Raw genomic sequence first — 71,317 nt, 5'->3', positions numbered from 1 at the left:
GTAGTATTCCAGGAGAGAGATGGTCCTGACCTGAAATAAGCATGGAGGCAGTATAGCCTAGAGACTGGGAACAAAAGGCTGATTCCAGACTGCTTGGGCTTGAATTTCTGCTCTTACTCTCACCATCTGTGTGCCAACTGGAAACATTACTTAACCTCTTTTTGTCATGGCCATTTCATCTGTAAATGGCTATGAGCAGAATATCACCTACCTAATAGGGTTGTTGTGATAATTAAGTGATTTAGGACATGAGAGGTGCTTAGAACAATGCTTGGTACATAGTAAGGCCTCTATAAATATTAGCTACTATTTTAGGAGGCATAAACAGCATTGGGTGGGGGGAAATGGGAAGAGTGATGAATAACTGAAGATGGTAATACAGTGGACACCAAATTGATGCTGAATATCTTGAGAGGCCTTGTGAGTCATCAGTCATCATACTTTTGACCATCTCTATGCCCTGAAGTCACAGGGTATAGAACATTATGATGACTGTACTAATTCTATGACAGATACTGGATGTTGCCTTTCTAGTCGTGAATTCCAATCTGGAATGAGATGGTCACATCCTTAGCCTCTCTGTATAGTTCTTTAATGAGTACGTTGGTAACCATGCTACTTATCTTTAGTGCCTAGATTTCTTTTGTAATTAATAAGGTGACTGTACACATTTCAGCAGATATAAAATGCCTCCTGTCCTCTTTGCTCTACTTAACTCTATTGCATTTTCAGTCACTGCTAAGTCTGCTTGTCTGAATGATGTTACAGAAAACAAGAGGAGTCAAAGGAAAAACTTATTACCTCTCGGGGTCTGTTTGTGTGAAAACTCAAAGATAAATATGACTCTGGGTGAGGTGGGGAAAGGCCCTAGCACACTGCCTCCTTCTCTGAATTATTTTAAGGATCCACTGAGGGAAAGTGTGCTTTGAGGAAAAGTCCAGCACTGCACACATCAGTATTTAGTCTACTGGCTTTCTTTCTATTTGTTCTTTAAAATATTCCATGTGAAAACACTGGAGAAAAAATTCTAGATGGCTGCTTTCTGAATAAACAGCTTTCACCAAGTTAATATTTCTCTTAGTTTTGTCTACTTATCTTATCTTTGAATCTACTGACTATTGAGTAATTGTTGAAACCTTGGCATTTTATTCACTTCAATTTTGAGAACACTGGTAAGACAATAGCTGAACCTTTGGGAAAAGGACAAATATTTTTAAAAAGGAAAAATATTTAACTTAGGTGTTCATCTCCCTTCTCTGTGAATTGTCTCACTATGCATTTTTTTCCCATTATGGCCCTAAATGAAGTTTTTGTGACATCGTCTTTTCAGGAAACTCTTTGGGTTTAACTGGAGGCTTTAATTTGGTTTCAGTTCACCTTAGTTTGGGTCCTAACCTAGACCAATGTGGACCCTCTTAGATAAATAGTCAGTAATCTACAAATGATAACCAGAATTCCATAATTCTGCCCTTTCCCTATGCTGGCCCATATTCCAGATGATCATGCCTTCCTGCTTTCTACCACAGGAAAAAGAGTCCTTTTGATACTATTCATATTCTTTTCATTTTTTATAAACAAGGAATATGACTTTACATATTTCTGTTTTTTTTAATCTGGATTTTTCTCATTCAGATATCAGGTAATACCTTAATATGTTATAATACATTTGAAATGAAAAGTTACTGATATTTTGTGAAATTCTAAACCATGCTTTTTGAAAGCATTTGTTGAGATAGAATTGGCACACAATAAACCACACGTATTTCAAGTGTACAATTTAAAAGCTACTTTTGAGTAATAAACCCAATTCATTTTCTTCAGCAACTCTTATTTAGGTACCAGTGTATCTTTCTTCTTGTCTTCAAAGCTAAGCTTCTTAAGGGCATTGTCTTAATTTGGTTTGTTTAATTACTCACCTTCCAGTAAAGTCCGTTCTTAATCTCTCTCAGCCAGGCTTCTGTTCTCATTACTTAGCTGAAATTGCTGTGGCAAGGCTCACCTGCCAAATCCTGTGGACATGTTTCTGGTCTTCCCTTACTTGGATTCTTTGTGACACTGGCCGCCATTGACCATTCTCTCTCATCTTGAAAATTTCAACTTTCTTGGCCTCCTCAGTGACACACTCACCTGGTCCTCCTCCGACCACTGACAAGCTTCCTTCCTGCCTGCATCTTCTATCTGACCCTTCTTCACTCATCTGCCCTTCTTCGCTCATCTCCTCAAGCTTTCTTCCTACTTTCCCCAAGTGAGCGCATTTTCTTAACTTGTTACTCATAGTGAGCACATGTTGATGAGTTACAAATGAATGATTTTAGCTTAGACCTCTTTGCCGACATTCAGAAGTATGTACAGGAACTGCTTACTGGACACTTCTACCCGCATATCCTATAGACGTAAAATTCAGTATCTTAAAAACTCACTTTGTTATCATCCCCCACCCCACCCCCGCAAAACCTTCTCTTCATTCTCTATTTCCTGGCTTAAGACACATGCCTTCCCTGTGGGAAGCTTACAGTGTTGTCTGGGGAAACAAAATACCAATGCATAAAATAACCACAAACAAGCTTGTGTTGTTTAGGTCTGTTTGGTGTCATGAAGCAGCCAAGGGTTCAATGGTGCTACATAAATGTCCAAGAACAGAACTTTAGAGAATAAAGTCCTGTGATGGAGCAGAGCTGACAGGTGCAGAGTGTTCAGAAAGGCAAGAACATCAAAGTTAGAAAGGAGTTGTCAAAAAAACCTTCACAGAGCCGATGCCACTTCATTTCTTCATCTACTCAACTGCTGTTTGTTGGGGCTTTCCACATGCCAGGAACTCTAGGTTCTGGAGAACCATCAGTGGATGAAAGGCATGGCTCTTGCTCCCACGAGCTTATATTCTACCAGGAAGAATCGGACAGAGAATATGGAAAACATTCATAGAAATATACATTTAGATAGAGATAAATACTATGGAGAAAAGAATAGAATGTAATGAACTAAAAAGTGATAAGAGGCTGGGAAGACTCTTGTAGACATCATGGTGAGGGAAAACTCTCAGAAAAGTGACATTTGAGCTGTTTGTTGAAGAAATAAATGAATCTTCCTCTCTTCTGCAGCTCTGGAGAGAAAAGGTTTAACAACCAGATTAAACCATTCAAAGGATTCCACAGAACAGGTGGTGCACTGAGTTTATTAGAACCTCCACAAGGCATAAGAAACAAATCTTTCTGTTTCACTTTCTTTCTTCAACATTTGCAATAAGACGCAGACTCAAAGAACTTTTCTTTCTGACCCAAATACTGTGGGTATGCCTACAACACAGAGAAAATAAAAAATACTCTGAGTGAAGAGACCCTTCTCTGTAGTTTCTAAAGTCAAAAATCCTTATCAATGAAAAATAATTGATGGTATCCTCAAATCCTATGGCTTTTTCAACATATGAGGGAAAAATATAACAGAATTGTCTTGTGGGTGGCATCCTGAAAGTTTATTCAGGGAACTGAATTCAGCATGTTGGGAATGCAACTATAACTAAGACAAATTTCATAAAGGTCTTATCTTCTAGTTGGAGGAAATAGATAATAAATTAGTAAACAGGAAAATAAAAAAGGTTTATGAGAGTGATAATTACTATTTATAAAATAAAGGGGGCAGGGTAAGGGGATAGAAAATAGAGAAGGAAGAGCAAATTTAGAAAAAGAATCACCTCCTAGGAAGTGATTTTTTAATTTTTATTTTTTGAGATGGAGTCTTGCTCTGTCACCCAGGCTGGAGTGCAGTGGTGCGATCTTGGTTCACTGCAACCTCTGCTTCCTGGGTTCAAGAGATTCTTGTGCCTCAGCCTCTTGAGTAGTTGGGATTACAGGCATGTGTCACCATGCCTGGCTAATTTTTGTATTTTAAGTAAAGACGGGGTTTCACCATGTTGGCCAGTCTGGTCTCAAACCCCTGACCTCAGGTGATCCACTCACTTTGGCCCCCCAAAGTGCTGGGATTACAGGCATGAGCCACTGCGCCAGGTCCAGGAGGTGATATTTGAGTGGAGACCTGAGAGGTGAGGAGATGCCAGTCCCATGAGGGAGAAGCCTCGGGGAGAGTGCCCCTGCAGTGGCCGCAGCACGTGGGAGAACACTGAGTTGAAAATGAGCCTGGTGGGAAGGCCAGTGTGGCTGGGGTGGGGTACAGTGTGAAGGAGGTGAGTGATGAGGCCACCTGAGAAGACAGGGCCTTGTACATGGCAGGAAGGAGTTGGAAGTTGTTCTAAGTGCAGAGGGAAACCAGTGAGAGGTTTGGAGCAGGAGACTGATGTGGTATAATGAAATTAACCTTTCAGCAGGATCACTGACCCTGATGCAGAAAATGGAAGCAAGGGTATATTTGGATCCTGGAATGGTTCTCGACACAGAAGGCATTAGAGAAATATTTCATGAAAGAATTCATCAACCAATAATCCATTAAAAACTAAGACAGTTCTGACCTTTAAAAAGGTTGTTTTCTTATTCCCCAAGATCAATGTTATCTGGCATTTTCAATGGATCCAGCTTGTTGTTCACAAGATATAGGAACAAATGTTTCTTCACTTTGAAGAAGCAGGGAGTCAGTCGGCCGGGAGTGTGGTTTATTCAGCAGAGGCATAATTTCTCACTTCTATACTTTGCTATTTACAGCACACCATTTTTATAAACACAGCATTTAGGCCAGAAAAGGAAGTCCATTTGGCCTATACAGCTCTTATATCAAGAGAAAAATTTCTCCCAAATTTTCTCATCATTCTGAATGAACTAAGGTCCTCAAAAAGTGCACACTCAGTTCTCTTGTTGGAGACAAGATTTATAAACAGTTTATGCACCACACATTTAGTTTTGCCACAGTGGCAGCAGCAGGATAAATAAAACTAGGCCTTTTTGTTCAGTGATTTAAAATGTAAGAAAATGAATGTGCACTTGCATTGTTATAGGGGAGGAAGGAGAACGTCATTCCTGAAGAGTGCTGAGCAAAGTTTCATTTCCTAAGCTCAAATCCCTTTGCTCCTCTTTTGGAAAGCCCATAACTCCCCTTGGGAGATATAATTTTTCTTGTGGAGTAAGGAAAAAGAACTAAGACTTACTCTCATTAGAGAAGCTGGAAGTCTTGGTTCCTGGTTTTCATTATTTTGGGTTTCTGTTTGAAGATGTGTAATCTTGGAAAACATTTAATGGTGACCTTGGGACTTTCTGCTTGAAGTTTTCAAATGATCCAGATGACCATGTGAGACAGAAATCCTCTCTTTAAGGAGCATTTTAGGAAGACAATAGGACTTAATGTCAGAGCCTGGGAGTTGAGTCTTGTCACCATTATACTTATTGTGTGGGTTTTAGCAAGTCACAGAAGTCATCCTACAGGACGGTGAAGAGCCGATGAATCTGGTGTTTGGTGATTGCCAGGCACTTTGACAATAGTGATTATTGATCATTGTTCTGATTATCATCGTTTTTACTCTCCTGGTAGATTTATTCTTTGGGGGAACTTGTTTTCCCCAACAGACTTACTTATTTGAGGTTTTTGTACCATTCTTATTTTGGAGGAGAATGTTCTAGTTACTGAATTCAATATAACAAACATTTAAATTTTAAAATAAAGAAGATTACGTATTAGAAGGGGTTAACAAGATAGGTTGGTATTAACTTAATCTCACATAAATTGAGGAAAGAAGCAGGAAGAAAGTGCATGCCATGAGTTAACAAAGACTATGTAGCATGAATTCTGTCAGGGAGAACCATGGAAAAGACTCCGTGGGGAAGTGGTGGCAGAGAAAAGAGCTCTGTTACCTGCACAGGGGTGAGACAGGCTGGAAAGGCCCTGGCCAGGAAGTAGACCGACCTCCTGTGAAGGGGCAGGCACAGGACACGTAGGGGTCAGGCAGGAAGTCCAGACCAGCACGTACAATATGCCTCTGGTAAGTGTGGCAGTGGCCAGCATGGGATTTTCCAGCATAGCTGTCAGCATCAGAGACCGAGAGCAGAAGGAAGGGCAAGTTTCCACAAGCCCAGTGACAGGAGCACGGGAGTGAGTGATAATAACAGCTTCTGGCAGCCAGGCAGTAGCTAATCAGGACCAGAAAATCTGGCATGAGTAGCAGGGTCTCAGAAAGCTCCCCCACCACTATCTTCTACCCCTACACACACACACACACACACACACACACACACACACACACACGTCTCCACTCTCTCTTCTGTTATAACTATTTATTGAGCAAAGGCTCTAAAATCAGAATGCCTGTTTGAGTTCTGGTTCCACCATGGAATGGCTGTGTGTCCTTGGAAGAGTTCCTCAAACCCTCTGTAGCATGGGTCTGCTGACTATGTAGGGCTCTCCAGCATCGCCGTGTTGTGAACGGGAGGGGTAATCATGTGTAGGAGTTGTGTGCCAGAGTCTGGCCCATAATACATGCTCAACAAATAGGTTGAACAGGAATGAAACTAAGAGATCAGTCTTAGAGCCAAATCTGGGCTCACACATGAGAATCAAGATGGCTCTCACAACAGAGATGTAACGTGGAGCAATGGCAAGCCTTGGCTAGTCGTGGATCTCAGAGGGTGGAGTTGGTTACCTTGACATCTCTTTTGTCTGAATTGGGGTTCATTCTATAGATTGGCATAGGGTTGGGCTTCAGATGAGGGTCAAGGAGAGGGATGCAGCATCTAGAGGCCTGGCAGGTACACAGTCCCATAGCGGGTAGGAGTGCAACAGAACAGCATTCTGGGGTGGTGGCAGGGGCTGCAACAGGGTAAAAAACACATAGGCAGGCTGGAAAGTCAGATGATAAAGGCTGAGGAGTGAGTGGGTCACTAGAAGGTAAAAACAGCCATCCAATCATCTCCAAGAAGTCCTGAGGTCAAATTCCAGAGAGTTGGAGGTTGGCCAAAAAGATAAGCAGGATTGAGTGAGGACTCTTGGGAAGCAGGCAGACTTGAGTAGGCTGTTGGTTTAGAAATAGATGGTGGTAGTGAGGGAGAAATTAAATAAACAAGCATGATTTGTGGTACAAGTTACAGAAGAGAAAGGAAGACAGGGATCAAGTGCTGGTGTGGAGTTATTTATGGAATGAAGGAATAATGATTCTTTGATCACATTAGTAGTTAATGTTTGAGTATAGATAGGTGGAGGAAGGTTGCAGGAGGGAGGAAGTGTTCCTCTCCCAAAAAGGGAGGGTGAAGATCTAGAGAAATAAAGAGGTAGAAAAGGGAGAAATGAGGAAGGCTTTCTCTGATGGCCTCATTCTCAGTGAAGAATGACACAAAGTCATTCTGGAGGGGGCAGGGGAGGTGCAAGGTGGAGGCCTGAGGAAAAGGTGTCAGATAGTGACTGTGGGGAATTTTTGAGGGAGCTAACTGGAGATGAATCATTCCATGGTCATGATTTCTGCATATCTGGAATGCACCTACTCCAGGCTCAGGCTCAAATGGAAACTGAAAATTGCCCCAACTAATGGCCTGACATAGCAAAACCAAGCTCATCCTCCCCCACTCCAGCTCAGACAAATCACATGCATTGCTTGTCCCCATTTCCTGCCATAAGCTGTCCCCTTAACACTATTCTGTTGGTCTCACTCCCACTTCACCCTAGACAGGGCTCTCAGAGATTGCCCAGGCAACCTGGAGTCCTGTGATCTTTTCTTAGTCACTTTTCTGGCCATCTTTGGGGAATAAACAACAACACTTCTTTTTGAAATGTTCTTCTTCCTTACCCTCTCTCCCTACATTTTGTGTGACAGATTCCTTCTCATTTTGCAGGTCTCATTTTAAAACTCACCAACCCGGGCTTTCATGAGACCCTGACAGAAGGTTCATTCCTGTCCTATGTTCTCACAGCATTCACTCCATCTACCCCTCTGATATGTACACAGGAAGAAAGGGGCAATTGCTTTGCTCATTTTCTGGGTCCCAACTGTCAAGTAAGCTCCCTGAAGCCAAAATCTGCCCCAGAGGGTAGCACACAGTAGGTGCTCCATATATATTCGTAGAATGAATGAATGGGCAAATAAATGAATTAATTACCATTCATTACCCTTGTTCTTTTCCATATCTCTTACTGCTGTGTATCCTTCACTGGTGTCTCTTCTTCCTCCTATGGTGAAATGTGCTACCTCAGCCTTTTCCACACAGGAGTTAAGGCCTCCATAGTAGACCTGGCTTCCCAGACCTAGAAGACTGGGACCGTCTTCTCTCCATCTGAAAAAGGCAACCGAACACAGCTTCACATTAAACATCCAAGTACAACCTTCATGCTGGTCAGTTCTATTTCTTCATGGGCTCTCTTTTCTTTGGGCCCCTTTGGTGTCCTTGGTTGTCCTATGTAATCATGCCATCCAATTTAATTCTTCCTTTTTCTGGCTGACCCATTTTAAGAACCTTCCTTCACTGATGTATGCATTATCTTTTCATGAATGGTTATTCTGACGGACGAAAAAAAATTCTTATAATTTCAAATTAGTTCCTGGAATAAACTCTCCAGTTTCCTGACAAATACAAATATGGGGCATAATAATGTCTAGAAAAAGGACCTTATCCAGAGGCCAGCTCTGAAAATTGCAATCATGAAACCCAAGGCAGGAAACAATCTTAGTTGTATTTGTCAAAGTGATGAGCACTAGGTATCAGTGAAGTGGGTGGGTCATATCCCAGAGAATGGTCACTGCTCATGAGTCAGGTGGTTGCTTTCTGGAACTCTTTCCCCCAGCCTCTCAGTAAGTGGATAAAAAAGCTTCCTAGAGAAACATCTGCTTAATAGTGTGAACTGTGGAGCCAACTGCATGGATTCAAATCCCAACATCACCCCTTACTAGTGGAGTGAGTGGAGTGACCTCAGTTAAGGCATTTGATCTCTCTGTAGCTTAGTTTTCTTGTCTGTGAACTGGTGGTAATAATCATACTTAAGTAATAGGGTGGTTGTGGATCTTAATGATTTAGGATATAAAGCATGTAGACATGTCCCTGGCAGATTGTAAGTGCTACCATAATTGATCTATTAGTTATGGAGGCAGAGTCCAGTCATAAAGCAGAGTACTGGCAAAAGTGAAATTGGGTACAAAGGCTCTGAGCTCCAGATAGTGTTGCACATGGGGCAGGAGACTGGGGCTCTGTGAAGAAGAGTGTCTGAAATTGACACACCCAGAGCTAATTGTCTGGAGTACAGGGTCAAGGCCCTGAACATATGTATATTCTTAGAGCTAAGGTTCCCACTAATCTTTGCATGCATTCCCTGTGTATATTGATGAATTGATGAGTTTCCACTTAGTTTCTTCTTCTTTTCTTTTCTTTTCTTTTTTTTTTTTTTTGAGAGAGAGTCTTGCTCTTTTACCCAGGCTGGCCTGCAGTGGCACAGTCTTGGCTTTCTGAAACCTCTGCCTCCCGGGTTCAAGCGATTCTCCTGTCTCAGCCTCCTGAGTAGCTGGAATTGCAGGTGCCCACCACCACACCCGGCCAATTTTTTTTTTTTTTTTTTTTTTAAGTAGAGACAGGGTTTCAGCATGTTGGTCAGGCTGTTTTCAAACTCCTGACCTCAAGTGATACGCCTGCCTCAGCCTCTCAAAGTGTTAGGATTACAGGCATGAGCCACCGCGCCCAGCCTCCACCTGGTTTCTGATGTGAATTCTTTTTCATTCTCCCTCAGGGTTGGAGCCCTTCTTGGAGTTCTCATCCCATTGGCTGTCTACATCTTTTCTATCAAGACCATACACATAAGGATAACACATGAGCCTCCTAAGGGCTTTGACAGGGTAAAGAAGGAACTTGAGTTGGGACTGAAGTCTGAACAATTATAAGGAGAAGTTAAACATTTTTTTTTTTTTGCCATTTAAAATTTTCTCATGTCCTTTTGATTGCACATCTTTGTGTAACTAGGAAATCAGAAATTAGGGTTATTCTGGAACTCAGCCCACACCTACCTTTCTAGAATTTTTTTCCCATGACCATTCTACCAGTACCTTAAATGTGTCTAAAACCAGTCTATTTGCCATCCCCCAAGCATACTTAAGAAAACTGTGGGCCGGGCGCGGTGGCTCATGCGGGCGGATCATGAGGTCAGGAGATCGAGACCATCATGGCTAACACGGTGAAACCCCGTCTCTACTAAAAATACAAAAAATTAGCCATGCCTGGTGGCAGGCGCCTGTAGTCCCAGCTACTTGGGAGGCTGAGGCAGGAGAATGGCGTGAACCTGGGAGGCGGAGCTTGCAGTGAGCCGAGATCGCGCCACTGCACTCCAGCCTGGGCAACAGAGCGAGACTCCGTCTCAAAAAAAAAAAGAAAAAAGAAAACCGTGGAATGATGATTCTCTCCTGAACTTTTGGCCATTCCTCTTCCTCTGCTCTCACATATCTCACAGTGAGACCTTAACTATCTCTGAAGCTTTCTTGTAATATGTTAGAGGGCCTCCACGAACATGCCATTTTTTTGTTGTTGTTTAGACCAGTGATTCTCAAATGTGCACACAAATCACCTACGGAATCATGGTCGAATGCACATTACGATTCTGGGGATCCTGTATAGGGCCCGACAATCTAATTTTGTATCACTCCCAGCTGGTGTTGATTCTGTGGGTCCTTGTGCCAATTCCAAGACTTTCCTAAATTGATCCTATATCACAGTTATCCCTATGCCATTTCTCCAATTATGTCTTGAGCTAGTTGATGGTGGCATTAGTACATATATACATGTTTATATCCTCCCAAATGCCTGGCACATCTTCTCCCATATTGCTGGTGCTCAATAAATATTTGAGGAATTTGCAATAAATGCTTAAACGTTCTGTTTCGTATCAGAGTGGGCTTATAGACAGAACTTGTCTTCTCCCTTACCTCTCACCTCAACCCTGGACCCCATCTGTCACTAGAAGGATTCTCCTTCAGATTAAAATGTTAATGATTTGAAGTGTTACCCGTATCAATAATATTTGCATAGAAAAAAAGATCACCTGCACATATGATACACCATAGTCTTTGCAATGCTTCTCTTGTTCCCCTAGGTAATTAATTTCATAGCATCTTGCTGAGAGGCATAGCTCTCCTGGGTATATCTGAGCCAAGGGAGATGTGCTCCTGCCACAGAGTGCTATTTAGAAGTCTCATAGACTAAAAATTCTTTACTATCTGGATATCAGAATTATATAGAGATTTATAATTCTTTAGCTGCCTTGGCTTCTGAGTAACCCCTCACCCCATCTGGTAACCTGGAGGTGGTATTACTTTGCAGTACAGGCTTCACAATTTCCTGCTAGTCCTGGAACTTCAGTAGGCATGCTGATTTTAATCATCTCCATGTTGCACATAGCATCACATGATGTGTTCAGTCTTGGGAAAGGAAAAAAAAAATCCTTCCTAATCCTTCTTGGTGGAATTGCCATCTCTGTCCTCCCCGTGCTTCTCATGAAGCTTGTGCTGTGTTCTGCTGCAGTTGCTGCTTTTGAGACCTTGTAGTCATTGCACAACCAGCTCTCTATCCATGGCTTTATGTCAGTTAATTCTGAAATTGCTGGGAAGAGAGGGATGAATCAATTCACTTTCCACAGAAGGTCACCGATTTTAATTTTCTTTATTATCTGAACTATGGCTTGCTGGAGAGATCTTTCTGGCACACCAGGGACCTCTTTCATCCAATTATCTTTCTGACCACTCAGCTCTCCAGCCTGTACTCCTCTCTGTGGCACATGGCTCTGTTATAGTCTAAACATACAAAGGAACTGGACTCTCATGATGGGATTCTGGGACCTTTAACACTTAAGCAGTAAAGACATATTTGAACAGAGGAGTCTTCCCAGGCTCTTCAGCTTACTCCATGTGGCCAATTGTTCCCTACACCTATGCCTAAGTTGCACCCTGACCAGATGAGGCCATCTGATTGAATGAATCATAACTTTGGGAGCTACTTTGTCGAGTAGCCTCACGGAAACATTTCCAAATGTAGTTTTTTCTCAGGTTACTTAGAGGCTCTCGCCTGGAGCCACAGACTTTTAGAGCTACATGTGATACAGCATGTAGGGCAATTTGCAAATAGACTATTACAGAGTGAGACAGAGAGGCCTTTGGTGCACTCTTCTTTAGAGATCACTTGCCCATCATCTCAATCCTCCTGTGTCAACCTTAGTTTTTATTCTGGCTACTTTAGTAATTATTTGCCCTCACACAAAACACATGCATTTTTGTGTTTGTGGATGAGTGGATCAATATTACACTTCATTCTACTTTGTGGGGTAGCATTAGGCTGTCACTCAGAGTCATTTACAATGACCTATCTTTAAAAAGGACATGTTCAGGTTATGGGCAAAGGCTCATCTGAAACCCTAGAAATTGTAGATGGAGACTATTTCACAGGATGTTTGAGAGAGGACACCCTGGGTTAATTATTAGAAGTCTGGGGCAATAGCTATCATGTAGAGTGTTTCAGAAATTAACTTAATGTGAGAATAGAGGTCACCTGATTGCTGAAGTGTAAGGACAGGTGGCATATGGGCCCAAATTTGGCTTCAATTTCCCTTCAAAGTTAATGAGTGTTGCAGGTGCTTATCTAATCATGGCATTTGGACCAGTATGTTTTGCACATTCAGGGCTTTGTAATGAGATGCAATGTTTATTTTCTATACTCTTCCCCACAGACTGCAAAAATACCCTTTGCTCAACCCTGTCTAATCATTGCAAGTGTCAACAGTCAAAGCTAATGACAGAAGGTAGGTTTATGGGGCAGTAACCCTGCCTACTTGGCATAAAAGATCCATTCCCAGAAAAAAGGTTTAAGCAATCACGTGAACTTCAGTCTAACTAAAGGAGCTTCCGTGGGTTGGTGATTTTAAAATAATGATTTTTTGATCAGGTTTTGTAGTTAATGTTTGAGTGTAGATAGGTGGAGGAAGGTTGCAGTTGATGGCTATTTAATTAAGTGTATAGAACATGAGTCTTAGCCTTATCTCTTTCAAGATTAAGCATAAACCTCCTGTGTGTTTCTCTCTCCACCGAAACACTCAGTGGTCAGGTTAAATTAAGTTTTCTTTATTAAACATTTACCAAATATCTGCTAAGTTCCAGGTGTTGCGTTACACCTTTGAGAGTCAAAGATAAAGAAGTATGAAATGGACCTTAACACTTCTCTATTGGATTCTGAATTCCTGCATCATAGTTGGCCTTGAGCATGATTCACATACCTGGCTACTCAATGCAGGCTGTTGCAGAGTTGTCTGCATAAGAATTATCTTGAGAACTCGTTAAATATACAGGTTTGGGGGCCACAATCCCAGATATTCTGGTGTAATATACCTGGAAAGAAATACAGGCATCGATATGTTTTTTTTAAAAAGGTTCAGTGGTATTTTTTAAAAATGTATTTATTTGTATCTTTATTTCATCTCCCTGGTCAGCTTGAACTATCCAAGGTCATAAGAGTTGTACTTAAATACCCTTCTAATATTATAGTTTTGTTCAATTTCCTTATTTTTTAAATAGCTTTTGCTTCACATATTTTTTAATATTTTTTATTTTTTTGCAATTTTCAAGTGTACAATATACTATTATTAAATATAGTTACCATGACATAAAATAGATATCTTGAACTTACTCTTTCTGTCTAGATAAAAATTTGTATCTTTTGACCAACATTTCCTCAACCCCATCCCCACTTTCCCGAGCCTTTGGTAATCAACATTTTACTCTCTACTTCTATGAGCTCAACTTTTTTAGATTCCACATATAAGTGAGAACATACGGTATTTGTCTTTTTGTGCCTAGCTTATTTCACTTAACGTAATGTCCTTCAGGCTCATCCATGTTGTTGTAAGTGACAGGATTTTCTTATTTTTAAAGGCTGAATAGTATTCCATTGTGCATTTTGATCACATTTCTTTATCCATTCATCTGCTGATGGACACTTAGGTTGATTCCATATCTTGGTATTACGTGTAAGCTTTTGTTAAATTAACCCTGAATGCAAGGTAGAATTCTTTGGATGGTTTTTTTTTTTCCTGAGACAGAGTCTCACTTTATCACCTAGGCTGGAGTGCAGTGGTGTGATCTTGGCTCACTGCAACCTCTGTCTCCCAGGTTCAAGCAATTCTCCTGCCTCAGTCTCCTGAGTAGCTGGGACTGCAGGCATGTGCCACCACTGCTGGCTAATTTTTTTTTTTTTTTTTTTTTTTTGAGGCATAGTCCCACTCTGTTGCCCAGGCTGGAGTACAGATCTCAGCTCATTGCAACATCTGCCTCCCGGGTTCAAGTGATTCTCCTGCCTCAGCCTCCTGAGTAGCTGGGTCTACAGGCATCTGCCACCATGCCTGGCTAATTGTTTTTGTATTTTTGATAGAGATGGGGTTTCACCATGTTGACCAGGCTGGTCTTGAACTCCTGGCCTCAAGTGATCCACCCACCTTGGCCTCCTAAAGTGCTGGGATTACAGGTGTGAGCCATCATGCCCAGCCTCTGGACAGCATTTAAAAACAGCTGATACCAGGTCTCCACTCCACAGCAATTAAATCAGAAACTGTAGACACTGGGTCTTGGGCATTGACATTAAAAAAAAAAATTCTCCAAAGCATGATGATTGGGTTTTCATGCTAATGTGTGAAATGTGCCTCCCTCAAACCTTGTTACGACAAATAAAATTCTCCCCAGGTGATTCTAATATGAGTCGAGTTGCGACCCCTTGGAGCAGCTGTTTGCTGTTGATGACATAAAGCAAGGAGAGCTGCTGTCTTCTGGGACCCAGCATGTGCTTTTTGACCATTTCTTCCGTTTGTGTGATTATTTCAAATTTTCGAAGTGCTGTTATGTGTCTACATAACACCTTGCAAGCCCCTGGAAGAGACCTTAGAGACTGGCTACACCAGGAGTCAGGAACCCTGGAAAGGGCTAGATAGTAAATATTTTAGGCTTTGTGGACCATATGTCATAACTACTCAGCGGCTGTAGAGTAAGAGCAGCCATAGACAATATGTAAATGAATGGGCGTGGTGTGTTCCAGCAATCTTATTTACAAAACCGGTTGTGAGCTGGATTTTTACCCCTAGCTGTTGTTACTTGCTAACCCATGGTCTACACCAACACTCTGATCTCATCCATGAGGAAACTGCCGTCCACTGGGCGATGTGATTTGACTCAGATCTCAAGGGTAGGAAAGGGCAAACTGGGCTTGAAGTTCAGGTATTTCGACTTAAAACACATAAAAAAAAAACCTCTCCTAAATCTACAATTGGTGAATAGTGTTCTTAAAAATTAAACCATTAAAAGGAGGGTCTTCTCATCTCTACCTTTTGTGTTTCCCTGGCTTTATGGTGCTATGATATGCTGTGTACGTTTCCACTCTCTCCAGATTGTAAGCTCTTCCATAGTAGAGCCTGGGCTTTCTTCAGTGCCACATTCCCACCAGTCTGGGGCAAAGCAGTGCCTGTACCTGTTAGCGTGCTGAATATACTGCAGCCTGAGCATGTGGAGCTCAGTTTCATGTGTTTATTTCAAGACAACAGGGCTGACTGGGCTTCCGGTCATTTCCGGTGATTTCTGGAAGTATCTTTTGATAATATCTAGCCCACTTGCTTGTGTTCTTTATAACTTCAAATAATGTTTATATAATGACAGAAAAAGTTTGGAGATTGTGGCAGTGGGATAAAGCACAGATTAGATGTCTAATTACTTTTAAAAAGTTGACTTTCAAGTTTGGCCAAAAAAAAAAAAAAACACTGTAAGAAATCGAGTTTGAACAGGATTCTTTGCAATATTATTTTCTTTTCGATTTTCTTCTGTGCAGGCTTGCAGTAAAGTATATATGCAATATGTTACTCTTGTCTGTCACATTCAGAAACCTGCCCCCCAACCCCCTCTTCTGTGCAGTCTCTCCAGTTTGACCTTGAGAAGTACTGTTTACAATTCAGTGAACCTGGGTCTCTCCCTTCTTGCTTCAAGCTCAGCAAATGGACAAGAAAAACCTGCAGAACTCGTTCAGCAATTTCAGACTATAAACAAGTAATCCAGAGGGAATAAGGGAATGACTGCAATTAAAGTCTTCTCTCCCAAGGTTGTCAACACTCTAGGTTGAGCAGTGGCCTGAGAAAGTTGCTCATTTCTCAGACAGGCTTGCTTAATGCAAGGTGCAATGGGCTATTATCTAATGTACCTTGCTTTATCAGAACACACATTTCTCTCTGTGTCTCTGTCTCTCTCTCTCTCACACACACACACACACACACACACACACACACACATATCTTCCATATTCACATATAAACACACACAGTTGCTATTGTCTCAGTCTGGATATAGTGGAAGGTGGAATATTATGATCTTACAAGGGAAAAAAAGCTTTTAAAGGGCAATTCAGGGCTGGGCGCAGTGGCTAATGCCTGTAATCCCAGCACTTTGGGAGGCTGAGGCCGGAGGATCACAAGGTCAGGAGATGGAGACCATCCTGGCTAACACCGTGAAACCCTGTCTCTACTAAAAATACAAAAATTAGCCGGGCATGTTGGCGGAATTAGCCGGGCATGGTGGCGGGCGCCTGTAGTCCCAGCTACCGGGGAGGCTGAGGCAGGAGAATGGTGTGAACCTGGGAGGCGGAGCTTGCAGTGAGCTGAGATTGCGCCACTGCACTCCAGCCTGGGAAACAGAGCGAGACTCCGTCTCAAAATAAATGAATAAATAGCAATTCAGGCCGAGCGCGGTGGCTCATGCCTGTAATCCCAGCACTTTGGGAGGCTGAGGTGGGCAGATCACAAGGTCAGGAGATCAAGACCATCCTGGCTAACATGGTGAAACCCCATCTCTACTAAAAATACAAAAAATTAGCCGGGTGTGGTGGCAGTTGCCTGTAGTCCCAGTTACTTGGGAGACTAAGTCTCAGGAGAATCACTTGAACCCGGAGGCAGAGGTTGCAGTGAGCACACTAGCCTGGGTGACAGAGTGAGACTCCATCTTAAAAAAAAAAAAAAAAAAAGGCAAGGCAATTCAATCTGGGGCAGAGTGGCTCAAATGCTTGGGAATTAAACAGAAAGGACAATTTAGTCAACAAATACAGGGTGGCTGTAATGTCATATGATATAATTTTCATATAGCACAGAGCTACATGATTTCATTTATAAATTTTGTACTATGATTCTTTCAGAGATACAAAAGAAATAGACAACATGGTTTCTGACTTCTAGTATCTGGCAATTATTTGAGGAGAAAGCACACTGAATATGTATGTTATTGAAGGAATGGATAATGTACATATTTAAGGAAATGATGAAGACCCCAGATGGATGGAACAGATAACACCTTTTAAACTGATTCAGAGTACAGAACTTTCAGGGTAGAAGGCAATGGCGAGGAGAAGATAGTATTCGACTTAGGTCTTGAGGGATGGATTTGGATGGCAGAATGAAAGGTGAAGACCATGCCAAGTTCAAGCCTGAACAGCAGAAGTGGGGATGAAGTGTACCATCTGGCTGGGGTAGTGCCTTTTCCTGGGGGGTGGTGGTGCCTTCATTGCAGAGTAAGGTGGAAGTGCTTGTGAGAAACTGAATAATGGCACGGTCAATTTTGTGGGCTTGGGTTCAAGACCTAGCTCTGCCACATTCTATCAGTAACTTGGGAAAATTAGCTTAATTTCCCTGAAACTCTTGTTCCTCTTCTGTAAAATGGGGTAATAAAATTGTCCACCTCATAGGTTATTTTGAAGATTAAACAGGATAATACATGTTAATGTGCAATGCTTGGCACATAGTAAGCATCCAACAGGTAAGAACTATTAAATTATGGCAAATCCTGAATGTCAAAAGAAATTATAAATTTCCCGATGTACTAGCATTCATCTTTTCTAAGTATTTGCATGTCACATAAAAATTTCTTCTCAGCCTATCACTTTTTTTTCTCTCCTGTCCCTGGTCCAAGCAATGTTGTCCACATCCTGAAGAACTGCTCCATGAGCCCACAGTAGGACACTCTGAGGCCTGGCTCACCAGACTACATATCATGAGTGAGCACTTGGAAGTTCTAATCTGAGTGATACGGATGACATGTTCTCTGTGCCTTTGAATATCTAGTTTCTCATCTATAACACGATCTTTGAAGCTATACAAGGAGAGAATCAATATCACCTGATCACCATCTTTCGCCCTTTGAAAGGCATAAAATTCTAAGTAAGAATACTACACATCATGCTGTGTATTTTACTGCATGCATGCTAAGCCTTTACCAAACATTTTTAAAGGAAAAGAAGAATAAATTAGGATAGGAGCATTCAAAGGAACCCATAAGATGTCCCCTTAAAGAAAGGATTTATGGATAAGGAAACAAAAGCCCAGGTGGCCGATGTGATATACTTGTGGTCACACAGAGGAGGAAGTCTCCTGAAGCAAACTCAAGGGCGCTTTGTACATCATACTAATCCTACTTGTTGATTTATAAAAGTATTAGCTTCTTTATTTTCTCCTTAATTAGGACAGAGAGTAATTATCATTATTGGGTCCAGAAAGAATTATGCCAATGTTCCAAGATTGTGCATGGAACATTTGTTATGCAAACTGCTGCCCTTCACACATAGAGAGTCCCCATAGGCTATGTCCTCCTCCCTGGGGCTGCCAATGTGTCTAAATTGCTGGGAGCATCTCCCCCAGGCTTATGAACATGAGCTGCTCCTTTGATGGGATTTTGATGGCCATGAAATATCATTTAGGAGAGGGGTTAATGCCTTTTTTGTTGTTGATCTTTCACCTTCAGGGAGCATGAGCCTCTGAGAGATCTGCTTTCACGCCATATTCACAGAAAGGTTTTGCTCAGCCTGAGCCAGGCGGTTGCTGACTGCCAGGGCCAGCGTGTGCCGACTGCTGCTGTGTTTCCCAGCGCTGCCAGCAGGATCTTATTCTTTGTATCTGCACCTCCCAAACAATTCTTCCGGGGCAGCTTTGTCTGTGCCCCTCTGCTGGGCTGAAGGGCTGGTGCTTAGGGATGCATGCATCCCGCCCTTTGCCCTCATGTCTGAGCTGTTCGAATCTGATTTCCAGGGCAATTGCAGTTTGGCGGCTCCCCGGGGCATCCTCTTGAGTGGCTGCTCTGCTGTTACTGTTTGGGAGGCCTCGGAAACTCCCTTGGGTAGTTTGTCAGATGGTCTGATGAGAATAGCAGGAGCCTGTTTTCCATAGTCAGATTGTCATTTTCATCATCATTTTTGTTGTTGAGTTTCCCTTTTTAAAAAATAAAATCATAAAACAGACATACTCTTTTCTAAACAAGTGTAGACTTTTACCATGAGGGTTGGAAGGGGCCTCACTGAGTAAATACCTCTTCTCTCACCCTCGTGTGATGGCTTCTTTGTTTTGAACTTGGGTGTGCCCAAGTGGTTTTACAACCTCCCTTGGGTATCAACAGTCCTTATCCTCTCACCATCTGATCTCTCTTCCTGCTTCTGGTCCTCAGAGGGTGGTCAGACAGTGCTCCCAAGAATGGGTTGAGGTTCTGAAGGTATGTGGGCACCTAAAGATCCTAAGCTGTCAAAATGACTGCTGTCCAGGAGAAACTGACCAGACCTAAGGTTCAATCTGGGGAAACTTGACGCAATAACAATTAGCAAGTACTAGGCATTTTGCTGTGTATCAGGCCTGGAGATCAGCAGTTTACGTGAGTGATTTTCACACATTCCAAGAAATAGTTTCTTCCATTATTTCCACTTTACAGGTGAGAATATTGAGGCTCTGAAAGGCTAAATGACTTGGCTGAAGCCACATACTTAGTGGCAGAGTCAGAATTCAGTCTCTAAGGCTTTTGAATTCCAGAACTCATACTTTTAGCCATGATGGTATACAGATTTAGTTCTGGGGTCTGGAGACCATTGACAGTCTTGGAAATAAACTGTGTCTCAATATAAATAAAGGACAGATATGGTTGTGTTCAGTTCTTGGACACATTCCTTCGAACTCCAAAGGACAAGAGGTTAACCTCATGACTTTGATAGAAAACAGAAGACAGGTTGTGAGGTTTCTTGGGTAATTCTGGGTATTTGGACACCTGTTCAGTTATTCTTGGATTCTGTGATGGGGGGTGGGGGGAATATGGGGAGGCTGAGGTCATTATTGCAAAAACCATTTCCTGAGCGCTTGACTTCAGGAAATGCTGTAGCATTAAAAATACCCATTGTGTGGGAGTGATAGAAGCATGACTCACGTTTAGCAATTGTGTCCATAGGTCACAAAGGATTTGGGGAACACAGGAGATATTCACACAAGACTGTGTCTGTGGGTGGTTCATTAAGAAATTTTTAGTAGGTTGAGAAGCATGGTCGCATTTCAAAAGGAGTGACATTTAAGATTCTCCATGGAAGCTATGAGACTTGGCTCATCATTCATACATTGATTAACAAATGTCAATTGTCCGCCTACTAAGTGCAGGTCCTTGTACTGGGTGCTTTGGGATTTTGCAAGAGGAATAAAGCGTGGCTCTTGCCCTTTAGTGCAGTGTTTATGAAGTGGTGACAATGAAATAGGCTGCTTTTAAAATTTCCCCTTTTTTCCCCCTTGACACTTTGACAAAAGGAAGACTATCCCTTAAAGAAAGACATTTTGTTTTATTTTCCAGGACAAATACTATCAAAAAATCAGGTTTGTTAACTCTCAGGCCTTGTGCCTAGGAAAATATGATTATCAGGATAAAAGATTCAGGGGCATGTCCTGGCTTAGGTACCTTTTGTTCACTGTAGGGTAGAGTACAGTGAACAGTGAATACAGGGTAGAGGGAATAGGAATTTTTTTTTGTTTGTTTTGAGATGGAGTCTTGCTCTGTCGCCCAGGATGGAGTGCAGTGGTATGATCTCGGCTCACTGCAACCTCTCTCTCTCAGGTTCAGGCAATTCTCCGCCTCAGCCTCCTGAGTAGCTGGGATTACAGGCACCCACCACGACACCTGGCTAATTTTTGTACTTTTAGTAGAGATGGGGTTTCACCATCTTGGCCAGGCTGGTCTTGAACTCCTGATCTCGTGATCCACCCACCTCGGTCTCCCAAAGTGCTGAGATCACAGGTGTGAGCCACTGTGCCTGGTCAGGAATTGTTAATTAAATACTCATGGTCTTTTAAACTGGGCCAGAGGATTCTTTTTTTTGGCTTTGTTTAATATTTTGTATAAAATTGATGCATAGTAAACATGACACTAAAATACATGTACATTATGAAGTCTGATAATATAATGATCACCTGTGAAACCACCACCCAACCTAAGTACCATAATAGTTTCAATGACTTGCATTTCTTTTCATATTCTTCCTCTGTCCTTCCACCCCATCTCTGGCCTCCCCTCCTTAAAGATAGCCACTACCTTAGAATTTGCACTTACTGGATAGAGTTTAGACATTTCTTTTTTTTTTTTTTTTTTTTGAGACAGAGTCTCACTGTGTCACCCAGGCTAGAGTGCAATGGTGTGATCTCGGCTCACTGCAACCTCCGCCTCCCAGGTTCAAGCGATTCTCCTGCCTCAGCCTCCTGAGCAGCTGGGATTACAGGCGCCCACCAGTATGCCTGGCTATTTTTTTTTTCTTTTTTTTTTTTTTTGGTATTTTTAGTAGAGACAGGATTTCACTGTGTTGGCCAGGCTGGCTAGACATGTACGGATTTCAGATCCGTACATGATGCTGTGCATGAAGGGAAGCTGGTATATTCACAGAGAGGTAGCTTAGTTTTCAGGGTTTATTTTGTTGTGGCTAATAGACCTAGACATCTGTGGCTGTGTTTGTTTCCATACATGGGCATGGCCTACGCATAAATGGAATTCCTCCTGAAGAGGCTGCAGAGCACAGGGTTATGTGTGTGGGCCTGAAGTCAGGTAGATCTGGCTTTAAATCTCAACTCTTTTACTAGATAAAAGTAAAATGTATTGTATCTGCCTTGAGTGCCAGGCCCTTTGCAAATGATATCTCAGTTATTCCTATGACATTGTGAGATGTATTCATATCATCATCTTCCTGGTGAAGGAACTGGGATTCAGGGAGGTTGTGGAATTTGTTCTGTATTTCTAGCTTGTAAGAGACACCATCAGCATTAAGCAACCTTCAAGTCTTATTCAAAAGCCTCCTTTTCTTCTTCCTGTTAGAAAGTTTCCCTTTCAAATCAGTAAGAAAACCAAGGCAACCATTCTCATATGGGTTTCATCAATGCATATACATATGACCACAACTTTGGAAGTTGTGGTCAATGCAAGAAAATATTAAAAAAACTCAGAAGAGTTAATACTGGAAAACAAAATTGAAATATCATTTTTAGATGTTATGATTGTATACTTTTAAAAACTATAAGAAATAATCTAAAAAATAAAATAACTATAGGCATCAATAAAATGGACAGATGAATGCCATATATATAAATATATACCAGGAGTCCTTTTATTTTTACCAGAATAATATAATATTATCTAAATTATTTAACAATAAGAATTCTTATGAAACAGTTGCATGTCTTATCTAATAGAAACAAAAGTATAAAACTTTACTGAATAATATTAGAGAAGATGAATGGAAAGGTGTACTATTATCCTTGAAAATAATGATCAATCAGAAAGCCTTCTATCTCATTCAACAAATTTATAGGTTGACTATAGTCCACCTCAAAAATCTCCATAGGATATTTGAACTTAACATAATTGTAATTTTTATTTGCAAAAATAGATGTCATTTATTTAGCACTTACCACCCCCATGCTCACCTAAGAGCATTAACTTGTATTTTGCAAAGAGAACAGTAAATGGAGGTATATCTTCCCCCAATAAGCATACAGTTAAATGGAACAGCACAGTTCAGAAGTAAACATATTGTATATAAGAATATAACAGATAACAAGAGGCATCTTTGAAAAACAATAAAATAAAGAATTATTTAAAACAGATTGTTTAGTATTCTTATCTAGATCTCTCTTTGAAAAAATCAATTTAATACAGCAATTTAATACCCTATGATTAAAATAAATTTTATATGGCTAAAGTATTAGATAATAGAAAATATTGCAGAAAATGTAAGTTATTGATTGTCAGATCTTTGGAGAAAACACTGTCTTTTTTTAAAAAAAATTGTACTTTGAAGTGCCAGAAGAAATCACAAAGAAAAAGACTGACAAATGTGGCTACATAAAGGATTGCAAACATATGAGCAACAACAAGAAGAACAAAATAACTTAGGTCAGCAGATGGGAAAGAATCACAACAAACATGACAAACAGAGGCTATCATCTATGGTGAAAACTCCCACTGGAGAGCTGAAAGTAGTGGGCCAGTTCTTCCCAAAGTGCAGGCTGTCGGAAGGACAGAGGAAGACTAGCTTCTAGGAGGGAGCAGGGCTGGCGTCTTGGGGACCTGCTTGGGCACAGGGAAAGGCGGGGCTGACTTCACTCCCACCTAGGTCCAGTGGGTCTCTGGGGACTGGAGAATCACATTGATCCTAGGTTATGGCAGGATGTGGTTACCCAGGACTTCTGTCTCTCTCTAGGAGGGTGCTCTACTCCAGGAGGTAGAAAGGAAGGAAACACTGAGGGAGGAAACAGCCCTGGATATAAAAAGAATTGGAAGAGTTGTCCTAGAAAATCAACCTTAGTGGCAAGGAGGGAAACTGCTTCTGCAGGTAATGGAAAGATGGAGACAGTGTCTCCCAAAGAGCCACTGGAAAAGAGAAGGTCTCCTCATAGGGAAAACAGGATCCCATGGCAGGTGGATTTTTCTTGGCTGTGAGTACATTTTGTATGGTGCTTACAGAACATAGTGCTTAGGACCATCATCCTAGGACTCAGGAAGCCACATGGGAACTTGAGGGAAATATGCAGAGGAGTGTCTGATCATAGTAGATAGTAGATACTCAATAAATATTTTTTAAATGCAAAAGATAAAACCTAGCTGTCCAATCTGTGACAAAATTTTGATAACTTTAGCTTTGCTGATGGCATGCTAAATTGCTTCAATGCTTTCGAAAAATAACATGACTATGTCTAGTGTATCACTATACACAGGCAAATGTTCAAATCTTTTGAGCTTGTCAGTGTATGCTCTTGGGAATTTAAGAAAATAATTGAGATAATTGAGCATCAAAACAAAGCCATACATATGAAGTTCTGTAATAGTAGATGCTATGGCCTGAATGTTTAGGCCCTGCCCTCTGAAATTCATCTGTTGAGATCCTAACCCCCAAGGTGATAGTATTAGGAGGTGAGGTCTTTGGGAGGTGATTAGGTGATGAGGGAGGAATCCTCATGAATGGGATTAGTGTTCTCAGAAGAGAGGTCTCAGAGGGTTCCTTGCCTCTTCCACCATGTGAGGACACAGAGAGAAGACAGCTGTCTATGAACCAAGAAGGGTGCCCTCACCAGACACTGAATCTGCCAGTACCTTGATGTTGGCTGTCCCAGTCTCCAGAACTATGAGAGATAAATTTCTGTTGTTTATAAACCGCTCAGTGTACGGTATTCTGTTATAGCAGTCCAAATTAACTCAAACAGTTAAAAAAAAAACAGATAAGAGGTTAATAAATATCTATACATATATCAATAAAATAGTATTTATTCATTAAAAATGACAGATAAGACCATAGAAATGGAGAGAAATGTGTAGTTTTAATGTCAAGTGAATAAAGCAGAATGTAGAGGGGCTTCCCTCTGCCTCCAACAAGCTTTGCTGAGGCCCATTCCCCCGCTGAATGCCCCTGAAATCCCACCACGCTGGCACCCTCTTTAGTGCCACACTTTACACAGGTCCCCGAATTGCTTTCTTGCCTCCTCAGCATCTCAGAGATGTTTCTGTGTGGAGTCTATCAATTCAATTAATACAACTGTACCTGGTCCTAGAACTCAGACATAGGGATTGGGTGGGAAAACATTAAATAGTAAGGATGTTTACCTTTTGTCTTTATGCTGTGCTTAAAATCATGCCATCCCTTTCAATATTGTTTGACCAAAAACATATGTCCAACTCTAACTAGTTTAAGATGAGATTTTCTTAGGAGACTCCTTAGTCTTCCCTCATTCAAATCAACCCCCAGTGGGCCTGAACCCTTAGCCTCTACACGTGTCCAGACATGTCTGAATACTATGGTGGCAAATCTACTCAGGCGCAAATTGAGACTTCTGACATGAAAGCAATTCTTTCGTTAAGTAGTGAGATGTGATATGTGCTTTCATTTTAACAATGTTTCTATATATTATACTTATATAGAAAAATGAGAATGGATCATCGCCAATATCTTCTGCTTTCTTGACAGTTTGTGAATTATCATTTCATGCTTTAGTCTTGTATTTTTTAGTTCAATTTTTAAAAGTTATTAATGTGACGCATGCTTTGAATCCAACCTAAAATTTATAGAGAAAAAGTTGACAATCTTCTCTTATCCCATCCAACCTATTTTTACTCCTTTCAAAAACAAATTTCCTGAAAGAAGATGGCAATATACAGTCCCATCAGCCATGGTATGACCTATGGTCCTATGTCTATTTTTCTTCATGCTCATACAAAGAAACATAAATGCATGCTCCATATATGTGTGTTGATGAAATCACCCAACTTACATACATTTGAAACTTGTTTTCTTTCACTAATATTTCATCTGGATGTCTCTCCAGGTCAACTAATATAGAGCCTACCAATTATATTTATAGTAGCATAATGAAACTGCCTTTGCAAAAACTGTAACTGAGAAAATTATGATGGTAAAAGAAATTTGACTTAACCGTCCCCATCTTGCTTCTAACCTCCAAGTTGTCCTTGTTCATTCTTGGGCATAGGCTGAACTAACTTTGGGAGGTACTTAGTTTATAGTTCAACTTTGAGACAAAGATAATAACAACTCTTTGCCAAAACAAACCTCCTTCCTCCCTGGGGACTAGACTGCCTTTGCAGGACTAATGAATTAGCCACAAGATGAGAAATTATGGTTTAGGAGTTATGCAGCTGGAGGCTGCAAGATTCTAAACTCCTCCAAATGGCTCCTTGGGATAACATCACTATTGTAAAACTGAAAATCTGTGCTTGAGATATTTCGCAGACCCTGCACTTGATGGATCAGCTGGCACCGCCCAGATCGCTACGAGTGGCTCCCACCCAGCAACTGACTCAGTGCAAGAGGACAGCTTTGACTCCCTATGATTTCATCTCCGACCCAACTAATCAGTATTCCCACCCCCGGCACCCCACTAGCCAAACTATCCTTAAAAACTCTGATCCCCGAATTTTCAGGGAGACTGATTTGAGTAACAATAAAACTCTGGTCTCCTGTACAGTGGCTCTGCATTGATTAAATGCTTTCTCTATTGCAATTTTTCTGTCTTGATAAATTGGCTCTGTCTAGGCAGTGCGCAAGGTGAACCCGTTGGGTGGTCGTAATAATATTCTGTTGTATAAATGTCTCGTAGCTAATTCAATTATTTCCCATTTTTGGACAATCAGCCTATTTTTGTGATTTCTTTAAGAATGCTACAATAAAGATTCTTATATTTATATGCATTTATAAGTGTATACATACACACTTATACTTACACCTACACACATAAATGTTAGTGCTTTTGTTTCTCTCAAATATGATATTGGCCATGTCTCCTCATATGTGTTTTACCCTTTAGTATATGTTGCTATTGATTTCCCAAAAGAGAATAGCAATTTCCAATACCTCACTTTCTCACTGAAATTGAACATATCCTTTAATTTTTGCCAATTTGATAGGCAAAAAATGGAATCTCATCAATATATTTTAATTGGCATTTCTGTAGCTACTTGTTAGGTTGTGTATATTTTCATATATTTATTATCCTTTGAATTTCCCTTTGTGATAACATTGTTTATATATTTGCCCATTTTCCACTGGGATGTTAGCACTTTGCTTATTGATTTGTGGGAGCTCTTTATCATATGCGCTGCAGCCTGTGTTTTACCTTTTAACTTTGTTTAATGGTATCATTTATTTGCTTTGAAAATTTTTTCAAAATGCACATAGTTAAATATAACTCTTTTTATGTATGATTTCTGGGCATCGTGCTTTACTTTTAGGAAGACCTTTCTTCTCTAGATTATATAAATTATTTTATACATTTTCTATTTTTTTGTCTTATTGTTTAAGTCTTTAAACTGTGGAATAATAATATAATACATGTAATATAATATGTTATATACATTTTATATGTGATATAAGGTCATATTGCAGGTTTGTTCTTCCAGATGAGCATTTAGAGCAATCCATTTCCTAAAGATTCAGCTTTTCTTGGTGGTACATGGTTGTCGTACCAGTTACTTGGGAAGCTGAGGTAGGAGGATCGCTTGAGTCTGGGAGGTCAAGGCTGCAGTAAGCTATGATTGTGCCACTGCACTCCAGCCCGGGCAACAGAGTGAGATTCTGTCTCAAAAAAAAAAAAAACAAGAAAAAAAAAAAAAGATCCAACTTTCCCAAATCCTTAACTTTCCTGCTACATTGACTGCCCATCACACTCACCTGGCAAAAACCAATGTCTTGATCAATCTTTTAATCTCCTGCATATCTGTTCCTGGGCTACTGAAAACTGCTGGGGGGAAAAATGGCGTTAAGAGCATTTTTATCACTGACCATTCATGATCTCCAACTTCAACTGTGTTGTCTATGTCTCCTGAAAAGAATTATCTGGGTTCCAATCAGGGCCACTTAAAAACTTTCACTGTCATAGGGCCTTTGCCTTTCTACTTTCTTCTCACTCTCCAGATTGTTCCCTATTTCACAGAAACAATAAAGGCAAACAGAGGGAAATTCTTTGAAAGTCCTGAGTCCCTCCCAACATTATAAAGCTATCCCTAAGGAAAACCTGTTCAGGAGATTCTCTGCACCCCATTCTCTCCTGTTTCCCTAGAGACTTTGCTCCATCTGTTAGCCACTTTCAAATATAGGTTCTTTGTTGGATCTTCTTGTCATCATTTAAGCACGTTCTTTGTTGGATCTTCTTGTCATCATTTAAGCACGTTCTAGCCTCTTTCATCTTAAAAAACAAAAACAAAAAAAACCCAAATCCTCCATTAATCATACATTCTCTTCTAGTTACTATCTCTCTCTCTCCTTCTTTATTTTTCCAGCTAAGTTGCTGACTTCACTTTGCACTACCTGCTCACTCATAACCCTTTGCGGTCTGTTTTTTTCCCCAAGATTAAATGATTGTTATAAAAGTGCATCACACTGTATGGAAATCAACATTTTCTGCCATAATTTTGCGTATCTAGGACTATAGAAATATCACTGTCTCTGCCCCACATCTTCAAATCACACGAATAAGTCTTCCTTAAGAGGAACTTCTGGAAAAACAAGCTATTTCCTGGGCTTATATTTCCCTGCTTTTGTAGCATGCATCAACAATCTATCCATGCAGTATACATTGGGGAGTAAAGAGGGCATCCACCAGCAAAACCACAGTTGTTGACAGCCATAAGATTAGAGACAAGCACAAAGGGACAGGTCAACATGCCAGCAAAAATCTTGTGACAGCTTGAGAATAACTCTATTTCATTCATGGTAGAAACCCTGCTGTCCAGTGCATAGGTATTGATGAGGTAGGCCAGTGAGCTACACAGCCGCAAAGAAATGATGTCACCTAGGAGGTGAGGAACCAGTCCTGGGAAAAACCCTAGGATGCCCTCTTTCTGATAGATGGTCATGAAGTCACAAAGTCCACAGTACTTAGGTCCTCTGCCAATGAATTGTACCACAGGTCTCAGAGTGATCACATGGAAGGGATATGTGATGAGGATAGCAGCAGAATGAGCCATCATCTCTCAAGCTGTCTCCTTGATAACTCAGTCAAAGGAAGATGAGACTTCCTTATGCACATTTCCAGGTCCTCATCACACTCCTGGGAATGCTGTAAAACTTTTCCATGGGCCACAGTTTGAAGGCCTCCCGAACACAGTCTTGGAGTTAAGCCTGTGAAAAACCCATACCTCTCATTGATACTGGCAATGTGTTGAGTGTAACAAAAGAGACCAGGAAGTTGAAATACTTGCCATCCAAAAATATTGCATCCTATTTTTGGAGGAAGAGGCTTATATCCCGCATGAGCAGCTGGGACAGGATGGTGAGACCAGAACCAAGGAGGACTTGACTTGTGTCTGCCATGATGGCACCTGCTGCAGTCTGGCTTTATTTTTAATCTTTCTACTGAAATTACTCTGGCTGGTGGTTCTCAACTTGGGGTGATTTGCATCCTAAGGGACATTTGGCAATGTCTGGAGACAATTTAGGTTGGCACAAATGGGAGATGGACAGGGGAAATGGGGTTGGTCCTGTCATCTAATGTGTAGAGGCTAAGGATTTTGCTAATCATTCCATCATACACAGGACAGCCCCCCATCATAAAGTTATTCAGCCTTATGTGTCAATGGTGCCAAGGTTGAGAAACTTGCTCTAGACAAAAAGTCCCCATTGAGTTCCTTGTGGCTAAAGTCAAATGACTGTTCCAGCTCTTATCTTCTTGACCTCTGTGAAGTGTGGGGCACCACTGTGACTCTGCCTTCTTAAAACCATATCTTCCTCTGGCTTCTCTATCACTGATTTTTTTCTGTGTGCCCTCTTACTTCTCTGACTGCTCCTGTTCATCATCTCATTTGTCTAAATTTTGAATATAACTGTTTTTTAGAGATCCAGCCTCAATTTTCTTCTTACCTTCCACACTGTTCTTAGATGATTTTGTTTACACCTATGACATTAACTTGTGAATATACACTGATGTCTTCCAGGTCCATATCAAAACTCACACAGTCTCCTGCCTATTGAACATCTCACATATGCCAAACTGAACTCCTGAGTGGACTGCCCTTCCTCCCTAAACTATGTGTTTCTATTTCCCTAGCCAGGGATGGCATGACCACCAACCCAGCAGCCCACATCCAGAAACCTGGTGGGGACTCTTCAGTCCTCCTTTTCATTTAATCAGATGTTCAACAAATCTTCATCTCCTATTATTTCTCTCTTGTTTATTTCTCTTAAATCTATCTGCTTATCTCAGTTCTCAATCCAACCACCTGTATTACTACAGCAGCCTCTCAATTACTTTTCTTAACAAATCTTTTTCCCGTTGAATCTATCTTATGAGTTGTATTTATAATGATCTTTCCAAAATGCAAATCAAGTTAGATCTATATCTAAAATCCTTCAATCCTTTTCCTTGTCTAAGAAAAGGCTAAATTTCTAGATGTGGCCTAAAAAGCCATTCATGATGACAACCTCTGGAGAGTTAGTCCACATCTTATTTATCTCGCTATAGTACAGTGCTCAGTACATATTAGTGGGATACATAAATAAATGAAAGAACAAATTTCTGGAGAAAAAGCTATCACATGTATTTCCTTAGTGTCAAAAGCTAAAATTAATTTTATGTGTCTCTTTTATAATTATGTGAGTACTTTTCTATTGAATCATAAATAAGAAACTAATGTTATACTGGATATCATGAGAAGTAGGCTCAAAATTGAGAAATGAAAATAAAATATATTTTAAACAAATGCTTACAAGTGAAATTATTATGCCAGTTTTACATCTTGAAGGTTGTGATGCATGTTTCCAAATTGTTTTAAAAGATATAGTTCGTGTTTAAAACACCAACCATTGCAGGTTAAAATCTTTAAAGGTGAAGTATCATGTCTGCAACTAACTTTCAGGTGGTACGGCAAAAATGTTATATATATTACACATATAAACACACATATTTGTATATACATAAACCCACAGATACATACACACATGCACACATGCAGTAAGAGAGAGAAAGAGAAAGAAAAGAGACAGAGAGAAAGAGAAAGCAAATATGACAAATATTTACAGTATAGACATATTAGGATTTGTCAGAGAAATAGAACCAATAGAATACGTATATATATGTGTGTGTGTGGGTGTGTGTATAATACATACACACACATATATATGTATATATATACACACACATATATATGCGTGTGTGTATTTATATTTGTTTATATTTATATTTATATACATTTATGTTTATTATGAGGAATTGGCTCATGCAATTATGGGGAATAAGAGGTCTCATAATCTGCCATCTACAACCTGGAGACCCAGGGAAGCCCATGGTGTAATTCCAATCCAAGCCTGAAGGCTTGAGAACCAGAAGAGCTGATGGTGTCAATATAAGCCCAAGGGCAGAAGATCAGTGTGCAAATCAAGCAGGCAGGTAGGAAGCAAAAAGAATGAAATCCTCCTTCACTCTTTGTTCTATTCAGTAGAAAGGCAAAGGTCCTCAACTGATTGGATGAGGCCCACCACCACTAGGACGGGGGCAAGTCTTCTTTACTGAGGTCACTGACTCAAATATCAATCTCATCTGGAAGCCTGCTCGTGGACAAACTCAGAAATAATGTTTAATCTGGGCTCCACTTGGCCCAGGGAAGTTAACACAGAATAGGTGAGGGATATGTGGGTGTTCATTTTACTATATTTTTAGATTTTCTACTGGTTTAAAAATTATCAGAAGAAAATCTTAGTAAAAAGAACACCAACAGTGGTGTTTGAAGTTGTACAATTTTAAACAATCTCAACAACACTAACATTGTAATAATTTTGAAAAAACTTTTGCTGATTTAATAGAAAAAGTTACACATAATTTTTTGATTTCTTATGAAATTGAATCTTTTCACATTTGTTGGGGATTTTCTTTCTGTTTTTGTGAAGTCTTTGCCTATGTTTCGCCTGGAGGGTTTATTTCTTAAGAGCCACATGTATATAAACTATATTTATACTTCGATTGATCAACAGGTAACGCTGAAGCATATATCTTTATGTAAGAATTTCAAATATGATAAAGAAAGTACACAAACCAGTGGAAAAGGGGTGAACTGGAAAATCTGGCAAATTCTCTTTCACACACAAATACGTGAGATTTTTTTTTACCATATTGCACACGAAGATAAATACCAAAGTTAATGCTATGTGATTAAAATGTTGATTGCAAATTAGTGTGAAATCCTGAAAAAGTTAAAACAAATTAGATAATTATTCATTGATCTTGGGCTTGAAACCAGGACTTTGTGAAAAAAACAATGGAAGAAAAAGCAAAGAAAAAATTGGCAATATATTTGATTGCATACAAACTTAAAAAAAATACATAACCATCAAAGAGTTAAAATCCTTATTATAAAGGGAACTCTTAAAATCAATACAAATAATAATGTCACAATAGAGAAATATTAAAATAAAAACCTCAAACCACAAGGAAGAGAATTCAGTAATAAAAGAAGAAATCTAAATGTCTTAAAAGCATATGAGCAGACACCTTTAAAAAGAGAATATAGGGTATTAGTTCAGCTGGCTTATGGCAGTTTGTGTGAGTGAGATTCAATCTTAGCTGTTGACAGTCCAGAAAACTGGCAATAATGCCTTTGGAAATGTTAACATAATACAGATCAGTATCCCTCATCCAAAATGCTTGGGACCAGAAGTGTTTCAGACACTGGATATTTTTTCAGGTTTTGGGAATATTTGCATATGCATAATGAGATATCTTGGGCATGGGATCCAAGTCTGAACATGAAATTTATTACACACCTTATACACATAACCTGAAGGTAATTTCATACAATATTTTTTGATACTATTATGCACAAAACAAAGTTTTGACATGAGGTTAGATGTGGAATTTTCTACTTGTGGCATCATGTTGACCCTCAAACAGCTTCAGATTTTGGAGCATTTCAGATTTCGAATTTTCAGATTAGGGATGCTCAACCTGAACTCAGCTTTCTGTTAGAAAGCGCAGCCAGCAAAGAGCTGCAGATCATCCAGGCATACTTGGTACTGGTCAGGCCCTTAGTAGAGTAATGTGATCAATATGGGAATCCACCCTTTAAAATGCACATGCAGAAATTAAAGTGGGTTTCCTAGGGAGCACTACAAAAATAATTATGAAGAAAATCAAACCAGTGGGGGAAAATTAAGGAGATTATATTTATTTAGTCTAGAGAGGAAAAAGCTAAATCATGAATAAATAAATAGTTACCTTTAAGTATATATGTATGTGAAAAAAGATTATCCTAAGGAAAGCTAAATTATTCTATCTCTATGATAGACAATAAACTAAGAGGGATATGGTTAAATTGCACTAAGAGACTCTAATTAACTTTAGGTCTTGCAAAACTCCAGGGAAGACTAACAAAGAAACAAAGGAATCCCTGTCTTTGTATATCTTTCTGAGCAATTTAGACAACTGCCTATCTTGTGGCTTCATTATAGAATAGCAGGTGGCTGGGCCCTTGATTACAATTATAGGTTTACAGAATCTTAGAGCTGAAAAATAGCCTCAGTAGATTAAAGTTTCTCTTTTATATGTTTGTAGATTTCCATTGCCACCCACTCACCAATAGCATATACAAAGGAAAGTATAAGATGTGAAGCTTTGCAGGTTAGAGTTCTATCATAGTTAAGTGACTGGAGCTTTTAAAAGTGTCTGCTCAAATAATGCGAACAGATCTTGGTTGTATGGCATGAAAAAACAAACTAGGGCAGTAAACTAGGGCAGAACAGTGTAGTATTGTTGTTCTTCAGTTGCTTTTTTCAGGTTACAGATGAAAACTAGTCTTTTATCCCAAGAAAAATGTGTATGAGTACGTGCAACCATTCACGATACCCAGATGCCCAAATTTAGTGATCAAGGTGGAGTCAGTGTGGTAGAGTTCTTAAGAGCTCTGCAGTTGGATTTCTTATATTTATATCTACACTGAAATCCTCCCTTTTCTACTTACTAGCCTGTGGTCTTAAGAATGTTAGTTAAATTCTCCAAGTCTGTTTACTCATTTCTAAAATGGGGATAGCTTATCTTATGCATGAGATTTTTCTTGGTGAAAATCAAGTGACAAGATAAAAATTTAAAGAAATTAAGAAGTAAATGACCTGACATAGCAGAGGCTACACAAAAGTGTTTTTCCAATTGCAAGTTGTGATCCAGTGCAGGAGTTTGGTAGTAAAAATTGATCCAATAGGTCATAATTGATGTTAAAAACTGAAATAGAATAGAAAATATTCATTGCACTTAGTAATCATAAATATTGCTTGGGATAATGTTTTCTGTATGATATGTTTGTTTGTATGAGAGAGTTGTGTAACACTTGTGTACTTGGAAGCAATATAAAATATTTCTGGCTGGGCATAATGGGTCATGTGTATAATGCCAACATTTTGGGAGGCCAAGGCGGGAGAGTTGCTTGAGGCCAGGAGTTCAAGACCAGCCTGGGCAGTGTAATGAGACCCTGTCCCTACAGAACAATTAAAAATCAGCTGAGCAAGCACGATGGCTTATGCCTCCAGTGCCAGCTACTAGGAGAGGTTGTGGCGGGAGGATTTCTTGAGCCCTGGAGTCCAAGGCTACAGTGATCTATGATCACATCACCTAAGTCCAGCCTGGGTGACAGAGCAAGACTCTGTCTCCAATCAATCAATCAAACAATAACTAACTAAATAAATAAAATATTTCTTGAGGATCATGGTAAAAAAAAAGCTTATAGTTATTACAGTTTATTATTTTCGTGTTTTTTGTCCTAACCCTTTGTTTTATTTCCCTAGTGGTTGCTGTAGGATCATAATATACATTCCACCCCTCCACTGTCTAGTCTGAAGTAACATAACACTACCTCACAAAAAAGGCAACAATCCTACAATATGCCTCCAACCATCTTCTCTGGCCTTGGGTGCCATGATCTGCATACATTTTACTTCTGCATACATTTTCCTGTTTCTACCAAATTTTGTCATCACTTTTGCTTTTAGCAGTTCACTTGCACCAAATAAGTTGAGAAAAAAGAAAAAGAAAACATTCACATTTACGATCTCCGGTGTCATCAGTGTTTCTTCTAGATCTGATCCTTTATCTTCCACCATCTTTGCACAATCTAAAGTCCCCGTTTAACATCCTCTGTAGTATGGGTCTTCTGGCAATAAACTATCTCAGCCTTGATAATCAGAGAACATCTCTGTCTCATCCCCACAAATAAAGGGCAGCTTTTCTGGTTATAAAACTCCAGATTGACAATTTCCCTTCTTCAGCACGTCAAAGCTGTTGCTCCATTGCAGTCTGGCTTACTTTGCTTTTGATGAAAAGTCAGTGAACCTCCCCATGGTTGTTCCCTCTATGTAACATCACCTGTTCTCTCGTTGAACCTAAGATTTTATCTTTATACTGGGTTTTCAGCAGTTTGACCATAGTGTGCTTCATTGTTGTTTGGCTTTTGTTCATTCTGCTTGATTTTTATTGAGGTTTTTTCATCCTGGGGTGGCTATTTCTAATCAAATTGAAAGTTGCTCAGCCATTACCTCTTCAAACATTTCTCTTTCTCCTTTCCTTCTGACACTTCAAATGCACTAGACTAGTTAATTTGATCCCTCGGGACATTGGTCCTCCCTCCCTTCCTCCTTCCTTCCTTCTTTCCTTCCTTCCTTCCAGGCAGGGTCTTGCTCTGTTGCCCAGGCTGGAGTGCAGTGGCATGTTTATAGCCCACTGCAGCCCTAAACTCCAGGATTCAAGCGATCCTCCTGCCTCAGCCTCTTGAGTAGCTATGACTACAGGTGTGCACCACCTGCACCACCAAGCCTGGCTAATTTTCAAACTTTTTTTTTTTTTTGGTAGAAATGTGGTCTTGCTATGTTGCCCAGGCAGGTCTTGAACTCCTGGCCTCAAGTGATCCTCCTACTTTGGCCTACAAATGTGTTGGGATTATGGGAGTGAGTCACTGCACCTGGCCCCTTTTTTCCTTTCAATCATCTTCATCTCTGAGATTCAGGCTATAAAGTCTCTACTAATCTATTTTCAAGTTCATTTTTACCGCCTTCTAAAGTGTAAAATCTTCTCCTATTAGTTTGGATCCACTGAGAATCAGATGCAAAGATGGGGTTAGACTTCCAAAAGATATATTTGGGAAATGTCTGTGAAGGATAAAAGATGAGGAAACAGAAGAAAGTAGAGAGAACCGTCAGGCCATGATTAAAGTTTCATACCTATAGGAGAGAAGGGAAAGGAAGGAGGATTGTATTGATAAGGTCTAGGAATGCTGCAAAGATCTAAAAACAGTTTTGCCAGACTGATGGGAATTTCTTAATCAAAGTCACCCACTGGAGACATCCAACAGCTCACAGGAATGGGCTTGCATTAATGGCTCTATCATTCTTAGCTACTGGCTGGATTAGCCTATAGAGGCTTGTCTTGGTGTGAATGCTACAGTAGATCCATAGAAATAATAGCTGAGCTATCAGTCAATTTTTCTCCCCAGAGTAGGAGATCTGAACAGTACATATTTATGGCTAACCTACTGTTCTTAAGTTTCTTTAATAAATAATTTATTAGATATTGTATTCCTGTAGTCCTATAATTTTCCATTTGGCTCTTTTTTAGTGTTACTATTTTTTTCCCCCTAAGAAAACTCTACTGCTTCATTCATTGCATCTACTTTTCCTGTACATTTTAAAAAGATATTTATAAAAATTGTTTTAACATCTTTCTCTGCTAATTCCAACAGTTGGATCATCTATTGGTTTGATTCTAGTGACTATAGTTTCTCTTAAATGTAAGATCACATTTTCCTGTTTCTTTGCATGTCTTACACTTATTTAATGGTATTCTGGATATTGTATATAAAAGAAAAACAGAGACTGAAGTACATTATTTTTTGTTTTGTTTATTATCCAGAGAGTGTAACTTCTGCTGAAGGAACTAATGGTTTAGCTATCTCCTAGAAGGGGGTTGAGCTGGTACTGAATCATAGCTTTAATTAAATTGAATTCACCTGTGATTAACCACACTCCCAACCTCCTTTGCAGACTTTTTAACCATGTCAATATTTAAACTGGAAGGAGGCTGGGCTGTAGCTTCACCTCAGAATTCAATCTGACATATACCTTGAATCCAAGCATCACGAGAATGTGAGAGATGATGTGATTATGTTCTTTTTCCAGCCTGTCCTCTACTATCTCCTTCTCACTATAATTTGGAGGTTGGGGAAGAGGAGAGTACTGTTGGGCTGAGCAATTTGCTTTTCATCTGGGACTCTGTCAGACTCTAGTCTTCCCTGCCAGCATTCACTGTTGAATAAGGGCTGGTTGATTTCTCCTCCTGTATTAGTCTGCTCTTATGTTGCTAATAAAGACATACCCAACACCGGGTGATTTATAAAGGGAAGAGGTTTAATTGACTCACAGTTCCACATGGATAGGGAGGCTTCACAATTATGGTGGAAGGTAAATGAGGAGCAAAGTCATGTCTCACATGGTGGCAGGCAAAGAGGGCGTGTGTAGGGGAACTGCCTTTTATAAACCCTCAGATCTTATGAGACTTATTTACTATCATGAAAACAGCATGAGAAAAACCAGCCTCCACGATTCAATTACTTCCTACTGGGTTCCTCCCATGACATGTGGGGATTATGGGAGGTAAAATTCAAGATGAGATTTGGGTGGGGACACAGAGCCAAACCATATCACCTCCTTCACTGAAAATCTCCTGAACTGCAAGAAGCTGGTTTCTCCATCCATCTAGATAGAGACTAGGGGCTCACCTGCAGGAATGAGAACTTATGTACTCTTTCCTCATTTAAAAAGGGATGGATTGCCTGGCTTTGCAATTCAGTTCATCAAGGCTTACTTGCATCTGCCACTCCTTGCTATTCTCACAGAAACATATAATTTTTATTTTATGCAGGCTTTTCTTACTGGTACCATAGATGTAAATATCTTTTGTATCTTTATATCTCTTACTCAAAAGCAGAAATTTATTACTGTTTGATACCTATTGTCAAATCTCAATGGAAAACATTATGTTATAATCTTTGTCATGGTTTGTTCAGGCTACTATAACAGGATATCATAAACTGGATGGCTTATAAACAACAGAAATTTGTTTCTCACAGTTCTAGAGGCTGGGACATCCACAATCAAGGTGCCAGCAGATTCAGTGTCTGATGAGGGTCCAATTTTTGGATCATAGTTGGCTGTCTTTTTGCTGTTTTCTCCCACTGCAGAAGGGGTAAAGGAGTTCTGCTGAGTCTATTTTTATTATTGGGATACTAATCCCACTCATGAGGGTTCTCCTCTAATGACCTAATTACCTACCAAACACTCCACCTCCTAATACCATCATAGTGAGGATTAGGATTTCAGCATAAGAATTTTGGAGTGTCACAAACAATGTCTATAACAGTGTTACATCTTCAACTTTGGCTACTTTTTTTTGGTTCATATGAAACTTTCAGTAGGTTGCAAGCCTTCAAAGTGATGGCAAGAGTCTACTCTTTAGGAAATTTATTTTGTATTTTTAAAAATGTTGCAAAATCTACAATAGGTAACATTACAAAGAACATCATCAAATGAAGAAAGTCACTTATGATTTTCTCAGAATAATTTCTTAGAACAGAAATTGCTGGGTCAAGGTTGCAGGCATTTCAAAGCCTTGATAAATACATGATCAACATACCTTCTGGAAGATTTGTACCAATATTCACCTTAACCAGTGCTGGAACAGATATGTTTTCCTCTAATCACACCCAATTAAAAAATCTTTTTAAGGTAAGTTTGATGGTTTAAAAAGATTCTTCCTTTGAACATTTCTTTTTATAACTAGTGAGGCTGAGCATCAACATGATGTCCACAAGTCCTCCTGTGAAAGGATTTTTCCTTCACTACTTCTTCAACCTCCTCATCCTCCATTCTTCCCTGACTTTTCAAAGTTGCAGCCACATGGGCCTTATTTCAGTGCTCAAATGGGCCAAATTCTTTCCTGCTTTGAAAATTTTGCCTGTGCTCTTCCCTCTGCCTAGAACACTCCATCCCAAAATCTTTGCATAGCCAGATCCTTGTTATGATTCTAGCATGACTGCATATGTCACTTCCTGGGGTTTTCCCTGAGTTTCTATTCTAAAGAAGCCTGGTCTCTTTCTTCATGCCATTGATCAAAATTTGATAGTATCCTGCTCCATAATTTATCTGTTAATTTTCTGTCTCCTATCACTAAGGAGTAAGCCAAGGGAGAGAAGGAACCTTGTGTGTTTTGTCCACTGTTGCACCCCCAAATTTAGAGGAGTGCCTGTCACATAAGAGATACTCAAAAAATACACTGAATGAATAAATGTTTTTATTTTTACTGAAAGTTTGTATTTATGCTTTGAGGAGCACTTTGGACTGAATTGTTTGTCTCCTAAATGTATAGGTTAAATCTCTAGCCTCCAGTGTGATCGTATTTGTTGGTGGGGCCTTTAGGAGATGATTAGTTTAGACAAGATCATAAGGGTGGGCCTCATGACGGGATTAGTTCCTGCATAAGAAGAGAAAGAGACACCAGAGCTCTCTTTCTCCCTGCCAGGTGAGGATATAATGAAAAGGCAGCCATCTACAAGCCAAAATGAGAGCCCTCACCAGAAACCTTTCATGCTGGAACCCTAATCTCAGGCTTCCAGCCTCCAGGACTGTGAGAAAATCAATGTCTGTTGTTTAAGCCACCCAGTCTATAAATATTTTAATATTTTGTTATGGCAGCCCAAGAAGACAAAGACAAGGAGTATATAAGCACATACATTTTCCACGTTTGCTCTTGAGATCTATCTTTCTCTCTTTCTTTCTTTCTTTCTTTCTTTCTTTCTTTCTTTCTTTCTTTCTTTCTTTCTTTCTTTCTTCTTTCTTTCTTTCTTTCTTTCTTTTCTTTCTTTCTCTTTCTTTCTTTTCTTTTTCTTCTTTCTCCTTCCTTTCTCTTTCTTTCTCTCTCTTTCTTTCTTTTTTGTAAGATACAGCTTACTCTTTTAGTTTTTCAATGGATTTTCAGAGAATTGATGAGTGAAGTCCATCTCAGAGCGGCACCTGCTGATGCATCTCCTGATTCACCAGGAAATCTTATTGCTCTACGCTATGAAATGGTGGATGAGTTTGTACTGTACATTTATCTATAGTTGAACTTGATGCTATTTAGTGTTAATAGACTATTATTCATTAAAATTTGGCACCCAGACAGAATTAAAGGTCTGAGGTCAACAAGTTTGCTTGTTTCAAAACATCTCTGTCTGGTTCTTCCAGTTGCTCTTTCCCAGTAATGCTTGCTGATCTGAGACAGAGAGAATCACTGTCTCTGTGTTTTCTCAGTACTGCTTGAGTAACCTTTAACATCACATGATTTTTGCTTGGCTATTATTCTCCCTCTCCAGCATGTCACCTTCTTCTTTTTCTACCACAGTGAACTCCACCAAAACCTACCTCATGTATCATCTCCTTTGAGAATCCTTTCCGAGACCTTTTAGACAGGAGTCAACAAACTTTTTCTGTAAAGGGCCAGATAGTAAATAATTTAGGCTTTGTGAGCCAGTGTAGTGTGAACGCTGCCATATATAAGACGTAAATGAATTTGCATGGCTATGTTCCCATAAACACTTAATTTACAAAAACAGGTCAGATTGTAGTTTGCTGATCTCTCTTCAAAAGAATTAGTAGACCTAAATTATTGTGCTTTTGAAATTGTTAGGTATATGGTTGTTCATTTGTGCTACTTTGAACGTAGTTACAGTGCATTTTGCTCTGTTTCTGGCACATGTATTGGACATGCAATAATTCTTTGCAGAAAAAAATGAAAGGAAGAAAATATAAGATAACTGTAGAAATGGAGAGACAGAAGCAAGTGAGAAAGTTACTATATTTGATAAAATAAATAATGCTAATGACTATAACAGATAAAAGCCCAAACCTCCGTGTCTTAACACAACAAAGATTTATTTTTTGCTCATATCATAGTTCAATGGTGAATGACAAGGTGAAATGATAGAGTCTGTTCCACACAGTCATTCAGGAACCAAGGGTCTTCCATCTAATGGCTTCACCACATACTCTAAATCCTCAGTCCTCTCCATTCAGCTAGGGAAAGAGAACTAGGTTCACAGGTGCAAGGTTTTTATGGCCGAGGACTGGATATGGTACACATCACGTTTGCCCACACTGTTGGTAAGATCTCAGCCACAGGTACCACCCAACCATAAGGGAGGCTGAAAAATATATTCCGGCTTTTGCCTAGGAAGAAGAGGGGAATATGGCTATTTGTAAGCACTAGCAGTTTAGTTTGGACTGCTTTAAAAGAAGGCAATGAAGGGTTAAAGCAGTATGTATGAGAAAGCCATACTAAATTATTTGCTTCTCAGAGGGAGGAAGCAGGACTTTCAACAATGGCCTACTGCTTAATTTTCTCCATAGAACTTTGCAGCACTCGTAAGTGTTGTCATGTGCAGATAATAAACTATCTTAGATAAATATAGGTGTATGCTAATGTGGGAGGAAAAACACTGATTGGCCATACTCCAAGATACATCAAAACACTCCAGCAGATGTATGGGAATGCATCCGCCCTCGGACTGGGTGAGGTTAGTGGCGTAAGTTTAGTTATTTTAAAGCCCAAGTTACAATTATCAATCTCCTCAAAACAATTTAATCCTAATTTAGTTTCAATTACACTGAGTCTCTTTCTCAGTAGCTGCAATTATGTCCTTCAAAATAATCCCACTGGACATTTCTCAGAGTTATTGACAGTAATTTCTTATCAGAGTTGCTGGGAAGTAGGGGTAAGGATGAGCAGGTAAAGATCTTATATATATTAAAGCAGTTTTAAAGTACTTCATGAAAGAAAGACATTGATAAGGCAAAAGCGTGTGGTAATTATAATATTCTTATTATCATTCTTTTAGTTTATTTGTTGCAGTTGACTTGCTTATGGAGTTAAAACACCAGTAATAGTGCTTGCCTAAGGGAGATTAATCTACGAGACTTTTTCTTTATTAGGGGATTACAGGCAAGCTGTTTTCCTGGTGATGCAAAAAGGGATTGTGGGTTCCTTCCAAAATGTTACTTACTTTAAAAGTCTAGTTTTAAGTGGGCTTTCCAGTAGAGTAGATAATTTGGAGATTGATGCAATTTAGCATTCGTTCCTGGGCATTAATTCCTGTTGTCCCTGTGGTGGTTTGTGGTGCAAATTTCAGTATCCGGAATTAGACTTAGGCTCCTGAGCTGAGACTACTTGAAGAAAGCCAGAAAGAAGGTTGGAAACAAACAAACAAACAAAAAAATAACACTACCCTTTCACTTTAGAAGAATGAAACATCTTAACTCAAGCCACACTCCTTAAGTAGGCCCTCCACTTCTTCCATGACTGCTCCAGAAGTATCTAGCGCTGGTCCCACTCAATCTCCAGCAAAGTCATCTGCATTTCATAACTGCTGTCATAACTCTGGGGAGGGTATACAATTCTCCCTATTGCCATACCAAAGAGCATGTATATATTTAGCTCAATAACTAGGCTTAGAAGTTGGGCATAATGGGTTGTTATGACTTCTGGTTTCTGTCCTGTCTTTTCTCTTAAGACATGAGTTATCTTGGCTGACACTAAAAAACGAATACAATGCAGGTGTAGTGAGAATGAGTGAGGGCTGTAAATTTGTTTTTATCATTGTTGAGTTTTCATTTTCTTTATGTTTAAGGAATTTGCATGTATATCTAAGAATGTAAAATTAACCATTATAAAAAATGAAAATTATGTACATGTACTATTAAAGAATGATTGTGTTAACCAAAGAAAGAGAACACCATCATTAAATAGCTAGTTGAGAGTTGATTTTGGTTTGGAAAGTAGAAGTTCACCGGAGAATTCCCAGGGAAGTGGGTGCTACATTAACTGGGCACTGGGAAACACAGTAGCCTCTCAGTAAATGATAGTCATTGGCAATGACTGAGTGTTCACCATGTCCTGGGCACTGTTTTAATAACCCTATGACATGAGAACTATAGTATAGGCACTATGATTCTCATTTTATAGATGAGAAAACTGAGGCACAGGGGATTTATGGATTTTGTCTAAGTTTGTAAAATAAGCTCAGAGCCAAAATTCAAACCCATCCAGAATGGCTCCAGGATGCCACTCTGGATAACCTCTCTTACACTCTATTGTCACCAGCTTGGCATATGGGTCCCCTTCCCTGGGTCCCTTTTCATTTTCCTTTTTTTTTTGGGGGGGGCGGGGTGTAGTTCTAAGAAAAGAAGGGACTATCCTTTTTCATGTAATACTCACAGCTTTTCTTCTCCTGTTCAGATAGCAGCCCCAGCTCCAGGTGGAAAGGACAGCTTACTCATCAAGGGAGTTACAGTGTCTGCAGCCTGTACTGAGTCAGAGTATCTGAGAGAGGTAAGGAGACTCTAGCCCAGTGTTGAAAGGGGGAACAAAGGGCCTTCTCTCCTCTTCAAATGCCCCCAAAGGGCTTCAGAGCAGGTTAGCTGGGATGATTGCCTTGAAGCAGGTTGAAGAAACATTTTTATTGAGGATAATTAAGCAGAGATAACTACTGTCCACCCCCTGTTCTCTCTCTCTCTCTCTCTCTCTCTCTCTCTCTCTCTCACACACACACACACACACACACACACACACACACACACAGAGTACATGATAGTCATATATGTTTGAATGTTCATATTTCAGCATTAATAAATTGATACTTGCTAGCATTGTGGTTGCATGGAGCAAATGAAAATTATTACAGCTTGATATGGTTTGGATCTGTGTCCCCACCCTAATCTCATGTCGAATGGTAACCCCCCAGTGTTGGAGGTGGGGCCTGGTGGGAGGTGATTGGATCATGGGGGTGGATTTCACCTTTGGTGATAGTGAGTAAGTTCTCGTGAGATCTAGTCATTTAAAAGTGTGTGGCACCTCTCTGCCTCTCTCTCTCGGTCCTGCTTCTGCCATGTAAGATGCCTACTCCCACTTTGCCTTCTGCCATGAGTAAAAAAGCTCCCTGAGGATTTCCAGAAGCAGAAGCTGCTATGTTTCCTGGAGCGAACCTGAACTTCCCCAGAAGCAGAAGCCCTAAGCTTCCTGTAGTGAAGTCTGTGAAACTATGAGCCAATTAAACCTCTTTTCTTTATAAATTACCCAGTCTCAGGCATTTCTTTATAGCAGTGCAAGAACAGACTAATACACAGCTTGAATATTTCTGCCCTCTTTGCTCAAGAAATAAGAGAAGTAATAGTCTAGGACATGTAGCAGGACTTCTTTCACCTTTGGTGTCAAACCACCCTATAAGAAATGTTTAGAAATACACCTGTGGAAACATAAGTTATATGTTGTAGATTATTCAAGTCAAAAAGACTGATGTATAAGAAGTGTGCCAGACGTGTCCATACTGATGAAAGTAGTCTCTTCCTGTAGTAAAGATTGGAAGGCTTTTTCCAATCTTTTTGCTTTTTCCAATGTTCATGTGCTTTTTCCAATGTTCTTGCCCATAGTTAATCAAATTTTCTTTGAAATACGAGAAAAAATGATAAATGTTTGAGCTGATGGATATCTTTACCCTAATTTGATCATTACACATTGTATGCACATATCAAAACATCACACGTACTCCATAAATATGTACAATTACTGTGTATCAATTTTAAAAATCTAAAAAAAAACTTATTTATTTTCTTCTTCTTCTTTTTTTTGAGACTCTCATTAGGTCACCAGGCTGGAGTGCAGTGGTGCGATCTCGGCTCACTGCAACCTCCGCCTCCCGGGTTCAAGCAATTCTCCTGCCTCAGCCTCCCAAGTAGCTGAGACTACAGGTGTGCACCAGCACACCCAGCTAAATTTTGTATTTTTAGTAGAGATGAGGTTTCACCATGTTGGCCAGGATGGTCTTGATCTCTTGATCTTGTGATCTGCCCGCCTCGGCCTCCCAAAGTGCTGGGATTACAGGTGCACCTGGCCTTTTTTGAAATATTTTATAGAGCCTGATTAATATTATTTCCAAGTGATCTTCATTGGTGACAGATCATTGCCCTTTTAAGATACATTTTATTTCTTTAATAGGAAGAAATAATCAGGAGTTGAGATTAAACAAAAATATGGGTGACAAAAGTGATAAGGCTTTTGGTGAAACACAGGGTGTGGCTATAATTAAATCAAATTTAATTGTGTAAACTCATTGCTCAAAAGGCAGTTTCCAAAAAGTGAATAATACATGAACAACAAACATTGTGTGGAACTGTGGCAGCACTGAGTCTGTGGCCCCTTGAGGTGTCACTTGACCAAAAAGCAATTTTTTGTGTGTCTGAATTATTTCAAGGGTGTTTATAAGACTCAGTTTTGTGTGTGTATCATATACACATAAGCAATAGTTCCAGCATAATGCAGATTTTGTAATAGGAAAATGAATGTATTAAAATTGATAAAAGAAAAGTCAAACGAAGTCAGCAACTCTGGTTTAGAGAAAAACTTTTACTATAAAGTTCTGTCTTTCTATTTTGTACCTCATGTACAATCCTTTGGCTTTAAGGATATTTCAAATGAGTGAGAGTAATACAAGTTTACTCTGAGTAGAAAATAAACTATGGAGTTCTCTTAACATTAAGCTTACTACATGAGTAGCAAGTCTTTTTTCCCCATAGCACGGGAGGAAGAAGAGCCTACTTGAGGCATTTCTAGTAGGATTTCACTTTTTAAATTGCTACTAGATTGGAAACTTCAAAGGTTTATTCTATAGTTTTGAATCCTAATTGAAAGGTTGACATTTTATGCTTGTTACTCCTGTGTTTGGTTTTGGAAAATGGTGTTTATTTTCCAAGTGACATGGCAGAAAGGAAAGCTCTGGACTAGGAACCAATAGATGAGGGCAAAGTCCTTTCTATATGTTTGTTATTGCTAGATTTGTGATGTTGAACAAGTTCCTCTGTCTATCTGGTCCTCAGTGTTCATATCATTAAAATGAAAGTAATGAACTACAAGATGTCTAAAATTCCACTTAGTTCTAACCTTCAGTGACTTGGTCATCTAAAGTTACAAATTGGGTATTTGAGGTTTTTAATAGCACAGATATCCTAAGACATTGACATCTGGCTTTCAAGAAAAGAGCCAGCTCCATAATTCCATTATTTTCCCATTAATGTTTAAGCTGGGAGAGAGAATGACTTAGCCAAGCACTCACACAATCATTATTCTTATGATGAAGCAACTTAACAACCAGCTTGTGTGTTTCCTGGTTGACATACACAGGAAAATTATCATCATTACATGTTTAGTGTATTGCTTAATTGATGAACTGTAGTATTTATGGAGTGGTACATTTTGCAATACTCCCTTTTTTGATGATTTTAAACTACAGAGCCATTATGGAAAGTCAGCTCTCTCCTGCGTGTACACATAATTTACTTTGAATTTCTGTGAAGATCAACCTAATTATAAACATTTTATACTGGACTAGAGCAATTCAGAACAAAGAGTCGTTCATTATATTCATGGTCATGACATTGTTAACTGTTTATATTTTTTGTTAGATTTCAAAAATATTGCATATAAAATCCTTTTAGCAATCCCTAAGTTCCTAACTCCTCACCCAGGGCTCTTTTACTATATTACAAAGCTACAAAATAAAGTAAAATAGTTGCTGAGAGTAACTCAATACAACTCTTCAGATTACCAGAAAACCTTTGCAAATTCAGACATCATGGTACATAAATCTAACTGCTCCTACTTCTGGTTTAAATGTGTTTCAGGGACTGATCATTGATATTTCTGCATTGTGTATCAATACTCAGCTTCCCAAAGGTAACTTTAGTGATTAAATAGTAAAGCTAGCTTTGCATATACACTTTTCATTGAATATTTTAGACTGAGCACATATAGGAGGATAGCAATATTGCCTGAAAATATGGAGTAATCCTTGGTAATGTGCACCACAATTCAAATTCAAGAATATTGGGGCAGGAGGGGGCATTTAACTGGGATTCACCTTGGAATAGAAAGCTCATAGCAAAAAGGCTCTTTAGTAAGATAATTCATACCTTTAAACTGCAAATTGTATGTGAAGGTGGAATTTATGGTCCTAGCAAGCATCAAGGAAAGCTTATGAAACTGAACTGCAGTTGTTCATGGCCAGCTAACCCTGCGGGAAATGGAAATGCACTTTGGTATTCTTAAAACTAAGTGTCAAAGCCCCTCAAATTTCAACTGGCTTTCAAAGAATTTTTAAAGCTTTAGAGGTTTTCAGTTAAGCACGTTCTTTTACTATTGTAGAGGTATGGAATGAACTCCTAGAAACATGTGTATGTTTAATTTATATTTTGCTTTGAAAATGTAAAAATATATTTATAAATATACATAAAAGGATATATTTATTTATTATACCCATATCTATCATCCTTGCATCTTCCAAAATGGCCTAGAGTATATTTTGGGTAAGGATAAGGAAAAAAGACAAAAAAAGGAAATGAAACAAGAATGGAGAAGGTAGACTGGAGGAGGAAGGAATGTTATGCATTCAACTTTATATGCTTAGCAAAAAGTTTGTATAAACTATTTTTGTCTTTAATAAGTTTCTTTTATGTTTCTCTATGAGACGTTACTATTAAAAATGATATGATGATGAGCTCTGACTATTCTCATTTCAGTACAAATCACCAGATAAAGATCTTTTTTTCCATTTATTTTTTCCTTCCCAGGAAAAGAAATCCCCTTTTAGTTGGCGGGAATCTATTGTTAGTTTTCCTTCTCTAAAATAGAGCCCTCTTGGCACATCCAGCAGAGAACTGCAAGGCAAACAGACTTCAGCATGTTTCATGTCGGTGAATGCAGAAGTTAGCTCACTGGCTTCAATAGTTGAGAACTCCACTTTCTCCCTTCATGACTGCATGTGTGCCTTCCTGAAGCTGTGCACTTATAAAAATGAGGGTTGACCTATCGAAATAGGAACGGACCATTCTTTCATTCAGCGTATGGTTCAGAGTTTGAGTTCAATTAGACAGAGGTTTTGTGAAGAAAAGTGTATCGGTCATTCTTTGCTGGGCTATGCTGCAAGAACAAGTGACCCTCAAATCTCAGTGCTTTGTAAGAGTAAAGCTAATATTTTCCTCATCTTCCATGATGGCTCTCCATCAGTTGTGACTTTGTCCTTCATCCTTTTCACTTTGGGATCCAGATTGACAGAATACCTCCATCTGGGGATGTGGTGTGCCTTGTGTCAGAAGGGAAATGATGGGATCTCACCACAGCTCTCAAATCTTCTGGGCATGTCACTTCCACTCCCATGTCATTTGCCAGATGAAATCACATGGCCAAGACTGACAAGAGGGTAAAATTCTCCTAAATGGAGAGACAGTGGATATTTTGAAAAATAATACAATCTATTAGAGGAAATATGAAACACAATTGTTTAATATCTTGTTCTCTGCTGGAGGACTACAATGCCAGCTCAACCCAAGTCTTGCCAGTCTTTCTCATAATTTATAGCTTTATCTTTGTGACAACAAACCAGAAAATCTGAGGAGCAAGATTTGTGGGAAAATATTTTGTTGGCACTCAGGGTATCAAATATAGTTCAAAAAAGAGGTGTCATGAAGAGACCTTCAGATTATATATAACTCAAAGACTATCTCTTCCAGGAAGCCTCCCTGTATTGACCCAATAGTATACTACTTGCTAATAAATAGCATATTGCTTACCATAAAAAGAATTGTCTTTTTATGACACTCCCCCTCGACTGCCCTTACTCCATCAATGAGCTGTTCATCTGGTGCCGATATGAAATGATGAACACAGATTTTGCTGTCTTTTTTTTCTTTAATTGATTTGGAAGATATCTAAGAGCAGAGGTTACAATGGAGTAGAGTAAAAGTCATTGCCTAACTGTGAAGTTCTTTAAAATTATGCCAAACACTGACTTGGTTATTCTATTCACTTCTCAGAATGAGAAGATAATTTGGTTTCAAGACCCTTTATCACTTATCTTCCCTCTCTCCAAGATATAGTGGAAAGCATGTGCAACATTCATTCATTCATTCATTCACTCAACAAAATATTGAGTGCCATTATGCTCCATGCACTAAGCCAGGTGCTGAGCTGTGTCATTAGGTGCTGAAAGTTTCTGCCCTCATGGAGCTTACCTTTTAGTGACAGTGACCCATGCAAATTAAATAATCACACAAGCATATTGGTATAAACCATGATCAACACCAGGAGAGAAAAATTTACAGTGCTCTAAGACCATGTAGGAGATCTGACTTCTTCTGCGTCTCTGTAAAGACTTCTCTGGGAAAATGACAGTTGAGCTGAGATCTCAAGGAAGAGTGGCAGCTAACTATATAAGAGAATAAAGGGAAGACAATTCAAAGGAGGTACAAGGCATGTTCAGAGACCCTGAGGTGGGAGGAAGGGAAAGAAAGGCCAATTGGGTACGAGCATAAAAAGCAAAGGCGCACACAGTGTGAGAAGCAGGTTGGGTTAGTGTACTCAAGGCCTTGTATGCCATGTCAAGGGTTTGGGTCTTCATGTTCTGAAAGATTTTTAGAAGAGAATGACATGAAAAAATTTGAATTTTTAGATGTCACTCTGGTTGTCATGTGAAAGGATTGGAGAGCAGCAAATGGATGGCAGGATACCAACAAAAGTCTTTTGCAGTAGTAGCAATAAGGATTTCTGCTCAGTGCAAAATTGGCATCTGAAAGTTGGATGGCACACAACTAATATTCTGGATCTCATTCATTCTAGCAATTAATTAAAAAAAAATTAGACCCCAATCTAGCAGCAGATTTTAAGAAATCAGATTTAAATTGGCCCATGGTTTATGATTTATAAGACTGTTCAAAACAAATTTCTGAAATAAATAATTTCACCTACACCAAAAGTATAGGTCTATGACTCTCTAATGATCGTAACAGATGGGCTTCAGAGAATCCACGAAGCCTTTGAAATTCCATGAAGATTGTGAGTGCTTATGTTTATGTATTTTTCTAGGAAGGAGATCTGTACAGTTTTATTGGATTCATGATCCTTTAAAAGTTAAGAACCACTGATTTACATAATCACTTGACCAATTGTAGTTGCTCCATTACCAGAATGCAGTTCTGGGTAATACATCTTGAACTGGTGGAAAAGGATAGCTGACTTCCAAAGGTTTGGGCTCCTGTTTCCTCTGGAAGGGTGGTTGCTGGTAAGTGCAGCCCAGCCACAGACTGTATTTCCTTGTCCTTGTGCATCTATGGAAGGTCATGTGACCACTTCTGACCAATAGAATGTATGCAGATATTTTGATTGGCTCTTGGTGTAAAGTTGGGTATGTGTCTGATATGACTTTTTCCATAATTTGCCACCTTCTCTAGTGACCTTGGAGACCACGTTGTAAAAATGGCAGCATCACAAGATGAAAGAATTACTGATTCGTGAGTCATGCAGACAGCCAGGAGAGCTGTCCAACTATGAACACCTGCACTGGATTTTAGTGATTAAGAAATAAATTTTATTCTCTTATGCAATTGAAATTTATGGTTATTTGTTAGAGCAGTTAACCACCCTGGCATATAAAAATAATACCTCACACAGGAAGACAGCAAAATGGGTGTATTGGCCAGGGAAAATTCCTCTTTGGATGTCTTCCTGAAACCAAGGAACAACACTGCCTTGCAGGCCATAGTTTCTTTGTATTGTTTTTGCGATGTGTAATTTACTCTGAGCCCAAATTTCTCACAAATTCTGAGCTTGATTGCATGAGAGAATGATGACCATAGATAGCTAATGTAAACAGCTTTTAATCACATAAGAACACTTTTAATAAGGTCATAGAGAGACATGTTTTAAGTGAGTGAAGATATTCATTCATTCATTTATCTAACAAATTTTTACAAATTGAGTTTCCTTAGTATGGTGTTTTTGTGTGTGTGTGTTTTTTTTTTTTTGAGATGGAGTCCACTCCATCACCAAGGCTGGAGTGCAGTGGCACGATCTCAGTTCACTGCAACTTCTGCCTCCCGGGTTCAAGTGATCCTTCTGCCTTAGCCTCCCGAGTAGCTGGGACTACAGGCGCTTGCCACCATGCCCAGATAATTTTTGTTGTTTTTTTTTTAGCAGAGTTGACGTTTTGCCATATTGGCCAGGCTGGTCTCAAACTCCTGACCTCGTGATCCCCCCACCTCAGCCTCCCAAAGTGCTGGGATTACAGGTGTGAGCCACCATGCCCTGCCCTTAATATGTTTTAAACTATACCTAGGATTTTTGTTTAAACTAGGTATGGTAAGGTGATAGACACATAGACAACTTCCTTGAAAGAAGAATTTGTTATTTATAGTTGCCAAGAGAATGGAGCATATGGGGAAGCACCAGGATTGCTTTGAGGGCAGAAAGATTGAGGGGAAAGCTGGGGCAACAGCCTTTATTTAGGGTTTTATGGGAAGGAATTGGCGAGGCAGGGTAAGCAGCTGAGCTGAGGTTTCGGATTGAAGAGTTTGGACCCTTTGGACAGGCTCTGAGCTACAAGAGTGGTCTCTAATTGTCCAGTACCTGGCTCTGGGTGACTTAGAGCAGGAGGATAATGTTCTGTGCTGGAGGAGCCTGATAAAAGGATGAGATGAGGGTATGGAGCCTGGATTTGTTGTCTTGCATATAAAAGATGTGTTCTAAGCCGAGTTGTTTAGTATCTCCAGGAATTAGCCAAACCTGGGAGGGGCAGTCCATCCCTGGTCTGCAAGATGCCCCAAGATGTCAAAGCATCATGAACTACAGAAAATAAAAAAACATGGTTAATAGAAAATGTACCAGACCTAAGCACAAAATGAGACACTAGGGTCTATGTAAATCAGATTGACCAAATTGTTACAAAGACACAGATCTATCCAACATTCAATAGCTTTTTCCCCTACTATCCTACACCATAAAAATCATTTTGAGCACTGCACGTTTCTAATAAAATTATTCATGTAAATATACACACTAAGTTACTTAAGATGAAAATAAAGCTATGGACATTTCAAATTAGTAAAAAGAGGTTCTTAAAGACTTGTCCAAGTACTTCAGGATTGAAATTAGAGTTTATCTTGAAATATGAACCTGAAAACTATGCAGAGTCCGTTGTGGTTCTGGACAATAAATACAACCTCCCTTAATCGGTATCTTTAGTCTCCCCTTCCCCAAAAGAGCAACATTACAAAATAGAGTCCAATGCTTACACTTTTCAGAGATTCTCCACTGCCTACTGCCACTATTTTCAAATTTCGGTCATTTATAGACTACCTTCTCAATTTTTGCTATATTTGTGTAGCACCTCTTTTGGTATATTCTTATTTTTTTTAAAAAAGATCAACTCACCATGGTGCTTTTATATTAGCTTCTTCTTAAGCAATCTTCCTATCTGTGTAATTGCAGATTTCGTGTTAGTTACACATTTTTTCTAGTTTGTATAAAACTAGAAAATCAGTACATATCTACTACAAGTCTTTAAAACATTGTTTGTGTACCATGTAATGACACATTGGTTCTTACCAGTGGTACCCATGTTACCCTTGGGAAATCCCTGCTGGGAAGATGATGTTCAAGGCTCCTGAGGATGTAGCCCCTGACTCCCCCTTTTCTACCATCTTTTTCAATTGTCAGGGCATCTGTCAGGATGACTGTCAATTCCAGACTGTGGTATGCGTCCTCTTGCTTCCACTCTTGCCTGAACAGGTTCTGCGTCTTTAACACTGCAGTGCCCCACCCCAGATGGGCCTTACGGTACCTCTAAAAGTCCCTTATAGCTCTGTGCCAGGGCTTCTTCCTAACAGCTCCAGACTTCCCTCCTCACAGCTCCAAACTTGTGCTGCCTCCAGTTGCTGCATTTTTTTTTTTCTTTTTACTTGGTGCCCTTAGGATGATGTGTAGGTGTTATTTTCCACTAGGGATTAAGTGTATTTTTATCTCTGGATGTTGCCTTTTGGGGATCCTTGGTTTCAACTCTAAACTTCATGGGCCAATTCTATCCTATCCCACCTTTTTTTTTTTTTGTCCTAAGTTCCCAGAACCCTAGTCAGAGTAAAACATTAAAGACTGCTCGTTACCCAAAGTGAAAACAAGGTTTTTCCATGGCCACTCCCTCTGTCTGAAATGCCATTCCTCTTCCTGGCCTTCTGGTTGTTCCTACTTAGCTCACAAAAATCAATTCCAATACCACCACCTCCTGGAAGTCTTCGTTGCCCTTCCTGGGCAGAGTTACATGTTTTTTGCTCTTTTTTTTTCACAGTACTTACTGTAATTGCTGTAATTACTGTTCTAGAATCTGTCTCTCCTGTTTGTTTGAAGATGTAGAAGACAGGGAATATATTTTAGTTATCTTTGTTTTCCCAGTGCTTAACACAATGCCTAGTACATTGACAGTGCTTCGATGATGTTTATTGAATGCATGAATAAATTCATACACTAGGAATGTATTAATTTATTCATGTACTTTGGAATAGAAGTTTGACATTTAGCTCTTTAGTATGGGAGGAGAAATGTTCCTGACAATAAAATAATGTGAGAAATGAATAGGCATTGAGTTTTCCCCCATCCCCCACTCCACCCTCCCATCCCTCACCCCTACCCCCACTTCTGGGTACAGCCAGACCCATGGAATAGTAAGAGCTTTTACTTACAAGAAGAAGCAGGAAGTGACCCGTGACCCAGGGGTGAAAAGTCACGTTCACACCCAGTCTCTGGAGATTCACTAAACTAAGTCCTGTAAAAAATTTTGTTAGGGATAAAAACTAAGAAAAACACTGAATATTTACACAGTACATTTTTCCCTAGTTTAGGCTGAAGGTAAAAAAAAAAGTGAAAGGGGGAGTGGGGAGTCAAAATTAAATAAGCCAGCTGGTTTAACTTCTCTTTTTACGTATTTTCCATTGCAATCCTCTCTTAGTCATAAAGCCTTTCTCAACCACTTTATGCTTTTCATTTGGCTGAAATTTTTCAGCTTTTCCTACCTTAAAAAAAGGATTAAAGGTTGAGTAGGTTGTGACTTTATGTTCTCTTTCTCTTCTATCCCCCGCCCCCAAAACACACACGCACGCGCACACACACACACACACTCTTACTTTCACTCTCCAACTGTATTTATTAAAACCAGTTTCTGATAACAGCTACCCAGAAACAGGATCTCTGTTCTTTTTTGAGAAACAAAGCCCATCTTTCTCATGGTGAAAAAATATTCGATGTTCCTCCCCACTTCCCCCAGCTGCCAGTGTCACACTGGTTCCCCAGCCCACTTGCAGGCAGGGCTTCCTAAGAAGCAAGAGGAACAGCTGCTGAGCAACAATAGCTCCTAACGGAGCCAATACACAGACAAGGCCTAATGTTCCTGCACTTTTCCACCCCTGCTCCATCCTAAGAATGAGTGTTTTGATGCTGGACTGCGAGGGGAAAGAGGAGGAGGATAAGGGAGGCTCCTTTCTCACTTCGTCTTTTTCTGCCCTTAAAAATAAAAGAGAGGGGCTGGGTGCAGTAGCTCATGCCTGTAATCCCAGCACTATGGGAGGCTGAGGTGGGCAGATCGCTTGAGTGCAGGAGTTCAAGACCAGTCTGAACAACACACTGAAACCTCACCTCTACAAAAAACACAAAAATTAGCTGGGCATGGTGATGTGTGCTTGTAGTCCCAGCCAGTTGGGAGGCCGAGGTGGGAGGATCACTTGAGCTTGGGAGGCAGAGGTTGCAGTGAGCTGTGATTCTGCCACTGCACTCCAGCCCAGGTGACAGAGCAGGACTCTGTCTCAAAATAATAATAATAATAATAATAATAAAATAAAGAGGGAAGTATTATTGGGGAAATTTTGTTAGTAATTTCTTCCTGTCACAAACATCCACCAAAAAATTGCATGATGATGTGTGTACGTGTGTGTGTATGCGTGAGTGTGTGTTTAGCAATTCCATTTTAAGAGGAGTTGCTCACTAAAAGCAGCTTCTTCTTTCTTTTGGAGGCTGGGTGATTTGTTCAGCAGAGGAGACTCTCGCTGGAGTGGTTCCAGCAGGTCACTGGTCACTGCACTGGGACGAGCTGGCCAGTGAAGGGACTTTGGACCCTAGTAGCAGTTTGGCATTTCTAAGTGGGTAAAAAGAATTAACTTCATAAAAATCAATAGGAATCCACTCACTCTCTTCAGCCCTTAAACAGGGACCACCCAATAATGCCTTTCGCTGTTTGATATTGAGGGGTTCCTTTCTACAGATGCCTCTTGCCCAGGCTGGGCATGTTTAATCTGCATGGAGCTTAAAGGTAACCCTGGCCTGGTGGCTGCAGATTGCATTCTGGAAACTCCAGTTCCCAAATCTACTGCCTTACAAGCTTCCAACAGAACAGCTTGACGCGGTGGATCCTTTCTTTTTGAAAATGTTAGCGAATGAGAAGTAAATCAAAGCTTTGAGCCTTGCCCGTTAGGCTGCCCCTGTGTATGGAGCTCAAAGGGGATACTTCTCTCCCCCTCCCCATCAGTGACAAAAGGCTCTCTAATCCTGATTTCCTTACAAAAAAACACAAAGTGTAAAACCAGCCTAGGGACTGCAAATAAAATGAATACTGGAGGAGCAGCTGGCACATTAATGCCCCTGAAAGCACTAGCTGGCACCTCACCCTGAAACCAAATCGCCCTGTCTCCATGGGGGCTGGGGACAGATTTAGTTTTGTAACAACACAATGAAGTATATTTTTAACAAATAAACACAATCTTGGCAGAAGCATAGGCATCTTTAGCCAGTAAATACTTCGTGCACTTGTGCTCAACTTTCCATATCCCCTACATCCCCCAGCCATCGCCCCACAAATGAAATGAAAGCTGGGAAAAGAAGTAAACTATCACAAATTCATTAAATCAGAAAAGATGTCTGTGGCCTCACTTTACAACCAAATATTACCTCTCCTTCTGAGTGGCCACTGTCTAAACAACCCTCGGCAATTTTATTTGCATTTCCTGGCCTTGACTCTTGCTTAATAGCTGGTGCTGTTTGTATTTAATCACTATTTTCTGAACTCTGTCTCTTGTCCATTTCACCTTTTCTCAAAACAAGCCCAGCCTGCACTTCTGGGAAATTATAGTGCCAAATCTTCAAGGCAGGTTAAGTAAAGAGCCGAGCTTGGAAAAGCACAAATCGTTTTGGAATATCTGGGTGTCAATGTCCAGGATTCTTGGGGACCAATGACGAGCAAGATTCAGGAACACAGCCAGTTTTTCTTAGCATTTTGTCCAGGCCCATGCTGGGAATTCGCAGCTGCTGTGTGTCGGCTCAGGGGAGATTTATTGGGAAAGAGTGAGTTTTAGTTAATTCCAGCAGCTCGTGAAAGCCACATATGACTGTCACCCAAGGGTCCAGATTACTCTCTCCAAGGGAGAGATAACTGTGAGGGAGAAGTGAGAAGAGGATGCTGAACGCAGGAAAAACGAATGACGGAAGAGAAAGAACATTCATGTGGGATTCAGGCTGCAAACAGGGAAAATCCCAGAGAATGAACCCCTTCTCTTTTTCTGAATGCTACACCCCACTCCCTGTGGCTCCCAGCCTCTCATAATTGCAGTTTGGATTGGAGTGCTTCTCTTGGCTACTGAGTGTGATCACACTTAATTTCAAGTAGCAAAGTCCATTTCAACCCATATTTTCATACTGACAAGGTGAATCTGAGTAATAGCTGTATCGAGGCTGGTTTTGGAATGACTTGCCCTGTCGATGTGAGTATTTCTCTTAAAAAAGAGAATGTGTGTAATAGTTCAGAAATAACCTTTTGCTGTCCCTAGAATCACCTCAGGAATCCCGTGAAGAGCAGCTCTTTGAATTTGCTGGTCAGAAAAGATTATTGCCTCCAAATGTTGTCTCCTAGGTCTCGTTCACTTTATCTCTGTTTGGGTATTTCACCCCAGCATGTCCTAAGCTCTGTCAAAATCTCCAGCTTCTTTTCACTTTCCTGACACCTGGTTTAGAACCTAACTTAATTTTTTTTTTTTTTTGTCTTCCTTAGCTTCTGACTAAGGCTTTTTTGTGTTTCACTGGTTTTTAGATGTTTGAAACTGATTTCAGAGGTTTGGTTGTTCTTGAGTAATTTCAGAGACATGGTTCCTCATTGTATCAAGGGATGATTTTGCTCAATGAAGCCTGACTCTCAGAGGCGGAGGATGGCATAGCAGTTCCAGGTTTTGAGTTAGGACAGAAATAGGACAATGTCCAGGGGCACAGGGGAGCCATCTGCCTCCTTAGGCTCTTTACTTCTGTCTCATTACCTAGTTTTGTGTCCTGTGCACATTCCTGAGAGAGATGGGATGGACCACTGTTGGCTTAGATTGCTCAGGATCCACTCTCTGTATCTGGAAACACCTTTGAGGGAAGCACATGGCTGAAGGGAGGTGGGGTATAGCTGAACCAAATGGGAATTTGGTTAGGGAGGTCAAGATGGGGAATGGATGTTGGAAACAAGTAGCATCTGTAACACTGCTCTTTTGTGTCCTTCTTTAGAAACTTACAAACTCTCAATATTTTATTTTTTTTAATTAATTAATTTTTTTACTTTATTTTTTGAGACAGGATCTTACTCTGTCACTCAGGCTGGAATGCGGTGGTGCATTCACAGCTTGTTGTAGCCTTGACCTTCTGGACTCAAACAATCCTCCTGCCTTAGTCTCCCAAGTAGCTGGGACTATAGGCACATGCCACCATACCTGGCTAATTTTTTTTCATTTTTTGCAGAGTCAGGGTTTCACTATGTTGCCCAGGCTGGCCTTGAACTCCTGGGCTCAAGTGATCCTCCTGCCTCAGTCTCCCAAAGTGGTGGGATTCCACCACTCAGGATTTTAATTGCCTATTGCCTCTATGCAGATGAACCTCAAATCATTATTTTTGGCTAAGGCCCCTTCTGCTCTCTAGCTACACATTCACTTTCAATGTTGTTACCTCTAATCCAACTTATATGATTGATATTCATCTTCTTTCATCTTACTCACTTCACTCAAACTCGGTCCTTCTGCTGACTTCCCTATTCTGTTTATTGTAGCACCTTTTTTTTTTTTTTTGAGATGGAGTCTTGCACTGTCACCAGGCTGCAGTGCAATGGTGTGATCTCGGCTCACTGCAACCTCTGCCTCCCAGGTTCCTGCGATTCTCCTGCCTCAGCCTCCTGAGTAGCTGGGTTACAGGCACGTGCCACCACGCCCAGCTAATTTTTGTATTTTTAATAGAGATGGGTTTCACCATGTTGGCCAGGATGGTCTCAAACTCCTGACCTCGTGATCCACCCACCTCAGCCTCCCAATGTGCTGGGATTACAGGTATGAGACACTGCGCCTGGCCATATTGTAGCACCATTCTTATAATTATTTAGACTTACTCTTCATAACCTCACCTTCCGTATGCCTATATTAATCTAGTCACCAAACCCTAATGACTCGTTCCTGGAGGAATTACTCTCATTCCTCTCTTTCTTTCCATTTTTGTTGTCACCACTCAGTTTAGACTCCTATCATCATATGCCTGAGCTAGCTTCTTGATAGGCCCTTCTTCCTTTGGTCTCTTCCCTGGTAATTCACATTGATGTAAACAGACACCTCATAAATCTTCCCAACAAGACTGCAATCATGTCAACTCTTTGCTCAAAAATCTTTATTCCTATTATCTCAAGATTTAGTACAAACTCCTTAGCTTCATATTCAAAGTAACCTTCCTCAATCTGATTCCAACCTACCTTTGGAGTCAACCTACCCTCAGTGATTTCTCTCTCTACTACTACATGTGAACCCTTCACCAACCATAAAGTTCCACTCAGTCTCTCTAAACACATCCTTTAGAGAGTGAATACAAGTTTGATTTCACAGCTTGCCACCTGCTAGCTGTGCATCTTTAGGCATAGTAACTTGCCTTTAGAAGCTTCAAATTTTGTATCTAAAATGTGGTTTTTAGGTGAATCATAAATGTGATCACATGATAAAGAATGCATGGAACATAGTAGTTTCTCAATACAAGTTTATGATGGAACAATGAGTGGCAATTCTTGATATTAAGCCTTAAAAGACCCTCTCCAAGCTAAATATTTGAAAGTCTTGACCTACATCTGAAGCTTTATTTCTCTCCTCTCACTTTTTCTCCATGGACTCAGTAATATTAACTTGTTTCCCACTCCCTGGATAGTGCAAGCCCTGCCAAATATTCCATGCTCTTACATATATTTCTACTCTCTATGAGGTTCTTCTTTCTTTGTCTACCTAGGGAGCTCCACTCATCCTGTGAGATCCAGGTTGAAAGTCTTCTCTTCTCTAGTCTTGCCATTACTCTCATGGAATAAATGGATTCATTTCTCTTCTGGACTCTCGCATATGTGGATTTTTGAGCCCCTATCTATTTCCACTTGTGGCCTATGTGCCCACTCAACACCAGGGTACATCTCTTGCCTCTTTAATTCCCATGCACACAGTTTAGGAGCTGTTCAATAAATTACTATGTATTTGATTCAATTTCATTGTGTTTTGAGCATAAGGAAAATAAAATATCATTTCTGTACTTTAATTCTTCAATAGACTCCAGATGCTTTTCAAACCAAATCCAAGCTCTTAACCATGCTTTACAAGACCTGCAGAGTGTGGGCTGAATTCCTCTTCAGCCTCATCCTATAGCTCTCTGTCTTGCTCACTGTGCTCCAGACCTATTGGTCATCTTTCAGTTTTTTAAAGAATCCAAACTCATGCCTGCCTCAGAGGTTTTGCATGTGTTCCTCCCAGGAATACCTCATTCCCCAAGATTTTTATATTTCTGTTTTTTAAAAAATCCATCAGGACCATGTTCTCCTATAGCCCCCCTGCAATCCCCAACTGTCAACCAATCTATCCAGATTGGCAGCCCTAGCATCTTCATTACTCTATCACACACTCTCAGTTAATTGCTCTCAAAGAAGCCATCTCCAAAATTGTCTTGTCTCTGTGCTAATGTTCATCATTTGAATGTAAGTTTTTTAGAATAAAATCCAAACTTCATATCCTTCCTTGTCTTACAAGGTCTACCCTCTGCAGCCACATGTCTGATCACTCTTCCCTTTGCTCCTCACACAGTAGCGATACTAGCTTTTTTCTGCTTCTCAAACATGGTAGCTTCATTTCTACCCCAGGGTGTCACATTTACCATTTTCTCTCTTGGAAATCTCTGTCCACTGCTGTTTTCATGGCTGTCCATTCCTTCATTTACTTCTTAGCACAAATACCTTTTCTCAGGAAGCCCTGCTTCCCCTGACCTCTCAAAAAAGAAGCCTAATTCTATATCATGCCATTCTTTTTATTTTCTTGCTAAGACCTACCCTTATCTTAAATTATCTTCTTACTCATACTTGATCTGTATCAGTCACTTTGATATCTCCGATGTCTAAAACAATGCTGGTTTAGAGTAAATGTCTAAAAATATTGGTTGAACAAATAGAACAAATAAGCAAATATTCTTAGGCTGTTCACTACTTCATTATAAGTAATGAAAATGTTTATCTCTGTACCCATCAAGCATGTTAATGAATGCATTAGTTTTCTATTGCTTCATAACAAATTACCCTCAAAATTTAATGGCTAAAAATAACTTATCTCACTGTTTCTGTAGATAAAAAACCTGAACGTGGCTTCACTGGTGGTTTTGGCTCAAGATCTTTTATGAGGTTTCACTCATAAGATGTAGTCTGGGATAGATGTCTCATCCAAAGGTTCAGCCAGGATGGGAGATCCATTTCAAGCTCATTCACATGGTATTGGAAGTTCTCAGTCCATTGCCACATGGGCCTCTACACAATCTCACACCCTAGCAATGGCTTTCCTCAGGATGAAATGATCCAAGAGAGTGCATGTGCGAGTGCACCAATGGTGGGAGTCACAATTTTCTTTTCACCTAATATCAGAAGTGACATCCCATTGCTTCTGTGACAATCTATTGATTAGAAGTACATCGGTCAGTTCAGTCCATACTCAAGGCAGGAGGAGATTATCAAGGACATGAATACCAGTAGGCAGAAGTCCCTGGGGGCCATCTTAGAGGGTGCCTACCACAGTCAACGACTCTTGGTTGACAAAACTCTAACACAAATTACTTTTTTTAAAAAAACAGGAAATGTATTGGAAGAATACTGAAGCAGCTCATAAAATTGAAAAAACGTGCGGAAACAAAGCATCTCAGGGACTAAATATAGCACATTACTCCTTCCTTCTCTGACATTTTTCTTCATGTTATTACAAGAACATCACAGTCCCCTTGATTTTCTCCCACCCACTTAGATAGTCCTTCTCAGACTCCTTTGCCAATTTCCTTCTTTTTCCTAATTTTTAAATGTTGAAGTGACTCAGGGCTCAGTCTTCATATCATTTCTCTTCCCTATCTAACTCCTCTCCCTAGGAGATGTCATATAACCTCATGCTTTAAATGGCATTTATACCCTAATTCCTTTACTAGTTAAAATAATGCTACCTGATATAACAAATTCAAAAATATATAATGATTAAGCATGATAGACTCATTTCCAGCTGATATGAAGTCCAAACTGAATGTTCTTGATTAGTCAACAACCCTCTCAATGGGGAGATGTAGGCTCTTTCTATTTTTTAGTTCTGCTGTTTTCGACACATAGCTTTCAAGGTTGTCATATTTGATTGTAACAAGTGAGTGAAAAGTGAAAGGATCAGGCACAAGAGATTTTTATGGGCCAGAGAATGGCATCCATCACTTTCGCTCATATAATACTGGCTAGAATTTGGTCATATGACCAGATTTAAATTGCAAGGGTGGCTGGAAACTTTAATCTAGATGTGAACCCAGGAAAAGAAGCAAGTAGGCTTAGGGATAAGTCTCTCAGCACACTCATAAATTTTTACTTTTTGCCTCAACCTTTCTCTCTCTTTTTAACTCCCGACTTACATATCTATTTACCCAGTTGGCATCTGCCCAGGTGACAGCCTAAAAGCAATATGACAAGAAAGAAAAAGCAATATCTCCTTTGAAATATCAATGTAAGCCCAGGCACGGAAATTCATGCCTGTAATCCCAGCACTTTGGGAGGCTGAGGCAGGTGGATCACTTGAGGTTAGGAGTTCAAGACCAGCCTGGCTAACATGGTGAAACCCTGCCTCTACTAAAATTACAAAAATTAGCTGGCTGTGGTGGTGGGCGCCTGTAGTCCCAGCTACTCAGGAGGCTGAGGCAGGAGGATCGCTTGAGCCTAGGAGGGTGCAGTGAGCCAATATTGTGCCATTGCACTCCAGCCTGGGTGATGGGAGTGAAACCCTGCTGTTTTTTTTTTTTTTTAAAGAAAGAAAAGAAAAAAGAAATTTCAATGTAAAATATCCCAGGGAAGACTATTACTGGCCTTCCTTAGGTCATCTGACTGCCTCTTGGATCCATCACTGTGGACAGGAAAATGGGATATTCTGATTGGTCTTGCCCACTCTGTGACCAAGAAGACTGAAATTTACTAAATGAATTGGAGGTCGCCATTGGAAGCATTCCTGTGAACGGAGCAGACATCACAATTTATACTTTCCTCACAAAATGCTGATGCTAATGTAAAGCACAGAAGTTGAGGTAAATATTGCTAAGGTATAGACTTCAACTCAGCAAGTTCACTGGGCTGGTGTGACACCACATACAAGACATTGTAGTACTGATTTTTTTACATTCATTCATTCCCTCACTCATCCATTCATTCAGTCTTTATTAAGAACCTGATATATAACAAGGCCCTGTGCAAGATGCATTAGTATGTTATATGCTAGGAACATGGTAGGCACACAGGAATGACAACTGAATCACTGTCATATTCTTATAACTCAGAGACGTTTTTATTCTGGGCCAGAAACTGCCCTGTGTGGCTTCACCTTAGTATTATGACTCAGCCTAATTAGTGCCACTACCTGATTCCTTGAGGGGTTTCTGCTGATGATTCTTAGAAACCACTAATGGGAAGAGAAACAAAACTAATATTTCTGTGAGTGTGGAAGTTAGAAGAAAATCATGTAGTTTCTGACTCTTTTTCAATGAAGACTGCTGAGGAGAATCTGACTTCAAGCCCATCTCCTCCAAAAGGATGATAAGCAAGTTGCATGCATTTATAATTGCTTGAAACAGTGTCTCTTGCATCTCAACCTTGTCAGCATTCCCCTCCACCCCCAAAAGCAGGAGAGCTAGAAGGTGGATAGAATATGGGTGTAATCTAGAGTTTGATTGCAAATTGATCCTCTTGCCCTCCTAAACAGCTCAGGTTCAGACATTGAACTGATCAAGTAGAGCACTCACATTCTTTGTTATGATGATACCTTAAAGGAATTATTCTCAAAGTGAGGTTCCCCAAACCAACAGTATCAGTACCACCTGTAGACCTGTGAGAAATAAAAATTCTTGGACCCCACCCCACCTTGAGAAATCAGAAATGCTGGAGTTAAGCCCCAGCAGCCTGTGTTTTAACAAGCCCCCTTGGAGACTGTGATACCAGATCACACTTAGAACCACTGATTTTCAGTGTTCTGTTCCACCAAAGTGATTTTTCTGATGATGAATAAAATAAAAACTTTATCTTTTCTTGGCTCTACATTTCCGATGGTGTTTTATCCAAGAGTTATAATGGTCTTAGCCTAGTTGTTACGCTACTTTTAATAATGACTCCCTTCCTGTATAAGGAACGAGGAAAAGAAAATCTGGTCATTGGCTGTGGTTTATATTTTGCCTGGCTTATTCAACCCCATAAGAATATAGGCATGGCCTTCAAACAAACTCATTCCCATCCCAGTTGTTTTGAGTGGGACATAAGTAGAGAGGAAAAGTTGTGTTTTTTTCCTTCGTTTCCTTCCAAAAGCAGAGTTAGATTGAAATCCAATCATAATGAAATGTGGATTTTGACTATAGCTAATTTTTTTTTTTTTTTTTTTGAGACAGAGTCTTGCTCTGTTACCCAGGCTGGAGTGCAGTGGTGTGATCTCGGCTCACTGTAGCCTTGACTTCCCAGGGTCAAACCATCCTCCCATCTCAGCTTCCTGAGGAGCTAGAACTCTAGGCGTGTGCCAATACACCCTGCTAATTTTTGTATGTTTTGTAGAGAGGGGGTCTCTTCATGTTACCCAGGCTGGTCCTGAACTCCTAAGCTCGAGCCATCTGTCCACCTTGGCCTCCCGAAGTTCTGGGATTACAGGTGTGAGCCACCACGCCCCGCCCACAGCTAATGTTGTAGTTGCTAGTTCTCCATATTGATTAAAGCAACAATAACAGTAACCTCTACCCTTTTGAATAAAAGATAATGAGACTATTATAATTTCAGGCCCTCAGATGATGACTTAGATTTTCAAAATTGCATTTGACTATGAATGTAGGGAGAAAGAAAAGAAAGAAAGCAAAAGGGATATCATCTCAGATAATGGAATCTGCTAAAATCATGGAAGATGTTGGGAATGGTGTTGTTCCCAGGAATGTTGCTCTAGAACCTGATCAAGAATCTCAACAAAGAATTTGCCTTTGGCTAGTATTTTAATGCCTTCTGTTTCCACAAAGCTGTCACTGCCAGCAGAGACTCTGAGTGATAAGCCTGTAGCACTTTTTCTATTTATAGCTATGTTATGACTGAGAATAGAAAGCTGGTGTGTTCTAGTGTCCATTAAGACTTAAAAGACAGGAACCAAATGCAAGCAACTCCTTATGAGTTTTGGACTGTTTAGGGAATTTGTTCAAGAGGATTTTGCACACACACACTCCTGCAGTATTTAACCCAAATGTCATAATTCAAAGACAGAACGGAAGGGAATCTTGGTCATCATCTAGTCCAATCCCTTTGTTTCATAGGAAATAGAGCTAAAAGTTTGCACAACTTGCAGAGTTGCTTAGAGGATTCCCCTAATTTCCATACCTATTACATATTTTAAATTGAATGACAATATCTTGAAACTTTTTGTCTAAAAAAGTAAATATTTCTCCAGATAACCTCTTTCCAAACCTTAGCTCATTTTGACATATTGGTGTTCCTTACCCAAGCATTTACTCTCTGTTATGGCATAATAATCCATAAATATTTCTGCAAAGCAGAATTGTTTTCTTTTTGTATTAGCCTCTTTCTTAAAGGCAAAGTTTTGGTGGACCAAGTAGTGGTCATAAGACATGAAAAGCACAGCACTGGAATGACTCTTGAGAAAGTGAGAGAACTGCTGGCCACTTGTAATTGTACTAAAAAACTTTAAAAACAATGTCAGGTACAAAGCTATAAATTCTCTATTTAAGTCATGGTAATAAACCATAGCATTTAAATGATTACTTTCAAGGAATCTCATCTCTAGCAGCCAAATATCAGTGGAAGAGACGAATCCAGTGGGTTGCTGGATTACAATGTAAGTAGAATTCTCAGCTTCATCAAATCTCCCAAGTGAAAATAATCAATTATAATTATCGAGCTATTTTACAATTTTTTGTACTGAGTCTAAAGTATAATGTGTATTTTATACCTCCATCACATCTCAATTTAGACAAGCCAGGTTCAAGTGCTTAGGGGACGCATGTGCCTAGTTACTGGCTGCTGAATTGGACAGCAGAGGTGTGGGCCATGAAGCCAAGCAGGGCAATCACCACCTCACAGGTTTAAGGAGAGCTGGAAGCCCTCCTTGGGTAAGTGGCTGAGCAGATAACTCACTCCCTCCTTTTCCACCAGCTCTACCTCAACCCATTTCTAAAAATTTATTGCATGCTCTCCATGACAAGTTGACCAGTGGGGAGGAAGAAAGTTCTGTCTGGTTTCCAGATGACTCAATACACTATGTGGGCTGATGGCAGCTGCAGGTCTAGAGCTTCAAGAAAATGGAAAAGAAAGAAGCTCATTGAGCAGAATCACAAGTGACACATCTGATTTCCTACTTTCCCTGAAAGGAGACATGTTGCTTTAGTACTGACAACTGGCAAAACTCAATATGCTGGTGTGTGTTGCCTGTTCTATAAGTGAGAGTTGCCCTCAGGCTAGAGTCAGCCACTCTATGGAAGAGATAAAAAGAAATGCCATGATATTCATGTAGATCTACTCTGCCTGAAGCCTGCAATTTATGTCTACATTCAATAATTTTGAGTTTTGTTGGGTTGGAAGTCAACTGCGTTTGCACCTCAGTCCAAAGCAGGCTAGCTGGTAACACCCTTAGCAGGAGATGGCCAGTGTGGTGGGTCACTGGCAAGGTGGGATTTAGGTTGTTGTCTTATCACTAGAGACCACTGTTTGTACTCAAGGTAACAGCCCTTCTTTTGAGGACTTGCAGATGGACAGAGTACGGAGGCTGGTAGGTGAAATAAGTCTTCAGGTTTAAAACAAAAGAAGATATTTTACCGCAGTCACCTGCACAGACACTTACTAACAGCACATGGATTAAAATCTACTAAATTTTTGAGAGAACTTTACGGCTGATGAAACCCCAAGCCTGTCCTGAAATAGCTTGTGACTATAAAAATCCCTAAGTTTCCAGGCCGCTAAACATATGCCACCTGGAAGGGGACTGCTAAAGGCAGGTAACCCCAAGGAAAGAAATACTCTCCAATGTGATGTCAGATGTGGTTGTGAAAGACAATGGAGAAAGAAGAACCTCCTGGGGCAACCAGTATAAGAGGCTGTGGGAGACAATGGCCATGGGAAATTGTCCCAGGGACAAGAGCTGTGGGCTGCCAGCTAGGTCAGCAAGAAAACTTCCCATTGCCACAATCCTTTCATGTGTGTGCTGTTTCCAACCTGAAGAACTGGATCATTGCTGGAGAACTGGGTCATTGCTGCGGAACTGGATCATTGCTGGGAAACTGTAACAGCTATAGATTTTCTCCCTCCTCCCAACCCCAACACAGGGATTTTTTAAATGTAGTTTTCCTATTCCCTTCACTATCATTTTATATTTCATCTAGTGGAGGTAATAACTTGTCTTTTGGTCTTATAGAAACCACAGCTGAACCCTATTGAAAGGAATGCATGCCGAGGGATTATGTGCTTTGAGCTATATACAGTAAATGAATAAAACTTCTTCCATGCATTTATATATATATATATATATATATATATATATATATACATACATATACACAGAGACACTCATTGTTGAGTTGTTGTCTTATAACTAGGGACCACCGTTTATACTCAAGGTAAGTGCCCTTCTTTTGAGGGCTTGCAGATAGTATTGGAGGCTATATATATATATCTGAAAGGATACAGTTTGCTACTCACTACTCACTTCCCAATAATCATTCTCTCCTTCTTCCCTAGTAACAGAACCCTGGGCAATGGCCAAGCTGAAAAATTACATTTCTGAGATTTCTGTGCAGGTAGATGGGGCCATATGTCTATATCTGGCTAGTGAGATGTAAGCAGAGGTGACATAAATAGAAAAGAAAGTACAAGCTCTTCTACTTGTTTTTCTTTCTGCTCTTTGGAAAGCTGTTGTAAAAACAATCAATTGTGGACCATGAGGGGCCTTGTAGACAGAAGTCACTTGTGATGTAAGAGAAAGATAGATGAAGCCTGGCCCCAGATGACTTTGTGGACCCTATTCCAACCCCGGACTGCTACTCTGCACTTTTTTTTTTGTTAATGTGACAGGATAAACCCTTGTGTGTTTAAGCCATTGAGCTGGGTCTCTGTTACCAATGGCAGAAAACCATTCTGATATACTAGTTCAGATATGACATAGAGTGTTTTTCTCAATTCTATTGATTGCAAATAATACAAGCCCAAATTAGCATGTTTAAGGGGGAAAAATACTTTATTTGAAGGCGACAAGATATCTGGTGCAGTGCAGTGTGCTAAATATCAGAATTGACTAAAAGAAGGAACTGGAAATCCAAGAGAAACTACGGCCTTATTAAATTATCTCTGCTCTCGTGTCTGGTGCCTTTATGTCTCTGTTTCTATGTCTGTGTTCTCTCCTTCTCTCACTGCATTGTTTCTTTATCTCAACCTTTCTACCTCTGTGCTGTGCTCTGTCTCTACAGACCACCTTCTCACTTTTTCTGCTCCCATTTGTAATATCTCCACTAGAGTTCTGGAGCAGTAGCAGCAGCAGCAGCACAGTCTTCAATACCACCAACCAATTTCATAGAATCTTAATATCTCAATTTTACTTTCCCAAGAAACTAACAATAAGTAATTTGTAAGGTGAAAAGATGTGGACTGAGCTGTAAAACATAGTTTCTAGGGCACATTCCTACTGGTTGGTTGGTTGGGATATCAGAAGGAGGAGAAGAGAGAAATTCTCAAAAGAGTGCTGGACACAGGGCAAATATTCTTGTGTGTGTTTGTTATGTGTCGTCAAAGGGAGTCTGAACTAAAGAATGTAAATGTGTCCATGTAAATCCCTCATTACTACACTCATAATTTGCCAATACAGACATATATTATTTCCATGTATTCTGGAAGTTTTAGTGATTTCACATATTTATCTCATTTGGAATACCTCCTACCACAACGCTTGTAAGAGGTAGGAATCATTATTCCCATTTTACAGAAAAAGAAAGTTAATCAATTAAAAAGAAGCCACAGCTAGTAAAGTTGCAGATTCAAGACTCTGGTTCAAGTTGGTCTTGAAAGTCCAAATCCACATTTGTTCCACAACACTTCATTCATTGCCTACAAAAAAACTCTATCATTAGTTCTCAAATACTGGCCTGAAAAGCTGCTTTATTTCAAAACAGTTTTTACTGACTCTGACAATGCTAATTGTTAATGGTAGTTTGATGTTATTTTGTTTCATATTTTGTCTTCTTGTCTAATGGAACATTTAGGAAGCCTAAGTCTAGAAACCACTAAATTACATAAACCCAGCTTACATTGAGTTTAGCATTAAAGCCCTAACAAGCACACTCAAAAACTGAGCAGATGAAAACGCTAGGGCCTATGACAAAAAATATAAAAAAAGAATATATTCAGGCCCTTTCTATTCATCTGGATGACACAAAATGGTTGAGTCTGTTTTGTTCATTCTCAGATGATTGAGGGCAGATTGAGCTCACAAGAGCTCAAGGGTTACAAACTTGCTGAATTCACTTAGACTTTAACTCATTCATCCAATATACTTTTAAAAAAATGCATTGGTGCTTACATCCATAGCTTAATCTAGTCTTTTAAAAAGCTATACGATAACATTCAAAGATTCAGAATTTTTTTTTTTTTTTGAGACCGAGTGTCATTCTGTCTCCCAGGCTGGAGTTCAGTGGCATGATCTCAGCTCACTGCAACCTCTGCCTCCCGGGTTCAAGCGATTCTTCTGCCTCAGCCTCCTGAGTAGCTGGGACAACAGGCATGTGCCACCACATCCAGCTAATTTTTGTATTTTTAGTAGAGACGGGGTTTCACCATATTGGCCAGGCTGGTCTCGAACTCCTGACCCTGTGATCCGACCGCTTCGGCCTCCCAAAGTGTTGGGATTACAGGCGTGAGCCTCCATGCCTGGCCAAAGATTCATATTTTTATATAATTTGTCCAAGACTGTATGTGTCTTATTAACAAGCAGCAGAAAAAACAACTGGCATAGGCTAAAACACTAGCAGGGTATTTGTTGGCTTACAGAGCTGAAAAAACCAAGTAGATTGGGATTCAGCTGATGAACTAAAGTGGCTATCAATGTCACCACAAACTCAGTTTATTTCCATAGATCTGCCCTGCCTTTCAAGGTAGCATCCTCTTTCTAAGGCTAACTCACCTCACATTAGCAGTATGACAGCCAACAGTTCCTAATATAATGATCTTTATCTTTCACCATCAGTGATTGCGCCTTGCCTTGTAGTTCTGTCAGAAGAGAAATGATTTTCTATTCCAGAGACCCTCACAAAATACCACCTGAGCCTCATTGGTCCAAAGCGGTCATGTGTTCACCTTTAAATCAATCAAAGGCCAGAAAATTGGGCAGTGATGATTGGTTTAAAGCAAACAAGATCCGTGGTTGTAGCTGAGAATGGGGTGAATTCCATTCAAACTGCATGGCTAAGCAAGGGGAAAATCAGTCTACTAATCCCATGAAGAAGAAGCAGATGAGGCAGGACTTAGATCGAGATCTTTCTGGCTCCTAAGCCCATGATTTTGCAAGTAAACAATACAGTTTCTGATCTCCAGAAGCTTTAAGTCTTAAGGGAGACAGGGAAACCTACCATAGTAATATGACAATTGCTCTGAGCAAGTTCTAAGGCAGTGTTGTGGAGCTCAGCGTACCTTTAAATGGCAAACCAGAGTCTTTAAGAGTCCAGCCAAATCCTAGTTCTGTCACTGGCTGTGTGATCTTGTGTGAGGTACTTAGCCTTTTCACGACTCAGTGTCTTATCTGCAAAATGGAGCCAATAATAGTATTCACCTTACAGGGATTAAATGAGGACAATATTTGTAAAGTGCATTAAAAATGCATAGTATATATTATAATAGGTTATTGTTAAATAAAAGAAACAGGAAGTAACCTCTATTTAGGTACAACGATGATGAGGATGATGATGATAAGATGATAAAATCATCTATCACCACTCTGTATCAGGCACTCTTTGAATCTCTGGGGATACAAATGCCCATAAATCACAGTTTCTGTCCTCAAAGAACTTGTAGTTTATTGGCAGAAGGAGGTAATTCGTAATGCGATGAACCCGTTATGACATTTGAGGTAATCCGGGGCCTTCCGGGTGACTGGGAGCCCAGGGAAGGAAACCATGAGCAGTGGAAATTCAGTGTCTACATGTCCAATTACCCTCTCATTAGCTATTTTGAAATGGCAAATAGAGGAGACTATTTTGGGGGCCCAGGGAATTGAGGGATTAACATAATTGTCAGTTTTAGATGTATTTCCTTATTCTCCCCTGTCGAGTTTGAGTTCCTCTTTCGATCATATAAGATGTTATGTACAAATGTGAAGCATCTCAACTACCATGTAAAGGTGACACGATGGCTTGTCTTCCTCCTTCTGGGGTGTGCAAAAAGCCACACTAGGAAATGATGAAATACTTTCCCTAGAAAACAGAAAGACCTCATGTTTTCATGACTTGGAGACTGAGGTAACCTTCGCTTTCTGACATACTTCTAGCAGAGTTTAGGAAGAAGACTCATTCAAGGAAACATCTCCTGTATTCCTTCTTCTTGTCTCCAAAGCTGAGTCTTGTTTGCTAGCTATAGAAGAACAGCATGCTATTTATTCATCACTCCAAAATACTGTAAAATCTAGAACTTAAATGACATAGATTAGTAATAAACCTTGTAGAAAGTATTGTGTTTATAATAGTTATTCATGTACTAGTGAGATTATACTTACTCATTTTTCTTTTCAGTGAAGCGATGCCCATGAAATTGTCCAAGGGAAGATGGCTAGTAGTAGTAGAATGAGCTTTAGAGTTGGCTATCAACAAATTTAGTGAAAAACCTAGTGAAGCTTCCAAATCTCCAGTAGTATCTGACCAATTGTTTGTTATATCTATAAATACTCTCTCACCTCTACAGAAAGATATATAATAAATATTCCTCAGTGATGTGATGTTTGGCTCCACTACATCTTGCAGATGGAATCTGGGTATAGTCTGTGGTTAGTCCAGGTAGCAGGATCTTAGAGTAAGTCTGCTTCAGTGTTGCAATTAGAATTCAATAGAATTCTGTATTTGGTACCTCAACTCA

General features: G+C 39.9%; 2 long non-coding RNA genes and 2 pseudogenes across 4 annotated transcripts in view, besides 11 other annotated features; 1 reads left to right on the top strand and 3 right to left on the bottom strand.

Moving 5' to 3' along the window:
- Positions 1–2,231, bottom strand: part of LOC105369905 (uncharacterized) — a 72,972-nt gene extending 70,741 nt beyond the window's left edge. For both annotated transcript variants that reach the window (XR_945211.3, XR_001749261.3), the window contains exon 1: positions 1,917–2,231. This is a non-coding gene — a long non-coding RNA (uncharacterized LOC105369905). The remainder of the gene's footprint in view (positions 1–1,916) is intronic.
- Positions 2,196–2,396: a silencer, noted in NCBI's record as "peak1886 fragment used in MPRA reporter construct". NCBI's record gives its function as "represses an SCP1 promoter by STARR-seq MPRAs in K562 erythroleukemia cells {active_cell/tissue: K562}" and the evidence as "EXISTENCE:reporter gene assay evidence [ECO:0000049][PMID:32103011]".
- Positions 5,875–6,064: an enhancer, noted in NCBI's record as "active region_6750". NCBI's record gives its function as "activates an Ori minimal core promoter by ATAC-STARR-seq in GM12878 lymphoblastoid cells {active_cell/tissue: GM12878}" and the evidence as "EXISTENCE:reporter gene assay evidence [ECO:0000049][PMID:35858748]".
- Positions 7,194–7,633: an enhancer, noted in NCBI's record as "active region_6749". NCBI's record gives its function as "activates an Ori minimal core promoter by ATAC-STARR-seq in GM12878 lymphoblastoid cells {active_cell/tissue: GM12878}" and the evidence as "EXISTENCE:reporter gene assay evidence [ECO:0000049][PMID:35858748]".
- Positions 11,796–11,996: a silencer, noted in NCBI's record as "peak1885 fragment used in MPRA reporter construct". NCBI's record gives its function as "represses an SCP1 promoter by STARR-seq MPRAs in K562 erythroleukemia cells {active_cell/tissue: K562}" and the evidence as "EXISTENCE:reporter gene assay evidence [ECO:0000049][PMID:32103011]".
- LOC124903118 (uncharacterized) lies at positions 14,528–14,623 on the top strand (annotated as a pseudogene).
- Positions 14,942–15,081: a silencer, noted in NCBI's record as "silent region_4701". NCBI's record gives its function as "represses an Ori minimal core promoter by ATAC-STARR-seq in GM12878 lymphoblastoid cells {active_cell/tissue: GM12878}" and the evidence as "EXISTENCE:reporter gene assay evidence [ECO:0000049][PMID:35858748]".
- Positions 20,367–20,416: an enhancer, noted in NCBI's record as "active region_6748". NCBI's record gives its function as "activates an Ori minimal core promoter by ATAC-STARR-seq in GM12878 lymphoblastoid cells {active_cell/tissue: GM12878}" and the evidence as "EXISTENCE:reporter gene assay evidence [ECO:0000049][PMID:35858748]".
- On the bottom strand, positions 28,082–29,066 carry MTCH2P2 (MTCH2 pseudogene 2; annotated as a pseudogene).
- Positions 42,975–43,175: a silencer, noted in NCBI's record as "peak1884 fragment used in MPRA reporter construct". NCBI's record gives its function as "represses an SCP1 promoter by STARR-seq MPRAs in K562 erythroleukemia cells {active_cell/tissue: K562}" and the evidence as "EXISTENCE:reporter gene assay evidence [ECO:0000049][PMID:32103011]".
- Positions 47,387–53,877, bottom strand: LOC105369904 (uncharacterized). Of its 2 annotated transcripts, XR_945210.3 has the most exons (4): positions 53,352–53,877; positions 52,051–52,093; positions 51,247–51,462; positions 47,387–48,057 (listed from the first exon to the last, which is right to left on the bottom strand). It is a non-coding gene; the product is annotated as an uncharacterized LOC105369904 (long non-coding RNA). The 2 variants fall into 2 exon arrangements; XR_007063405.1 differs by lacking the exon at positions 53,352–53,877 and having other exon boundaries at positions 51,247–53,223.
- Positions 56,438–56,687: an enhancer, noted in NCBI's record as "active region_6747". NCBI's record gives its function as "activates an Ori minimal core promoter by ATAC-STARR-seq in GM12878 lymphoblastoid cells {active_cell/tissue: GM12878}" and the evidence as "EXISTENCE:reporter gene assay evidence [ECO:0000049][PMID:35858748]".
- Positions 65,625–65,674: an enhancer, noted in NCBI's record as "active region_6746". NCBI's record gives its function as "activates an Ori minimal core promoter by ATAC-STARR-seq in GM12878 lymphoblastoid cells {active_cell/tissue: GM12878}" and the evidence as "EXISTENCE:reporter gene assay evidence [ECO:0000049][PMID:35858748]".
- Positions 65,685–65,774: an enhancer, noted in NCBI's record as "active region_6745". NCBI's record gives its function as "activates an Ori minimal core promoter by ATAC-STARR-seq in GM12878 lymphoblastoid cells {active_cell/tissue: GM12878}" and the evidence as "EXISTENCE:reporter gene assay evidence [ECO:0000049][PMID:35858748]".
- Positions 67,076–67,215: an enhancer, noted in NCBI's record as "active region_6744". NCBI's record gives its function as "activates an Ori minimal core promoter by ATAC-STARR-seq in GM12878 lymphoblastoid cells {active_cell/tissue: GM12878}" and the evidence as "EXISTENCE:reporter gene assay evidence [ECO:0000049][PMID:35858748]".

This window comes from Homo sapiens, chromosome 12, assembly GCF_000001405.40.
Source record: "Homo sapiens chromosome 12, GRCh38.p14 Primary Assembly".
NCBI classification, from domain to species: domain Eukaryota; kingdom Metazoa; phylum Chordata; class Mammalia; order Primates; family Hominidae; genus Homo; species Homo sapiens.
Note: the sequence above shows the minus strand (reverse complement) of the source record. Positions and strands in the feature narration are given on the sequence as shown.